At 34.7% G+C, this 60,948-nt stretch overlaps 2 protein-coding genes across 6 annotated transcripts; one reads left to right on the forward strand and one right to left on the reverse strand.

Annotated features, from left to right (window-relative positions):
* Nucleotides 1–27,468: 27,468 nt before the first annotated feature.
* Nucleotides 27,469–32,850, forward strand: LOC140792620 (uncharacterized). 5 transcript variants are annotated; one of them, XM_073143723.1, is made up of 5 exons: nt 27,469–27,593; nt 28,895–29,043; nt 29,454–29,561; nt 32,023–32,087; nt 32,163–32,850. In XM_073143723.1, exons 2-5 carry the CDS (start codon nt 28,951–28,953, stop codon nt 32,308–32,310), a joined length of 414 nt encoding a protein of 137 aa, XP_072999824.1. In that variant the 5' UTR covers nt 27,469–27,593; nt 28,895–28,950; the 3' UTR covers nt 32,311–32,850. The 5 variants fall into 5 exon arrangements, with proteins under 5 accessions (XP_072999824.1, XP_072999825.1, XP_072999822.1 ...); XM_073143724.1 differs by having other exon boundaries at nt 27,522–27,593; nt 28,851–29,043; XM_073143721.1 differs by having other exon boundaries at nt 27,538–27,736.
* A 1,926-nt stretch (nt 32,851–34,776) lies between these two features.
* LOC140792619 (structural maintenance of chromosomes protein 2-1-like) lies at nt 34,777–58,647 on the reverse strand. Its single transcript, XM_073143720.1, has 21 exons — nt 58,102–58,647; nt 56,900–57,580; nt 56,576–56,719; nt 56,167–56,457; nt 55,864–56,049; nt 55,595–55,759; nt 55,448–55,507; nt 54,742–54,804; nt 53,986–54,077; nt 53,609–53,705; nt 53,184–53,300; nt 52,783–53,001; nt 49,654–49,794; nt 49,365–49,532; nt 49,097–49,281; nt 48,892–48,985; nt 48,710–48,798; nt 48,314–48,539; nt 39,722–39,796; nt 39,243–39,390; nt 34,777–35,019 (listed from the first exon to the last, which is right to left on the reverse strand). The coding sequence occupies exons 1-20, from the start codon at nt 58,417–58,419 to the stop codon at nt 39,274–39,276; spliced, it is 3,528 nt and encodes a 1,175-aa protein (XP_072999821.1). The 5' UTR covers nt 58,420–58,647; the 3' UTR covers nt 34,777–35,019; nt 39,243–39,273.
* Between the last annotated feature and the right edge of the window lie 2,301 nt (nt 58,648–60,948).

Genomic DNA, 60,948 nt, shown 5'->3' on the forward strand with positions numbered 1-60,948 from the left:
TCGGACGAAGCACGACGCGACGCGCTGGAAGGCGGTGCCGTGGACCGGCGTGCTAGCCTTCAGCTGGCGGATGAGCAGGCCGGCCTGCGCCCGGTCGCGGCAAGCGACCGCCTCCGCGCACGAGATCAGCAGCCGCAACAGCTGCATGCCGTCGCCAGAATTATCCTCGATAATTCCGACGCCTTGTTCTAAATCTCGGAGCTCCTCTTCGGGCAAGAATTTTTGTCGATACGTTTCGACGTAATCGCGGATGCCTATCTTGCGAAGGCGGCCCTGGTCGGCAGTGGCGGCGGTTGGTATTCTACATTGCATGGGAGGAGGGCGGCATGCAAAGAGCGAGTGGACGGACGCCGGGAAGAGGTTGCAAGAGTAGGAGTCGGTGTCAAATTTAGCCATCTTTGGTGGGCTAAGGATGAGGTCGTCATTATCCTCCGGTGCTTGCTCTTCTTTGTAAACTAGTTGGTGTTGGTGTTCGAATGCTTGGTAGAGGAGATTTAAGTACTGGATGTCAGGAGGAGACATTAATTAGCTTGCGTACGTAGCGAACAAAGTTGGGCAAAAATTTCTCATAAGCCGACTCACGGAAGCTATTTATAGAAATTAAGTACCCAATATTTTATTTATTATTTGGCTTAATTAATTAATTAATTAACATGATTTAACGTTAGAAGGGACGAAAAAGGTAAAACTTGTAATTTTTTTTTGCATGTCCCATCTAAAAGGAATAATATATAATTGGGGAGAAAAAAATATAACTTAATGATTTTCGTCATCTTCTAGGTCTAAGGTGGTCTGTCTCTAAGGTGTCTGCCGATTGAATATTAATTGAAGAAACCATTCCCTATGCATGAAGAAATGAAGAATATATAGACTAATTATGGAGGTTTGCTATTAGGTTTTCCTCCACTGTTTTATTATATTGGAGGAATAGCCGGCCTCTCTTTAATTATTAAAACTAATCGTAATTCTTGTATTATCTTTCTATAAACACCACAAATCATATATTAATTAGATCACAGCTACTGAGCTACCTCTCACGGTGATCGACAGCTATGTTTCTTTCCGATCGTTCACACGTCACTATGGCGATCGGTCCGACAGATAGCTGTCTAAAATGATTCTCTTTCGAAAACTTTGGAGCCTTCTAATAAATTTGGAAAATTTGCACCAAAATTAAATTAAAATTTTATTTTTATCACTTTATCTCGTTTTAGTTTTTCCTTTTTTTTATTTTTTTTCCTTCCAATTTGCTCTTCTACTATTTTGTGCCTTATTAAATGTTGATGGGACACCTTATTTTCTTTTTCTTTTTTTCATTTTCTTCTTATGCTGTTATTTTTTCTTTTATTTCTCAATTCTTCTCATTCTATTTTTTTTATATATAAGTCTCTCTAATTATATTTTTAATAAATAAAATAGAAGACTATGAGAGATACTGATGAAATAGTTATGTAGCTATTTATTTGACTTGAGAATAAGTATATAAATCTATCTAACTATTCCAATGTGGATGGGATAATAATTGCAGCATTGCTAGCAAAGCCTCTTATTATTATATGGATGTTCGCACATCTCCGTTGTAGTTGATATACTTAATTTGAATTAGTTTCTCCCAAAAGAATTACTCAATGTTGCAAATATAGGTATCCAGTTACGGGCACTTTCATTTATCTAACACAATTTTATGAATTGAAAGAGTTAAAATTACCAAAAGCTATATCAATCCTTCAATGCTGCTAAAGTAGGTAAAAGAAAGGGACATGCATTTCTTTTACTATATGATTTGTCATTAGGAACTGCAATTATATTTATAAATTTGATAATTAATTTATATATTTTTTATATTTATGAATTTCTTAGTTGAACATTAGCAATAAAAGAAGAACCAAAAAAGAAAAGAATTGAGTAAAAATAAATATGAATTATATAAAATAATAAATTATGTATACTATCTGTAAATTAAAGTTAGAAAAAAGAGGGATGAGGAGGAGCGAGAGAGATACTACCATATTCATATTCAAAGTTTTGAATACTCGTTTTATAATCACTAATGCCTAAATTTCATAAAAAGTTTCATTACTTATACCTAATGCAAATTTGCTTCAAACTATTGGAATTTAAATCTAATCTATTTAAAAAGGTAGGACAGTATGAATGAAATAAAGAATATAAAAAATAGGAGAATGGATTATAGATTTATATAAACTATCTTAAATGGATAATTTTAGGAAAAGATGTATTTAACACAATGTATACAGTAATATTTTTTATATATAAGAGACTTGTATATAATTATTTTGAGTGAAAGAAAATAAAAATAAAGAAGATGGTAGAGTGAGATAGGAGAAGTAAATAATAGTATTTAAATTATTAGTAATTATGAAATGTGTCTCCAAAAACTTGAATAAGGTAGTATTTTTCTTACTTCTTGTTCTTCTTTTTAATTTCTAACTATAGTTCACAATTATTTTACACAATTTGCAGTTAATATTACGTAATTCACTGTTATTTTTACACAATTAATTTTCTTTTATGGTTCTTATTTTTGTTGCTAATATTTCACTCTGAAATTTTTAAATATAGCTGTGAATTATTTGTAAATTAACTGCAAAATTTGTAAATATAATTATGATACCTAATATTGGTTATAGCTTTTAGTTCATTTTGGCTCTTTCAATTAGGAAAAAATCTCATGTGCAATTAGGATTTAAAATCTAATCTAGGTAGAATGGAAGCAATAAAATAAAAAAATAAAAAGTTGGTGAGTGGATTATAGAGTTATATAATATATCAGATGGATAATCTTACAAAAAAAATATACTAAATACAATGCATATAATAATATTTTCTTTGTAAGAGAGGTTTGTATAGAATTATTTCCTGTATAAAAAGAAGAAGATAAAGTATCTCTCTCACTTCTCATCTCTTTTTTCTGAGTATAAAATATAGTTATTTTATATAATTTGTAGTTATTTGTATGTAATTTGCAATTATTTTTTAAAAATATTCATTTTTATGGTTCTTCCTTTTATTGCTAATGTTTAACTGTGAAATTCGTAATATAATAACGGTAACTAATGCAATAAAAGAAATGTTTGTCTATTTTCTTTAGCTACTCGTAGCATCAATGTTCTCCCTTTTTAAAAGAATAATTGTAACTTTTAATTCTTTTAGCTCTTTCAATTGAGGAAAAATCTCATGAACAAAATACCTACCATGGTAGCAAATGAGGACATAGTAGAATGGTAAGATTTCTCTTGAAATGAAGAATAAAAAAGTAGAATAGTGGATTATAAAATTATATAAAATATCTTAGATGGATAATATTAGAAAGAGATGTAGTGAACATTATACATTCGGTAACATTTTCTTTATATGAGATATTTGTATAGAATTGTTTTGAGTGAAAGAAACAAAAAGACGGTGGAAGAGTTAGGGATATAAAAAGAAGTAGAAGAATATTAGAATAATATTTTTTAGCATATGAGAGACTTGAATAAAAAAGAAAAAGGAGTGAGAGATGAAAGAAGAAAACTATGAAAATACGCAAGCAGGCATATATATATATATATATATTCTTACATTGTTGCATCAGTATTTAATTAGACATTAAATAGCAAAAGAGCAAAATTGAAAGTAAAAAAAAAGGAAATACCTCGTTAGCAAAGAAAATTGAAAAGAGTCTGGATGACAAAATAAAAAACATATTAGTTTTTTTTCTAAATTTCCTAATAAATTTCAAAATGGAGTTCTACCAAAAAAAAATTCAAAATTGGGCCGAGTATTTCATATAGAGTTAATTTTTTAAGGATAATTACATGTAAACATTCTTGACTGTTATTTATTTCTACATAAAGTTTATATTATTTTTTAGGGTTATTTGCACCGAAAATACACTTGGTTTTCGATTTGGCAGCTTAGGGTCATTTTCGGTTCTCTTGCACCTGAGGCTTTTTTCATAGTTTTCTTCCAACTTTGCCCTTCTCGTACTCGAATATTACTGCCTTATTGAAAAGAGCACAATTATTAACTTGAAATAAAACAATAATATTTTTATTATCTTCTTTCGTACTTGAAGTACGAAAAAGGGTTTTACTAGGGGATATCTATCATAGCCATCGTCTTCTTCTACACTAGGATTTTCGCTTCATTGATTGTGTCCCTCCTCGAAATCTCGTCTAAGATTCCTTCTAAAGGTATTCTTCATCACTGGTATGCAAGCAAGATATTTCGCTCCATTTTTTTGACTAGTAGCATTGAGGTTATTGTTTAAAATTTTTCTCTTAAATTATTGTTGGAGTTCTTTATTTTTGTATGTATTCTATAGTGAAGATTTTTCTAGTTTGTAAGGACTTGTGGGGCCATTTATTGAGAAAGTCCTCTTAATTTCATGGGACCATCGTTTTTTTAGTGAATATGAAAAGATATGATTAGTTGCGATGTAATGTTGATGTTGCTTTCTTAATTAAATTACTAAAGTTTATTTACAAAATTTGTCCTTGTTATTTTCATTTCGCAGTTTATTGACAAAAGATAATTAGATTTCATAGTTTATTGATAAAATTTGTCCTTGTTATTATATAGGTTTCACAGTTTATTGACAAAATTCGTCCTTATTGTTATTTAGGTTTCACAGTATTAACAAAATTTGTCTTTGTTATTTTGGTTTCGTAGTTTATTCATAAAATTTGTCTTTGCTATTAATTAGATTTTATAGTTTATTGAAAAATTTGTCCTTGTTGTTATTTAGGTTTCATAGTTTAATAACAAAATTTATCCTTGTTGTTATTTAGGTTTCGCAGTTTATTGACAAAATTCGTTCTTATTTTTATTTAGATTTCGCAGTTTATTGACAACATACGTCTTTATTATTTTTAGTTCGCAATTTAGTGATAACATTCAGCCTTATTATTTTGGTTTCGAAGTTATTACTTTGGTTTCGTAGATTATTGACAACATTTGTACTTATTATTTGGATTTTGATTAGCAAAATTAGACATATATTTTGTGTGTTGTACACTTAAATACCTACTAGATGTTTGAAATATTATGTTCTTATAATTGCAAATAATTTGAATAAATATAATGGCAAAGACCAAGAAGAGAGATTCTATTAATTGCGGTGAATTGAAAAGACTTCAATCAAGTGAGACACTTCTATCAAAGAAGAAGAGAGATTCCACTAATCGCGGTAAAGTAAAAGAACTTCAATCAAGTCAGACCCTTCTATCAAAGAGGAAGAGGGACTCATGATAATTTTTAAACCAGTCAGACCCCTCCATCAAAGAAAAAGATTGATAAGGCAACAGAGGGATATAATTCTTATAGTTGGTGGAGAAAATACAGCCTCTTTAAATCGTGCATGATTACTTCATGATGCTATACAAGCAAAATAAGTGAGATGTTCAAGTTCGTTCGTGATCGACATATGGAGATTGCTTCCAAAACACCTTTCAAGTATTAATTTGGCTTTCCTAATGTCGCACAAGAAACCACTCCTTCAGGAGGTAATTAAGGGATGGAGGAGTGGATCAATATTTATTTTGGAGAAATTTAAGCTTCAATTGAAGGTAGTGGAAACTGGCATTATTCTTAGATTACCTTTAAACGATGAAAAGGTAGTCTTCAACATGAGCAATCCGAAAGGTGGAAAAGTGAATGAAGAATGGTACGACATTCCTTTTGTAAAGAGACACTTCATTTGTGGAATGACAATAACGAAAAAACAAATGGAGATTGTGTTAGAGAAGTTGTCACCTTTGGACGATGAAAAGAGTGTCATTGATTTTGTTAAAGTGTACATTTTATTAATTTTCAATACTGTTTTATTTCAGCGTAGTAATTATACTTGCCCCTCAGAGCTTATCTCCTATATTAAAAATCTTCAATATATTTGTAAATATAATTGGGGATTGGCTGTCCATGAGTTCTTCTTCCATTTCCTCCAATTTACAATTGAGAAGGTCAACTCCATGATGGCGACGGAGAATGTGGCCAATGAAGTGTTTATGAGTGGATGTACTATTGTATTGACGGTAATTATGATTATGTTGATGATTATAAATATGTTTACTTTAGATTTTTCTAACTATCTTTACTTTCCTCATCATAGGTTTGGTTCCTAGAGTGTAAGCAAATTTTGAAACTCAATTTCCCTGACGTCACTCCCGGAATATTTCGATGGGCTGGTGTTATCAAGTTCCGGAAAGACACTCTCGCAACTCTTATACCTCTTATTTAGCTTATGTAAACTTTATGTTTTGCAGATCCTTCCTCCTATTCAGCTTACTGAAGAGGAAAAAAATAGTTAAAAGATTGGATCATGGCTCAGGTAAAATTCTAGTAAGAATAAAATTTGTACGTGTTGAGAAAAGAAAAAAAAGTTCAATCGGTATAGATTGAGTTGTACACTTAATTATTTTTATTGAATTATCAATAAGTTTATATTATGCCAAATTTATTTTCTTCAGGATGAATCCAAGTTAGCACTCCCTAGTGAACAAGAATTATCTATCTACGCAAGCCGAATGGAACAAGAATCATCCATCTGCAATTTATGTGCAATTGTGGATGATTTGAAGAGACGGATGAGCCAAATAGAACGAGAAATTATCGAATTGGAGGCTGAAAACGTCCAATTCAAGAGACAATTTCATAAGATAGAAAATTAGAAGGCAACTGGGACTGCTAAGTGGACTGGTTCAAGTAGTTCGACATTTATGGTGGACCTAAACGAGATGTTCAGATTTTGAAGAAGTCTTTACATGCTTCGCAATAGATCTAACATTGTTGAGCTGCCTAATGATTGTTTTATGTTGGTGGAAGATGGAGAAGAGGAAGAGTATGATGATGAGCAGCATAAGGAAGATGAAGAGAAGGATAAGGAAGAGAAGGAAGAGAAGAAAGGGGAAGAGGAGAAAGATGAAGAGAAAGAAGAGGAGAAAGAGAAAGAAGAGAAGTAAAGGGAAGGAGAATAGGAGAAAGATAAGGAAGATAATGGAGGGGAAGAGGAGATAGAACAGTCTGATCAACCTTTAGTGGACCTAGAATCTGGTGGCATAGTGAGGATAGTTGATGACATGTGCAAACCAAATTAATTGCTTATTGCCAAACTAATTGATTCGATAGAGAACATTCTCTACGGCAAACAGGAAATTTCTTTTGGAGACAAAGATGACAAGAAAACAAAAGTCTATAAAAAGAAAAGTGTCACTTTTGATTATCCTGGAACACAATTGTTGATGGAAAATGATAAATGTTTGATTAAATGGATGCTTTCATTTCCTAATCCATGGGTTCCTGTTTGGAAAGATGATCACGCGATAGTGGAGAAATGTAAACTTCTGCCTCTATTAAGTAATTATGAATTAATTGATGATGAAGTGATTAATTGTTTTAGTAGAATTTGTTTCTATCGACAATTAGAGGATCCTGGTTTGTACAACTATTGCATATTTTCATTGACATTTCTTGATCAAGGGGTTCAAATGCAAAATGACTCGATGGTTGTTGGAATGACAAAATTATAATGCAAAGTTCTGGTTTATCGCTCTTCACACTTACAACCATTGGCATCTTTTGGCGGTTGACATAAAGAACTGGAAGGGCATTCATTACAATTCTCTACGGGACCCTAGATATTTACTTATGTAGATGGGATGGGTCAACAGATGACTGCGTACTTTTGCACCGCAAATATATGGTATCTTGCTTGAAGAGGTGTTGAAGGAAGGAAATCGCACGAGGGATTAGAAGCTGTTCAGAGCCAATTGCCCAAAACAGGTTGATTCATAAGTCCATTTAGTAAATATGATGTAAGTTATTCTTGAATTCGTAACTAATTCATATTGCATTCTTCTGTAGGACTGATTGTGCGATATTTGTAATGTTATATATTGACTATATCCATAGAGGGCAAGCATTTGATTTTCAACAGAAGACATATGCCAGACTTAAGGCTTCCACGTGCATTACAATTGTTAGGGACATAATTTTTAGGGTGCAGCTAGTACTAAAAGATTTAATTAAGTAAGAATCTCTGTCCATGATTCTTATTTGACCTTATTCATCTTTGTAATAGTGAAGTTTGTGAATTCTGTAGTGAATATTTGTGATAGTTGTTAATATAGTTTCAAAATCTATTAATATAATTCTGAAAGTTGTTATTATATTTGCCAATGTTGTTATACAAGAAAAGTTGTTTATATAACTAGGCATTTTAAAACAGTTGATACTATATTTGTGAACGTTGTTATATAACTACGGAATTTATTTTTATATTTACGAAAGTTGTATTATGTTTATGAAAATTGTTATTATGACTAGTCGTTTTAAGACAAGTTGTTACTATATTTGCGAACGTTATTATATAACTATGAAAGTTGTTATTATATTTGCGAAATATGTTATTATGAATAGCCATTTTAAGGTAAGTTGTTATTTTTTATATAACTACGAAATTTGTTTATATATTTGTGAAAGTAAATATATCTACGAAAGTTGTTATTATATTTGCGGCGGTTATTAATATAGTTTCAAAAATTATTAATATGTCATTAATGCAAGTTGTTATTATATTTGTGAACGTTGTTATATAACTGCAAAAAGTTGTTATTATATTTGCGAAATATGTTATTATGACTAGCCGTTTTAAGGCAAGTTGTTATTATATTTACGAACGTTGTTATATAACTATGAAATTTGTTTATATATTTGCGAAAATTGTTATATTTGCGACAATTGTTAATATAATTTCAAAAATTATTAATATAGTTCTGAAAATTGTTAATATAGTTTCGAAAGTTATTAATATGTCATTAATACAAGCTGTTATTATATTTGCCAACGTTATTATACAAGGAAAGTTGTTTATATAACTAGGCATTTTAAGGCAGTTGATACTAAATTTGTGAATGTTGTTATATAACTATGAAATTTGTTTATATATTTACGAAAGTTGTTATTATATTTGCGACAATTGTTAATATAGTTTCAAAAATTATTAATATAGTTCTGAAAATTGTTAATATGTCATTAATAAAAGTTGTTATTATATTTGCGACAAAAAGATACTCTATATTTATATTTTTAATAAACAATATAAGTATATTATTTACAAAGAGAAGAGGAATCATATTAAACATGTGGTCCTTTAATAGGACTTGGAATATGAAGCCAAGGTAGTACATTGTGTCTAGTCCGAATGGGAGTAATATCCGAAGAATGATCCTCAGATAGAGGGGCTACATCTTTCATGATTGAATTCGCTAAAATAGGAAATGATTCAATAATTATCTCTTCTAAAATCGGGTCATGCCATGCTGGAGATTCCCGATCTCTACGTAGCTGCTGCACCCTTTGATTTTGGGTAGCTCGATACCATGCAAAAGCTCTGGCGTGAATTCCTACAATTATTGGATTAGAAAATATGGCTGGTGAAAGTGGTGAGATTTGGACCCATGCTTCCTAAGGGGAAGTAGAAATATCCTACTTTGCTTTAATCTTCTCTTTCACAACCAACAAGGCATTATCCCTAGCAGGATTGGAATGTTTGAAATTTTCATAGGTTTCCTTTTTCCAAAGAGACCAATCAGTAGCGACATCACCCAACCAAGGAAGTTCGAGCTTCATAGAGCCCTTAACCCATCCTTGAATGGTTACGTTAATAGAAAATGTAAACCCACCAAAGGACGCTAATACCTTCTCAGGAATACCTTGATGTATGATGTATTTCTACCCCATAGTTCAACAGAGTTGAAGACTTCCACATAGCCAAAAGGGCTAACTATTTCTCTAATTGATTTCTCATTACAACAGAAAAGGTACATTTGCAAGAAAGATCCAAACGCAGTATTGCAGTTTAGATTTCACTGCATTACTACTCTCAAGATACCAAGGCTTCAAGATGTAGGAGCCTCCAATCACCAAATAGCAGCCCTTTATGGCAGCATTCCACATTTGTTCCCTTGAAGGAAATTCGACTAGATATACACCGTCTTTGAGAAGAGTTGCTTTCCAATTCCAACTAATGTTGGCGATATCCATCCAATGGTGGAGCGAGGATAAAAGGTTGTTCCTGGTAACAGCCGAGAGATGAGCACTATTGCTAATTGAAGAAGTCTACAATACTGCTATTTCGTTTCATGATTATACAATATATAAACAAAAGAAGTGGATGGCCTGTTAAGAACCGATTCTCCCCATTTTGTTTCCATAGTAGGTGTTGATTTTAGACAAGAAACAATATGCTACGGCAGGCTGAAAAGAATAAATAAGTGCTGAAGAAAATTAGTTAGAAATAAGAAGAGAATAAGGGAACCTCTTGGGAGTGGAGGAGACACCTGAACGAGATCGATTAGTAGTCTCGCTACCATGTAATGATGAATGATTATATTTAATACTGCCATATGATGTTGAAGAATTATTTTTGAGATGCCACTTCGCACATATATTTAGGGATATTCATTGACGATCTTTGTGGATATCAAAAGTCTAAGTACGAAATAGATATTCTGATCCTGTTAGGGATACTATGAGGAGACGTAGGGATTTCTCGGGAGCGCAGGTGACGGCACTGAAGAGACGCCTCAATTCACGTACTACTTTCGTTATTATTACATCTAGTTTCATAATTAAATCATGCAATACTTTTATTATTATGCTTCAAACATATTGAAGAACTTCATATATAAATTGGTTGGCTGGTGATATTAATTTCACTATCAAATCAGACATTAGCTGGAATCTTTTATATATAGCTAATTATATTCGCAAACAACTACAAGAAAAAGAGAAAAGAAAGAAGAAGAAGAAGAAGAAGAAGAAGAAGAAGAAGAAGAAGAAGAAGAAGAAGAAGAAGAAGAAGAAGAAGAAGAAGAAGAAGAGCTAGTAATATTTTAAGTACTCTGTCCGTAAGGCTGACTTGCACATCTACAAAATTAGTCATTTTTAACATATGAACAAAATTTTGGAGGTGCTGCAAGTCATCTTGACGAAGAGAATACTCCTCATTTCAATGTAGAAAAAGTAGAAATGTACTATACTCTTCGTGCAACATATTTGTAAGTTTTTTTTATAATCAAAATGTCCAACGAAAATCACCCGACTTAGTCCTGTTAGTCGATAAACATGTGTGAAGTAGCATATGTCATGTTCTTTGTGGTTCTTAGCTGGATGATCTTCGTTGGATATTTTGCACATCTTCAAATCCCAGCCAAGAAACACATGTTCTATGTGGTTCTTAGCTCTTCCTCTGATGACTACTATTATCTCAATATTTTTCCTTATTATCATGCTTAATGATAAACTGTCTTTCTACTTAACCTATATACAAAATTGGTGAAATTCATCATTATGCCAAAAGAATTCATACTTAAAGTATGAACTTCCTTGATAGGTTTGAAGTATTTCAATCACTAGTAAACAATTAATGCTTAAACACATCATGTCTATGACAAACATGTGTGAACCTAAACACATTATGTATAAAACAAATCTAAGAACCTAAACACATCATATTTAAACCCTAACTATTATATCTTTAGTATTAAATGTAAATAGAGTATTCAATTTTAATAAGGTGGTTGGTAGGTGAAAAGTAAATAAGTTGGTGGGGAGATGAAAAGTAAATAAGGCAGTTGGTAGGTGATATTAATTCACTAACAAATTCATTTAATAGAGAGGGTTTAGGGTTTAGGGTGGTTTCATCAAAAGAGGAAGACGAACGGACGAACAGAAAGGAGGGAGATGAAGATGAAGAATGTGTCGACGAAATTCATTCAGAAGAGAGAGAAGCTATACTATGAATTGGTTCACGTTAACAAGATTAGTCGGTAATATTTAGAAGTATTGTGTTCATTTTAAATATATTTCAGCTCTTCTCAAGGCTAATCTCAGCCAAGAAACACATATAACACATAGCCTATTGTTATTTTGATAGGCAGTTCATAGTTTGCGAATATCCTTGTGATTAGCTTGGCTCTTCTTCTGATGACTACTATTATCTCAATATTTTTTTTTATTGTTATGCTTAATAATAAGTGTCTTTCTGCTTAAACTACAAACAAAACTGGTGAAATTTTTTTATTGTTATGATATGTTTGAAGTATCTTACTTTTCATAACGACATTCATTTTTAAACTATGAACTTTTAAGATATGTTTGAAGCATCTTACTTCTCCTAATGACATTCGCTCTTAACCTACATAGAAAACTAGTGAAATTCGTTGTTATGCCAAAGAAATTCATACTTAAATTACAAACTTTCTTGATATGTTTGAAGCATCTCAAACACTAGTAAAATAATTGATCCTTGGTATGTTTGAAGCAAAATTCATACTTAATGATAAGCTGTCTTTCTACTTAACCTACGTAGAAAACTAGTGAAATTCGTTGTTATGCCAAAGAAATTCATACTTAAATTATAAACTTTCTTGATATGTTTGAAGCATTTTGAACACTAGTAAAATAATTGATCATTGATATGTTTGAAACAAAATTCGTACTTAATGATAAACTGTCTTTCTACTTAACCTACATAGAAAACTGGTGAAATTCGTCGTTATGCCAAAAGAATTCATACTTAAATTATGAACTTTCTTGATATGTTTGAAATATCTTGAACACTAGTAAAACAATTGATCCTTCATATGTTTGAAGCAAAATTTATATTTATAGATAAACTGTCTTTCTGCTTAACCTACATAGAAAACTAGTGAAATTCAATGTTATGCCAAAGGAATTCGTACTTAAATTACGAACTTCATTGATATGTTTGAAGCATCTTGAACACTAGTAAAATAATTGATCCTTCATATGTTTGAAGAGAAATTCGTACTTATAGATAAACTGTCATTCTGCTTATCCAACATAGAAAACTGGTGAAATTTATTGTTATGCCAAAGGAATTCGTACTTAAATTATGAACTTCCTTGATATGTTTGAAGCATCTCGAACACTAGTAAAACAATTGATCCTTCATATGTTTGAAGCAAAATTCGTACTTATAGATAAACTGTCTTTCTACTTAACCTATATAGAAAAGTAGTGAAATTCATTGTTATGCTAAAGGAATTCGTACTTAAATTATGAACTTTCTTGATATATTTGAAGCATCTAGAACATTAGTAAAACAATTGATGTTTGAAGCAAAATTCGTACTTACAGATAAACTGTCTTTCTGCTTAACCTACATAGAAAACTGATAAAATTCGTTGTTATGCCAAAAGAATTCGTACTTAACTTACGAACTTCGTTGATCTGTTTGAAGCAATTTGAACAGTAGTAAACAATTGATGCTTAAACACATCATGTCTATGGCAAATATGTGTAAACATATCATGTATAAAATAAATTTAAGAACCTAACACATTATATATAAAATACATTGGCATGATATGTCTTATAGTAACCTACTAAAACACCAAATTTTTTCTGCATTCCAACTTGAATCATTTTCGGAGTGTATGAATAAACTTGTACATTACTTATGATCCCTCCCATATATACATTGGCACTTCATCGCGTATGAATAAATTTGTACATTACTTATGATCCCTCCCATATATACCTCTGCTGTATGCGTGTTGTCCAATAAGATACTTTATCCTGAATGTATCAGCATCTACTATCTTTATAGCTTTTATCTTCCATGGACATTCCTCTGAACTACATCGGGCAATAATCTTCTGAGGGTTAGTTTTAACAGGCTTTAATTCAAATCTACGCTTGATAGCAAATGATTTCAGTGCTTTTGCAAACTCTAATGAGTTACGGAATATCTGTCCTATAAATAGATCATATGATGTGATATATTGTGTCACTTTAGGTTCAGGAGTTTCTAAATATTATATATAAGATTCTACATAAGCAACATTACTTGAAATATGTTCATTATCACTATAAGGTTGGACGCACAAGTTTGTCGGCACATCACCTTCATTAGTTAGATATGGATCAATAGAATTAAAGATAGAGAATTCTTCTTTAAGATTGGGATCTGTTTCCTTATTTAAAGACGAATCGATAGAATCAATGATAGGAAATTTTTCATCAAGATTCTCATTATCGTCATGAGAATCAATAACATTTGCTGTGATAATGTTACCAGGATCATATACAAGAGAATCACCTCACTGTCGGGTACATACTGTCCATTTAAGTTTAAGGGCTAATTAGCAGGATGACTAAGAAGAAACGATCCTCCTGCTCGTAAAGTATCCAAATTAATATTGCTAGGATTTAAAACATTTGAAATAATAGGCAGCTGTTCATTCATGGAACTTTTCATATGGATTGTCCTAAAATAACATCAATAACATGACGATGTTAAATATTAAGGAAACCCGTAATTTAGTTGTGATATTCGTAACTAAATTCGTAGTTCAATTACGAAATTTGTAACTAAATTTGTCGTGCAACGAAATTTGTAGTTCAATTACGAATTTAGCTACTATATTCGTAGTTCAATTACAAAATCCGTAGTTGAACTAATAGTTCAATTTTGAAATTCGTAGTTCAATTGCAAAATTCATAGCTAAATTCGTACTTCAATTACAAAATTCATAGTTGAACTAATAGTTCAGTTTCAAAATTCGTAGCTAAATTCGTAGTTCAATTGCAAAATTCATAGCTAAATTCGTACTTCATTTATGAAATTCGTAATTGAACTAATAGTTCAATTTCAAAATTCGTAGCTAAATTCATAGTTCAATTATAAAATTCATAGCTAAATTTTTACTTTATTTACAAAATTCGTAGTTGAACTAATAGTTTAATTTTGAAATTCGTAGTTCAATTGCAAAATTCATAGCTAAATTCGTAGTTCAATTACAAAATTCGTAACTTAATTATGAATGTCGTTATTAAAGTACGACATATGTTAATCAATAACAACTTTTATGTTCAATGTCGTCATTAAAGTAAGCAAAAGTAATTTCCCTACATATGTTTAATGTAATCACGAACATAAAAATATTAGCTCACCCGGATAAATCCTTCTCTTTCCTCGTTCCAAAAATTTGTATAGCTCGACAAAATAATGGTGACAGATAATACATCTCTACAACATCACTATTTTCGAAGATATCGACAAATATATCATGGTTGTCCGAAGGGAATAGATACTTCAAAGAGACTTCAAACTCACGTGGAGGGATTCGCATTACTTTGGAGAACTTCGACTTCAAATCTAACAAATTACACTGTTTGCTTAAACTTCTGTGAATGATACAACCGCCCTCATAGTGCAAAAATCTCTTTTTATCGCTCAAAATAATAGCACCATTATAGCGAAACAAAACCCTCATATTTTGGTCAGATAAATGTTCCATTCTTATGAATATAATGAAGATAAGTTCCCAAATGCACAAATTAGAAGAACAAGAAGAGGAAGAAGAAGCAGCTCAATCCATTCCTACAATGTCCAGTCAATCAACTTCACGTAAAAAATATTGATTTCTCTGTCTGCACCATTTAATGCAATACTCGAGTACGAGAAAGCAAAGTTGGAAGAAAAATATAAAAAAAGCCCCAAGTGCAAGGGAAATCGAAAATGACTCTGGGCTGCCAAATTAAAAACCAAGTGGATTTTCAGTGCAAATAACTCTATTTTTTTATGATGCATTGACCTCGTATCTATATTGTTGGAGAGATGAGAGAATTTTAATAGTTTAAGAGATTAATGTATATGAGAAAAAAAAAGGGTGCTCATTTGGGCAAAATATCTTAGTGTAGTTATCTCAATCTTTTATTTGTGTGCATATATCCCTCTCAAAAATTGATATTTACATTTATATCTTTTGAATTACTTGAATTTTATATGGATACATGATATGTCTTAAAACTCTTGTAATCCATTTACTTATAAATAAATATTTGATATTAGTATAGTAAAAAAATCAACTACTTATCTCAATACTAATTTACTAATACCAATTTCTCTCCTCACTTTATATTACCAAAATAAGAAAAATAATTACATACTGAAAACAACTGTCATTTTTTCGAGTGTACTGTCCTCTTTCTCTCTCTCTTTCTCTCTCTCAAAATAATGGTATTGTATTCTTCTCTCAGAAGTCGTAATACATGTGCACTCATCTCTCTCTCATCTTAAAAGACGTGGTATATAATATACATCTTTCTCTCTCTTAATTTTTTACCTACATTGCAACCTAAAGTATGTCTGCACTGTATAGTAAAAGTCTGTATTATCTATATAAACGTGTATTATATTTAAATATGTAGGAAAATATAACCACACACACATGCCCACAATTATGTCCACACAAATATGAAGTGAAATTTTTGTCTGCGAGACAAACAAATATGTCTACACTGTATGGTAAAATTATTATCAAATTACTTGTGTTGTTTACAATCAATTTCTTTTCCAACCTGATAGTCCTATCAATATTTTCTTGCCATGGGAATCTAAAAAAGTTTTTTTTTTTAAATCACATTTAAGAAGAATTTGCTTTTTATAAAGGCCTTAAATTCTATGACGTGTGATTAAGGGTGAAAGCAGATCGGATGCAGACCGAATAGTGCTCAACTCATATTTAGATATATATTTTTAGTTTGGATACAGATATTAGACGGATAACAAAATTTAAAATCGTATCCTAATTAAACGGATACGGATAATTTTCGAATACGAATTGGATAATTTTCAGATTCTGATCGAATAATTTTTGAATATAGATCAAATTTTAAGTAAAAATCGAATCATAAACGAATACAAATGATATCACAAACGAATTATAACCTTTATTTTAGACACAATATAACACAAAAGACTATTTCAAAAGTAAAACTTTGATAACAAGGAAAAGCTTCAATAACAAAGAGTCAAATCACACTTATCTCGCACCTAAAATAACAGAGAAAGCTTTGATAAAAAGTCAAAGCACACACTTCACTTCATACTCGATTTCTAAGCTAAAAATACATTCCATTTTTAAACCATAAAAAAAAAGGATGTAATATTTACTGGACATAGTGATATGAACAATAAGAATGTAAATGGTTGTGACAAAAACAACATATATGAAATTTTTAAAAGATGTAATAGAGAAGAAAATATGCAATTTGTTCTTCTAACATATATATTCTTCATTTCTGCACAGCCTCCAAAGAGAATCCAACAACGAAGTAGAAAACACAAACATTGACGATCTTCTAAAGTCAATTTGGAGAGATTTGCCTCACTAGTTCTTTTAACACTTGAGGTCAATCTGCCATTTGTAATGGGCACTATATAGCTGCCATTTTCTCCTAATGTATCAAATGTCAGTCATTGAAATCTCAGGTCTTAAAAGCAGCTACAGTGAAATAAATGATCTGCTTAATCTGTTTGCTTACCCAACTAATGTTATGAAACCGACAAGTAACATCGCTATGGTGTCGATATAGGACTTATTAGGGTCGTATGGAAGCTTTTCCCTTCCAAATCATCTTCCCACTATGTCAGCCACACCTGACAGCACATAAAAAGGTGAAATATTGCTTATATAATTTAAGGATATTTTGTTGTCTATTTTCATGAATATCCAGTTAGAACTTAAAGGTAATACCCAATAACATCTACAATGTCTGAGCTTAAGAAAGATGATATTTATCATGACAGAGAAAATGATTTCATATCTTCTAAATGCCATCTCAAACCAGCTTCTCTAAGATCCCTTCTAGAATCTAAATTGATCGAGTCAAATTCAGCAATCAAGAAGTAATAGTGTAAGTTATTGATCCAGTAATAAAGCAGTATATGATTATATCAGATAACAAGAAATAATTTTCATACCATCTCCAGCACACATATTGCATATTGCAGCTATTGTCATGGGAGATCGCTAGAAAACTATAGTAGCTAGAGTAATTGTGCAACGGACCCTTGCTCGCAATGGAGTTCCAAGCCAACAGTGTTGCAATGGACCCTTGGTGATGACGAGCTCGAGAAGGGAGGACTAAAGGAGGCGGAGCTTGGTGACACCAAGATCGAGGAGGGAGGACCATAGGAGGCGAAGCTTGGTGATGCCGCGACGGAGTGGTGATGACGACGGAGAGGTCGAAGAGGTGATGGCGACGAAGATGGTGATCGGTGATGGCGAGGTGAGATTTTGAGTTATGGAGGTGGAGGCGGAGGCGGCTACCGATTGGGTAAGAGATGGAAAGGGTAGGGTTAGGGTAGATAAGTGGGTTGGGGTTGGGTATTTATATAAGCGATTAAAAAGATATCCGTTATCCGAATCTGAAACCAATAACATTAGCTATACCCATATCCATATTCGAATCTGAATTTTTTCTAATAGACTATCTGTATCCAGATCCGAATCTAGACATTTTATTGCATCCCTATCCGTATCTGTATCTGAATTGGATAAAAATTTTTTAAACGTATCCGATCTGATCCGGATCAGATAGCGGGTCAGGTCAGACTTAATCCGACCCATTTTCACCCCTACATGTGATTGTTGTGGTTGAAGAGGGTGTGGAGCCGAGCTGGATTGATGGTGTTGATGCGGAGAAGTAGGGCGAAGGCGAGTGCGGATAATGGAGTGATCGGGTGAGGATATGGAGGGAAATGGAGGCCGGTGTAACACCCCCGCCTAGCACGGGCACGTGCATGCCCACTCACCCACATGGTACGCGCAGCGCACGCAACAGGACGGGCAGAGCCCGTCACGCATAAATACACTCCTATGCACATAAAATCATGACATCATCAAATACTACTTGCTAATCCAACACCAAATAAATCAGACTATCAACCAAATAAACCTGTTAACATATAAATATCCAAGTCCACAATAATCTGGCACTAGACCACCACTACATAATCTGGCACTAGACCACTACATAATCTGGCAGAACCCTATTATGGACCAGATCTAGAACGATCCATTCATAGGATGATTATGAAAATTTAGGTAAAGGTAGCATAATGAGTATGGTTCTAATGACTCTAGTTTCACCTAAATCAAAGGTTAGGATGAAAAGATAAAAATAAAATAGTGGAGATAGGTCAGAGAGGGCAAAACGGTAATTTTTGACGTTGTGGAGGTCGTCGGAGGGTTGTGGCGGTCGTTAGAGGGTGGTGGATGGCCAAGGGTGGTGATGGACGACCGCTAGTAGGGTGGCTGCTGGAGGTAGGAGGTGGCTAGGGTTTGGATGCTTGAAAGGGGTCTACGATTAAGATCTACTCCTATAAAGATAAAGACAATCCAACAGTTAATGGAAAAAAGATAAGGACGAAAATAATAATCGATTAAACTCAGATCTCTCTCAATGATTCAATTCCTTCATTATCAATATATGTCCACTCCTATTTATAGGAGTAAAAATCTATAGCGGATCGGATCCACATGCATATTATCCAATTTATTTGAAATTCAAACAACAAGATAAAGCTAGCTAACTAACTAAATCAGTCTTCTTTATCTTTCTCGGATTAATCCTTCGTTTCTCCAAAGATAAATTATGAATCTGGAGAAGTCGTGAATACCAAAGTTGTAGTCTGGAGTTTGGCGATCTTATCTCGCTGGTTTAATATTATTCAGATGTCATAGAATATTTTGCAAATATTTTTTTCAAAAGTGCGCAGAGCTGAATTTAGCTAATTAAATAAAATTCTAACCTTCTAACTAAAGCAAATAAGTAAATAAGATAATTAGACTTAATCCATTGAGTCTAATCTCCCCTTGATGTGATCCGATCTGACCCGGTTCACATCAGACCCACATAGGCCACGACAAACTATCAAGATATAACTAAATAACTGATACATGAGTACACTATAATCTGACAAATAGATAACATGTCAAAACTGATAAATTATATAATCCTCAATAATAAATAAGCAAATCTCAATGTCATACTATCATCATAACTCTCTATCAAATATGACACATGATGCACACCGACTATGATGATGTAATGATATCAAATGCAACCATATATAATGTATATTGACCATTCGATAATCAAGTAATTAGGTGATAATGAAATCATATGCATTTCTTAACATCTTAGTCATCAATGTCAGCTCTATATGTCATCATCATACTAGACCACTGTGCATAGTCAACACCCGATATCCAGTCTCAACATCATGCCTAAAGGCAGAAAGCATACTCTGTCATTCGCAAAGAGTCTCAAATATAACCATACCCTGTCATATGCTAAATGTATCAACATCCATCCAGACCAAGCACATTTCTATCTGATAGAAATCTCGTGAGGATAACTCGCCACATATGCCCTCGTGAATGGCATGTGTCCGAATGTCTGCTCCGCACACAAACTAACGACCTTGGACGTAAGGCCAATAGCATCACGATTATGTCGAGCGATCAATCATCCACCAAGCGTGTCCTAACCCTCGTGCTCAATCGGGTATCCTCACGCTTTCTATTAACTATCCTATCAATCACATTTCATGCTTTCCTTCTAAATGACAGATCATATGCATATATCTAGTACAATAACAAGTCAATGCATAACAGGAATTTAGGTGAAATAGGAAAACAAAACAATACAATTTAGTATCTAATCATGTAGTCGATGCATGCATACCCATGCTAATCTATCACAACATGCATACTCATGCTACAGATCAACTGGACATAAAATTATAATAGTATAGTCATCTCTAATCATCTCTATAAATCATCATCATACTCGTATCCAAGATCAGTCTAATTACATGCATGATAAAATATGCTCAACTGTAAACATCTCTAGATAAAGTCATATAATCATATTTGAGGCCAAAACATGTATATACATAATATATAATATAACCTAATTTGAGAAAGGCATCTAGGGAATAAGACTACCTACCTCTGAATCGAAGACACAACTCACGTATCCCTCACATCCGGCAATCGAACGACAACTCGTCCTAACAGGGTCCACAAGGCCTCACATATGGGGTTCGGGATCTGAAAATATTTAAGTAGCATGAAGTTAGTCGTTCATCTAATTAAAATCTTTGTTAGGTTTTAGAATTTCTACTTATCTTTATAACTATCTAGATTTTTAATTATAAATAAAAAAAATATTGATAAAACCTATTTATAATTAAATTATATCTTGATTAATTAGGGACTATGTAGTCATTACTTTATAAAATAATAAATAAATACAAAAGCCTAGTATTTTATTTGTTACAAAATAATAATGTATAATAAATTATTAGAATTACTTAAAATGTATCTCATAAGAATATTAGTATATAATTTTATAATTATAATTTACAATCTATATATTAATCTAATAGAGATATAAATAATAAATATAAGTATTACCTATATTTATACCTAATTAATCATTAATTATATAAATTATAATTAATAATAATCACATTGAAGAATATATAATATTATTAAAATAATTAATATCTGAATAATCTATTTGCATTAATTAAGAAGGAAATACATAAATAAATAAATCACTGCCATTAGTGCTAGGCTCAGCCCAGCACTGCCTGCTATAGTGCTGGGCCGAGCCTAGCACTATGCAAAAAGAGAAAGAGAAGAAAAAGAAAGAAGAAAAAGAATGAAGAAAGAAGAAGAAAAAGAAAGAAGAAAGAAGAAGAAGAAGAAGAAGAGAGAGAGAGGTGGGGAGGGAAGTGCGGACCCGAGCCGGCGGGGACGGCACCGACCGTTGCTGGCCAGCCAGTGGCCGGCCTCTCGCCGACGGCTCAGCTCCGACGAGCCCGAGCTCGGGTGTGAGCAAGAGAGAGAGAAAGGGGGAGGGAGGGAAAGGAGCTCACCGACGCTTGCGGAGGTGGCGGCGGTGGTTTTCAAGGACGGCGGCGATGGCGATAGGCCGGCCTCGGAGAGAGAGAGAGAGAGAGAGAGAGAGAGAGAGAGAGAGAGAGACTAAGAAAGAGAGTGAGAGAAAGAGAAATATAGAGGGAGAAAGAGAGGCGATGGAGGGGAAAGAGCGGCGGCGCCGGGGCCCGCCGCAGCCGATTGGCTTTGGCGGCGGTGGACACGTGGCGCCTCACCACGCAACCTGCTCATGTAGCTTGCATGGGCACGAGGCCGGCCATAGTGTGATCGGCCATGTCATGCCCAAAAACTTTTAAATTTTTTTTATTTTAAGGACATGTTGTTACAACCGGGGTGAGGGAGTTTGATAGTGCGGTGGCGTCGAGGTTGGGGGGAAGAAGATGGCTGGGCTACGTTGTGGGTGAAGTGAGAAGGAAGTTGCGGTTGCATAAGCTGAGGGAAGGAGTAGTGGGAAGTCGGTGAGGTGGATGTGTGGACTCAGCTAGTGCTAGCTGAGGATAGGGTCTAGAGCGAGAGAGAGAGAGAGAGAGAGAGAGAGAGTAAGAGAAAATTATGAAAATTCTTCTTGGTTCTTGGGATGCTCACCACACTTCATTTATAGTGGTTACTCCATATTAGGTTACTTGCTCTCCAAGCAACCCTAGACTAGACTCAACTTAACTAGACCAACCTTGACTCAACTTGACTCGATTAGACTAACCTGACCAACCAGCTCTAGGCCGGTTCACAATAATCCACAACGCTTCCGTCACCTTTGTCCTCAAGGTGTGAAGTCAAGGAAGCGCTCGACTATTTTGGACTCAAGCTCCCATGTACCGTCATCTAAGTGTCGGCCCAAACACTCCACCATAATATCTATCTGCAGCCTCCCGTCTCTGCATCGTTGCCTCCTAGCCAAAACTCTCACTAGCTCTACTAGGTGTGTCTCCTCCCTCAGGTTCGGTGTGTCCACATCCACGATCTGGTCTACCTCGACTCGAGCTTTCAGGATTAAAATATGGAAACACTAGATGGATGCGGGATCCTTCAGGCAATGCCAATCTGTATGCTATTGGGCCAAGTCACTTGAGCACTCCGAACATCCCAAAGTTTTGTTGCATGAAAGACATTTTGTAATTTACTTGTAATATTAAATTGAGTTATTTTTTTGAAACATTGATTAATGAGTTTTTATTTATTTAAACTATCTCTAATTTGTTTATATATAAATTATAATGGAGAAATATGTAAATTTTGCAATGTAAAAAAAATAATGAAAGTTAGATTTCAATGAAAGTTGTTATTATATTTACGAAAGTGACTAATTAGAGATATTTTTTATACAAGTCTCTCCAATCGCTTTTTAATTAATATAGTAAGAAACTAATTAGAGATAGTTTAAATAAATAAAAACTTTTTAATCAATATTTCAAAGAGAGAACTTAATCTTTATTGCAAATACATTATAATATCTACTTAAAAACTATGAATTACTGTTAGAATTTTATACTTAAACTATAAATTTCATACTTAAACTATGAATTATTCATTTTGCTGCAAATAGATTTCGAATATAAAGAAACTTCGAATACAAAAGTTCTAGATCATATAATGGTTTAAGCATATGAACAGTGCACTTTAAATAAGAGAGTTTGTGCTATCGCCTAAATTTTATGAGGATATCAGATGATACTTAGTATCTTTAGATTAGTGAGATCATTTATCTAGAAAGAGAAGCATGAGTTAAGTATTTCAGATGTCCTTGAAATAACTGGTATTTATCGTTCTACTTGGTATTAGTGATAGTATTACGGGATAATCCATTGAGTATGTTTGGGATCGAAGTATATATTCAGTAGATTGAAGATAATTTACTTAAATAGGTTGTATCGTATTATCATAGGTGATTATGGCATTACGATGTGTATTGTTGTAGTTAGCAAGAAAAGTGATAAATTAGGACAGCTTGAGGTACTTTGGAGTAAAATACGATTTAGTTAATAGGTGACGACACTTTTTATATTGTAGAATGAATGTACGCTTTCCTACATACCAATGGTATTATTGATGTTTATGTGATTACCTGACCGACCTAGATCTAGAAATTTTAAATTTTGTAAGTGAGTTACTTGTGGTTGTCTAATGTTAGAAGTTAATGAGTAAAGTAATAAGTGAAGTATAAGTGATAAATCTGAAAAAGTGAGATTGCACAATGGTCGATTTGATTAGAAACTAGTGGAACTAGATATGTGGATTTTCTTATAATACCAGTTGATTTAAATTTCGGGGTCGAAATTTTTATAAGGGGGGAAGGAAAATATAACAACCCAATCTTAAAAAAAAAAATCTTTGCATGGGCACGACGTGGCCGGCCTCGTGCCCATGCAATGGGGCAGTGTCGGGGGGGTGCCACACACCCCCTCGCATCGCCGCAGCCATCGCCAAACCCCCTACCGTCTCTCTCTCTATCTTTTTCTTCTCCTTCCACTCTCTCTTTCGGTCCTCCTCTCTCTCCTCCTTCCCTCAAACTCTCTCTCTCTCTCTCTCTCGCCGAGGCCGGCCTATCATCGCCGCCTCCATCCTTGGGTACCACTGCCGCCACCTCCGCCACGTCGATGAGTTCTTTCTCCTTCTCTCTCTTCTTCTCTCTTCTTTTCTATCTCTCTCTCTCTCTCTCTCTTTTCTCTTCCTCCTTAGCTCGGGTTCACCAGAACCGAGCCGCCGACGAGAGGCCGGCCGCTGGCTGGCCAGCTGCGGCCGACGCCCTCCCCGCCGACCTAGGTCCGCAACCTCCTCCCTTACCTTCTCTCTTTCTTCTCTTCCTCTTCTCCTCTTCTTCTTCTTCTTGTTCTTCTTCTTTCCTTCTTTCCTTCTTTCTTTCTTTCTTTCTTTTTCTCCTTCTTCCTGAGCTCCTTCTCCTTCTTTCTGCACAATGCTGGGCCAAGCCCAGCACTGATGGCAGATTTAATTAATTAATTTATTTATTTATGTTATTTATTTAGGTATTTTTCTTCTTAATTAATGCAAATAGAGTATTTAGACATTAACTATTTTAATAATATTATATATTCTTCAATATAATTTTATTAATGATAATTTTATAATTAATGATTAATTAGGTATAAATATAGGTAATACTTATATTTATTTATTTATATGTCTATTAGATTAATAGATAGATTTATAAATTATAATTATTAGATTTATATTCTAATACCCTCATCATATATATTTTAAGTATTTCTATTAATTTTCTTTATATATGATTATTCTACAACAAATAAAATACTAAGCTTTTTAGTTATTTATTTATTATTTTATAAAGTAAAGACTGCATTGTCCCTAATTAATCAAGATGGTGTATGAATTATAAAATTAATTATAATTAGACCTTGTCTATACTTATAGTTATTTTATTTTATTTTATTTTATAATTATATATTTAGAAATACTCTCATATAAAAGGAAACAAACATCTTCTCCTTATGTTTTAACTAACATTTTATGATAATAATATAATTATAGCATTTAAATCGTATCTATAATATAGACATAGTTATGTAATCAAAAATAAAGAGAAGTGATACTAAACCTAATAAACCTTTATATTCTAATTAAATTAATTCTAATTAGATAAACGGCTAACATCATACTACTTATATATTTTCAGATCATGAACCCCCTTATTTGAAACCTCGTAGACCTTACTAGCGATGAGTGTCACTCGATTAATTGGCGGATGTAAGAGATACGTGGTTTGCGTCTTCTGATCAAGTGTGAGTAGTCTTACCCCCTAGACGCCTTTCTTAAATTAGGTTATAGTATATATTATGTACATACATGTTTTAGCCTCCAGCATGATTATATGACTTTATCTAGAGATGATTACAATCGAGCATATTTTATCATGCATCTGATTAGGTTGATCTGGGATATGAGCACATTGATGATATATAGAGATGATGAGAGATAATTATAATGTTATAATGTTATGTCTAGTTGATCTTTAGCATGAGTATACAAGTAATTGATTAGCATGAGTATGCATGTGTATGCATGTGTTGACTACATAATCGGAGACTATATTGCATTATTTTTCTCTTGATTTCTGTTCCACCTAAATTCCTGTTATGTATTAACTTGTTATCGTACGGATAACAAGTAAGCGCGTAGGCGCGAGGGTTAGGATGTGCTTGGTGGATGATTGATCGCTCGACATAGTCGCAATCATGTTGGCCTTACATCCGAGGTCGTTAATCTGTGTGCACAGCCAGACATTCGACACATGTCATTCGCCAGCGCATATGTGGCGAGTTATCCTCACGAAGTTTCTATTAACTATGTGGGTGCCCGGTCTAGATGGATGTTGATACCCTAGCAGGTGGTGGGATATGATTATATTTGAGATACTCTTGCGAGTGGCGGAGTATGCTCTGAGCCTTCGGACATGATGTTGAGACCAGGTACCGGGTGTTGACTGTGCATAGTGGTCTAGTATGATGATATTATACCGAGATGTTGGTGATGATCGTGATGTTGAGAAATGCATATGATTTCATTATCATCTGTTATACCTGATTATCGAATGGTCAATATGCATCATAGGTGGTTGCATTTGATATCATAATATGATCATGATCGGTATGCATCATATGTGTTATATTTGAGAGAGAATTATGATGATGGTATGACATGGAGATTTATTTATACATTGTCGAGGATTATATATTTTATCAATTATGACATGACATGTTATTTATTTTCATTTATGTATTATTGAGGAACATTCATATACTCATTCATGACATAATGCTGATTCATATTATCCAGTACATGATTTACTCTCTGTTTGGCATCACTGATTCGGGGTAAGGTCTATTCACTAAGCCTTTTGCTTATGACTCTCTTTATTTTTTTTCTAACTCCCTCATATATGTGGTATGTGATAGCGACTTGAGATATCTTGAGAAGATATTTTAGAGCGATAATGAGGTGAGCTATAGATGCGAGACGGTATATATGATAGTTTATATAGGAATTGAGTTGTACCAGTATTTGATATTTGTACTCTTTTGTATTAGATGATGAATTGTATAATACAGGTCGAATCATAGTGTACTTTTATATTAATCATTTTAGTTGTATCTTGATGGTTTGTTGTGGCCTATGTGGGTCCTTCCAGATTATGTAGTGGTTTAATGTATATTATTATGGACTGAGATATTCATATGTTAACAGATTTGTTTGGTTAATAGTATGATTTATCTGGTGATGAATTATGTGATCATGGATAGGTTAGTAGGTTTTATTTGATGATGTCATAATTATATATGCACAAGAGAGTATCTGTGCATGATGGGCCCCACCCGACTTGTCGCGTGCGCCGCGCGTGCCAGCAGGCACTATCTAATCTTAATTGGATCTGTTTTCATCCCTAGATGCGCATGAATGTTTTAGTAAGACTAGTTGCTTTTCCAGCAGGCATAAAGTTATAGAGACCGCTAGCTATTATCGGAGCCGGGATATCGGATAGGGATAAAGTTGCTTTTCCAGTAGACAGGATATAGGGTATTTTTTTTTGAAAAAATTCTAAATAAAATGATTAAAAAGTACGATCTGCCCCAAGCCCGGCCTAAGACCGTCCGAGTAGAACTGGGTTAACCCAGCCTGAGCCTGACTTTGATCTCCACAACCAGCAGGGCCCACTCTGTCCACTGGCAGCTTGACATCATTTTTTTTCTTATTTTTTCCTCTTTTCTTCTACCCTATTCTTCTTCTGATCCAACTCCGACCACCATCGCCGCTCGGAGCCGAGACTCTTCGGTAACGTCTCTCCCTTCTTTTCGGTCAATTTGACTTGCGTTGCTTGTAGATCCGTTCGGCAATGAACCTCTCGTTAAACTTTCTCGGCCAAATTCTCGGGCGGCAAAACCCATCCGGCTTCCCTTTCTCCCCACACCACCCCGGTGAGTTTCGCGTAAGAGCCTCCTTTTTTTACCCCGTGGCGTAGATCACCCCATTCCTCAGGCCTTCCCGAACCCTTGCCGCCATCGGGATTGGCCCTGTTGCATTCCTAGCCCCCCTCCCCCCCCTTCTTCCTGAACCGGTTGAGTCGCCGGATGGTCGGCATCGGGCATCCAACTCTCTCTCTCTCTCCTCGTCGTGGAGTAGGCTGCTCCTCTCACTCAGTCATTTCCACTCTCACTCTCCCTCAAATCTCACCCCATGCTGGCAGTCACCGCCTCCCACAGCCTCTCTTGCTCTCTCTCTCTCTCTCTCTCTCTCTCTCTCTCTGTGCATACCAGCATCCACAATTATTGGATATGGATCGAATAGTTTTCGGTTATAGATTACTGCTAGATTATGCTATTAGTTATTGCATTGTCATATTATGTTGTTGTGTTCATAGATTACTTCTATAAATACTGTGTTTTGGTGTAGTTCACTATATAAAATTTTATATATATTATATTTGCATATATTATATATCATATATAATTGTTTTTTAAAAAATTATATATTAAAAATGCTAGATTGCCTTCTCGCCTGCATACTGCCTCAGCACTATGCAGTAGGGTGACTGCCCACAAGCTGCAGTTGCTTTTCAAACACTGCTTTGTTTCAAAAGCTTTGTGCATAAGAATTTTGACACTTGTGAATCAGAATCATATTTTTATGCCAATAGGATCATGCTCAGATAGTTAAAAGGCTTTTGTAGTATGAATATTCTCGGTTTCAAATCCTAATTGGTTTAATTGGGACATTATAAAGCCCACTTCTTTCAAAAAATACAAACAAAATGTGAATCATATTACATAAATTTTAAAAGAACATGGTTGAGCCACAATTAATGGATTAGGTTTCATATTTTTAGAAAGAGTGTTGCTGTCTTTACTGTTTAAGTTTATCCTAAATAGTTATAGATGTACTGGAAAGTAATACTTCTGTGAGGAAAAGTTGATGGTAATAAAGCTGAATTTGTATTTGTCATATTAGATGCCAACTCATCCGTGATAGTCTACAGTAATGAGAATGTGAATTACTTCCATTTAAGTATATCTTAAAATTGGATCACTGCAGGCTGAGTATTTAGTTATTTACATAAGGTCTTTTTGTTTATAAAGACTTTCTTATACACCGCGGTGGAGCACACTATGTGAAACTGAAGCTCATTCCTCCAATGTTGGTTCTGCGCTCAACACTTAGAGGCCTGCGCCATTCCACTGCAAAAGCTCCCCGCCTCACCAAATTTGCTCTCCAACCTCCTAAATGTGTAAGCATATCTTCTGCAGCTTCTTCCATAGATGTTGACATTCAAGATAATTTTTCTTTTTTGACATTTTCCTTTTCTAAGTAAATGAGCATTACTGGAAATCTAATTAAATGCTGAATCGGAGAAGAATAGGAGTTGCATCTACCTAAAGTTTGTTACATTTTAAGTTCTTTTAACATTTTCATATCTATGACTGTTTAATTCTTGAGGTGAATCACCCAAAATGGTAGTGGAATATTTGGTTTTATTTGATAAAGTTATATAATATACAACTGATAGTTATCTCCTATGAGAGATAATTTATAATGGTTTCCGCAGATGATTTGCATTAAACATTTTTTCTCGTGTGGTTATAGCCTTACATTCTGACTTGTCAGATTAAGTTGGTGAATTTATTTACGTTTTCTCAGGTAGAGGTTGAATTTTCTGATGGCAGCCTGTTCAATCTCTCAGCTGAATTTCTTAGAGTGTATAGCCCTTCTGCTGATAGCAAAATTAGATCAATTGGTGGTGAGAAGGTAGTCCTCTCATCCAGTTCCCAGATAATCTTATCATGTGCTATGGAATTTCTTGATCAAATATTTCTAGATGTACAAGAGGACGATGCTAATTTCTTAGCCTGCTAAGTTGAATGATTCATGAATTAAAACAAGCATAACATTACATGTACACAAGGCTACCAGCAGGGCAAAATCTGGAGAAAAGATATACTTGGTCTTATCCTCACTATTGAAGATGTTGCTTCCATGCCATGAATATTATGACTGCTTGGATGTTACAGTCAAACTTATCATCACACCAAGTGATGCTCTCTTTCTCATATTTTTCGCCACATACTAATTTCTACTATGTATATTTGCCTATTGATTTAATAAACTGAGCTATATCCGTTGAGTGCAGAACATATCCATTAAGTCCTGTCTACTCAGGAAACTAATCTTTAGACCCAGTTTCCTTAATCCTTGATGCAAGATGGCTCCTATTAGCCAGTGTTCATCCACATTTACTACAACTTGCCACCATACAATCAAGAAAATACTGTTGAAATTCTAGCCTGCGTTGTCCGATCTAGAAATTTCTTTTTGTTCTTGCTGGCTATTTCATTCACATGGATCCTCTATACTTTAGTAGAAAAAAAACTTGTGCAACGTCTTATTGATAGATTTGTACCCACATTATTCAGTTTGATATGAAATTCTCAATTTTTGAAGAAGTTGACAGATCTTTTGTCTCCTTATTGTGATGTATATATCTTAGTAGCTTTAAACAGCTAGTACTCATGGTATGAGAGATGTGCTACATACATCTTGCCATCTCTAGACATTACATTGCTGGGAGCATGGGTCAATTACACCACATGAAGTTCTTAATGTAAAAGAGCAAACATACATGAGGTAAGAAGTTACCTCAGAATTAAGCAGACTATCTGAATTTATGAATGCAAAACATGATATGTTTGATGACTCAGGTTTCTTGAATTTAGTAATCATGAGGTTGTCTGAAATTTTTCAGGAGATAGGAATCATAGTCCAACTAATTGATAGATATGAAATGAAAAGAAAGCAAAACCAGGTAGGAAAAGGAAAATCGAGAGTAGGAAAAGGAAAACTGAGAACAAGTAGGAATATGAAAACATGTTAAATAATATGATAATTTTTTTAACTTGGAAAACCTTCCAGTCACTCGAGAGTAAAAAAAATCATGGATCCCCCTAAATCAGATCAATATTTTCATATCAATCATATACACAAATACTGACAACTTCGTCGATAGTATGTCATCCAAGTGTTTAAGCTTGTCTCTTACCCGTAGTTCGTTGTAGTTAACTACTCCATGAATAGATTGCCTTCGTATTTGATGCATTGTACATCACTATGGATCGCTCCTCAAATCTCTTAGTGTTGGTTGATATCGATGTTGACGATGTCAATTCAGCTCCTTTGATGCTATTGGATCAATCTCTGATGTAGAACAAGCACTTGAACATGTGAAGTAGCTCTCCTCACAATTTATTTTTAAATATTCTCCGTGAGGAAATCTAGAACTCTCTAGGTGTATTCCTTTGCTCTCCCATAAGTTCCTTCAAGTTGGATGACTTCCTCTAGCATCTGATCCTCTTTTATAGGCATTAGGATAGTCCTTGTTTCGGACTAGGTGATTTAGAATAGGAAAATTGGAGTGCAAAATTGTTTCTGAATTTTTTTAAGTTAGCTCTGCACAGTCGGTCCACACCCAACTAACCCAGTCTGCACTGACTCTAGTTACCATAAGAGAATACATGTGATTGTTGTGCTGTGGTGACACCGCACTATGTGAGATGTGCACTGAGCCTACATCTGCTCAATTTGAACTTTTTAACTTAGTTTGCAATCGTTATTCGATTTTCTTTGCATGTACACTCCTCCACAAGTCATGTGTCTTAATCATTACATTGTTCTTAGATTGTAGAAATGTTTTGTATCCATGAACTTGCCATTAAATAAAATTGTATAAATATAGTCTTGTGATCTTGTCCATATGTTCTTGGTTATGTTAGCTAGCCTTTTCTTTATATATTGAAAATTTTGGCTTTAATTACACTGTTAGTTACCTCAATAAATTTTCATCTTTTAGGAAAGAAAAATGTATCGTAATTTTTGGATCAAATTGTCTACAGTTCTTTCTGAGTAATTGTTAGTGAATATGTTGTTTGCTGATTTGATCAAATATTTTCCTATACTTTGAGTTGCTGAAAGAATTTGTTTTCTACAAGTCATATCTACTCTTTAACTTGTTCCCTTGCTCTTGAGGTTACATCTTTTGCTGACCAGTGCTGCTACCTCAGTTATGAGGTAGCTCGACTGTTTCTGTTGTTGCCTGAGCAGATCAATCTCAAATATGGTTTTTATTCTAATAAAGATTATATAGGCGAGCATGATTGTAATTACACCTTGTATAGATAAACCAGTTTATGATTATTCTCTACCATTCTTGAAACAGGTAATCTTTGGACGGCGACATGTTGGTATAATGTCAGCAGAACCAGTAGGAAATTATGGAGTCAAGTAAGGTTTATATATCTTGTTATAACCTCTGTATTCCTCCTATGATTCTTCCTTGTGACCGGTGGTTCTTGCCAGGATAGTTTTTGATGACTTGCATAAGACTGGAATCTTCACCTGGGATTACTTTTACCATTTGGGTGCCAGCAAGTTCAGTCTCATGCGTGAGTATATCAAGATCTTGAGAAAACACAATCTTAGCCGAGAACCACAGAGAAGGAAATGATTTGGCCACAAATAGTAGCTGATTTTCCATTACAACAAAACAAGAGGGCATAAATAAAGTCAGTCATGTTGGACGAGCTAGAAAGTCACATCTTTATTGGTATTTTATGACAACGATTTGGATTCAGCATAGGTAGTCAAGAGGTGGGTCATATAGACGTAAAGACAAACAGCCAGAGTTAGAATTGGAGATAAATCGACCTGTAAGGCTTTCATATGATAGTATGCTTGCTATAGAGTTTCATGGTAGTTGTAATTTAATTTTTGGTCCCAGAAATTTGAATCCACCAATGGTAGGAAAATGTTGACCTGCTGTTTTGATAGCAAGAAACTATAATATTCTCAACAGGGCAGCTGTAACTTGGTTGGCAGTGGTTGGGAGTTCCAGAAGGCAATGAATTTAAAGGACAGGTAATTTGGAAGATTAGATTCATAGCAAGCAATGGTTTTAAATTACAAATGGCATCGCGTCTTTGTTCTGAAGTTGTATTTTGACATCAAGATTTCTCGATTTATTAGTGTACTTCAAAATAGTTCAAAAGCATAATTGTTCTGCTGTGTTCAATTTAGGCGACAAAGTATCTCAGCAACCTCTACTAATCCAACGATGAGTATGTAAACTGGAGTAAATAGTACTTGAGAAGTGTCATGTTATTAGTAACGGTCCATTTTCATGTAAGTAATAACCATCTGGTTTTAGGTACGCACATCTTTCTTTAAGGATGAATAGCTGATGAGTGCTTGGCTTCAAATAAGGGCCAGATTTAGCGTCATACATCCACATCCACGAGCACTGCAACGAAGAGAAAATTTTCCTTGGAAAGAGCATCACAAAGGCTCAAACTTGTGACATCCGATCTTTGAGTCTACCAAGCAAGACACCAACTATAGCAGCTCTTTGGATTAAAACAGATAGCTTCACGCCCTTTTTAGTGAAACATAGGGAGAGTAATTTTTTATTGGAATATAATCTGTAGTTAAGTAAAAAGGTGATTTGCAGCAAAAAGCTCTTCAATTTTTTAATTAACAAAAATAAGACTACAAATTCAGGTTTTCCATTGTTTTAACTTTCCAAATATTTAATCTCAATACACATATTGTTAAAAATTAAATTGTACATTTTACATAAATAATACGTATAAATTATATAGATAATACGTGGCAGTTTTTTTTCTAAAATCTCGATACACGTATCATTAAAAATGACAATGCATGACATTGTTCTAAAATTTCAATGCACATATTGTTAAAAATTTGAAGGTACATTTTATATAAATAATACATTTAAATTATATAAATAATGCGTGATATTTTTTTTTTAATCTTAATGTGCATATTGTTAAAAATTAGAACGTATCTTTAACATAAATTATACATAATATTTTTTTAAAATTAGAACGTACCATTTTATATAAACAATACATATAAATTACATAAATAACAATTAACCTTTTTTTATAGTCTCAATACGCATATTATTAAAAATTAAAATATATATTTTTTATAGACAATGCATATAAATTACATAGATAATATATGATTTCTTGTAAAACACAATAGCTTTTTTAAATTTGTGAGCACTAAATCAATAAAAAAAAGTCTAAAATTACAATTTGATAATAAGAGGGCCTAAAACTAAAAGATTTTTTGTTGCAAATCACTCGTTCATTAGATAAAAAGATAAAAGACTAACTTTATACTACCCAAATCAGGAAGCCAAGAGAACAAGCAAGTCGGGAACTAGTAACCACAGTATAAGCACACCATTTCTGACAGTTTTCTTATGGTAGTTGTATAAAATATAAGAGCATTATTTGGCTAGGCAATCAATCTTCACCAAGGAATAGTCTTCCATTTCAATGAAGCAAATAGTGATCCATAGGAAGGAAACTAAAATAACATGATAACAAACCAGCATATACAATCAAGACCTTTCTAAGGCTGCATTATAAGAAATCTCATTGTAATTCTCCTCTGTAGTGTCTACTCAAGTATAATGAAAATTACAATATTCCTAATTACTCAGCATCTTCTGAACCTTTCAGCTGAATTAACACTAGAGAATCAGTTGCAAAAAGCCGTATCATCATCATATATCCCTTTGATAGAGGATCAATCATTCCGAAGATAAACCAAAAGTGCAAGACTCTTGCAATAACTAGCCATGGTCAAAGCATGTTAGACTAGTTTAACCATGTCTACCATATATAATTCTATCTGGACTCCCATTAAGTGTAGTAGAAAAATAGCAACTTGTGGCAAAAATAGGCCATGTTAAAAGAGAATGATATAAAGTCTTCAATGCTACATCTCTAAATTCCTAACTAGGCCATCTCCTTCTTAGTAGTACCTGTCCACCTGATTCCATAAGGTGTTTGAGCATTTATTGATTCTTTTTTTTCCAGAATTTATTGATTCTTATTCTTATATAACACTAATCCAAAACATCTAAGGAAACCTAATAGTCTAACAAAATTTCAAATTTATATTATACAAAAATTCAAAACATCCATGGAACTAAAAAGTTGCTTCATAAAGACAAATTTATATTATACAACCATCAAACAAGAAGTTTGTACACATGATACAACATCTATATATACATATATCTCTAAAATACATATGTATCACCAGATACAACGTACCAAGCTGACAGTAAACCATACTGGTGAAAGTAACTATGCGCAATAAGATGTCTGGCAGGCAAATGCTGCAAAGCAACAAACACAAGTTTAATTATTCAAAGTGCCAAGAAAGCTGAAGTACACAATGCCATTGCACGAAAGTATCAACAAATAAAGCACAACCTGGACATCTCCATCCTAAAAGACATTTCACTTTATAATGATTTCAACAAAGATTCTGATAACATGATCTTTAATCAAATTAAATAGCTTTTGAAAATTTCAGAACTATGCTAGAGAGCACAAAGTAATATTTGATTGGTTGGTCTCTCCAAAAGTCCAGCTTTAATAATGACAACATATATAGTATAGCACATAAAAAGAAAAGAAATGTAACAGTACATAAAAACGAAAAAAGAAGATTCATTCTTCTATTGAACTTCCTTTTCTTAGAAAAGAATTCTCTGAAAAACAACAGGCTAATTATTGTTTGGTTTCATTTTTAGCCGAATCTTTAAGCGTGGTGGCCAATCGTAAGTTTAAGCAGTTGATATGGTATTAATAATGACCCTGAATGTGGTGGATAATGGTGAGGTAGGGCCAGCAGTAGGGTGCTAATATTACGGTCAGACAATCTCAACCCTCCCAAATCCCCGTCCAAATATCTAAATAGTCAAATAGTTTCCAAACACTCCATTCAAGTGATTTACTCTAGAAATCCTAATTAGGGTAATCACTTAAATAATCATCCAAACTTTCTAGAATTTGAGTACTCTTGATTTTTAATAGAGAATTGCCAAACATGCCCTTGGTATTCCACACACTATTTTTTTAGGAGGGCATATAATAAGGGATATTATCATTTGTATTTTAATAGAATGGATGTTGGTGTTCAATCATAGAAACAATCATTAATTTTACTAAAAGTACAGAAGCTTAAATATTAATATGTTAAACTATTTTTTTTGCAACTTGGTTCTTGTTTACTTTTCTATGAAATTTAAGTTCTTAATAGCTATTATCTTATAATACTAACATTACTAAATTTGGGAATTACCTTTCTTGTTCGACCAATACTCATGCACTTTGAAAAGCTTGTGCATTTATCTAATTAGAAATTTCTATCGATCATTTCTTTCTAATGAAGAAAGACTATTTTTAAATTCTCAATTCAAACTTGATCCACCACTACCAAAATCCTATGAAGTACTAAAACTCAGGATGTTTGATATCTTGCTCATTTCATACATGGACTGCAAATCCACAAAGGTAATGTTGCAATTTTTATTGATGCAATACATGATATAAACAAATAGTACAAATAAAAATATTGAATGATAGCATGAGATGAAAGATATATAATGTGAAACAACCGGATCGTTAGGATTCTAGGAACGATGATGGTTTGAAAGAGAAAAGGAATAGGATTTCATATCTTCATTCTCAACTAACTCGTACTAGAAATAAATCTAAAAGAAAAATTATTTTTTTCATTAACTACAATTGAGTAAAAAGTTGACCAATATGTAGACCTTATAAATGACAATAAGCAAATAACACTTTAAACAATTGCAAAAAAACAAACATAATCCTAAAACACCATAGCAAATGTATAATAAAAATAATTAACTTAAGACTGATTTTCTAAAGAGAAACTGCACTGATATATGTGCTCGTGTAATGCAACTAATGTCCATATCATTCTCTCCAAGTGGGAGAGAACTCAACTATGTTAAGTATGTCCACTACAGCATTAATATTGCTCCAATCTTGCAGATTCCTGACACTCCAAGTCATTTTGATTAAGCCAAATATCATCAGATTCAGAGATAGATTTCACACCTCCACTCACAAGCAAGGGCTTCACACATAAGTTTTTCTAATGATAAGACTTGTCCTTAGTGACTTTGAGCAGTGGATTGAGACTTTCCTCATACTACTTTGGTCTATCAAGCTCTTACCAATCCAAATCACTTCAGTCAAGCCAAGTATTATCATGCTTAGGGATAGGTTTCACACCTTCACCCTCAAGCTAAGATTTCACACTCAAATCTTCCAAATTTTAAGACTTGTTCTCAATTCAAAAAGAGCACCGATTATGAGGACGGGAGATGAAATTGATAGGACCACGGCAGTGGTGGAGTTCAGAGAAGATGGCATTGGCAGTGGTGGAGAGTGACACTAACGGTATCAACGTCGGTGGAGAGCGACAATGGTGATGACAGCATCAGTGGAGAGCATTGCTAGTGGCGATGTTGATAGAGAAGTTGTTGGCTAATAGATTTGGATAGGATTGGGTTTGTGAGTTGAATTGGTTTGGGTTCAGGTGGGTTTGAGACTTTGAGTTTAATAGGTTGAAGAATGTGAAAGAATTTTGGTATTTTGGAGAGAAGTCAAAATTCGAAATTTTGGTAGATATGGTAAGAAAGAAAAGTAAGGGAATTTTAATATTTGGGGGGAAATTTTAAAATTCAAACTTTGGGAAAGGCTTGGATAGTTTTTGGATAACTAGGATTTGTTGGGAGGGTTTGGAAAAAAAAATTCGTTGAAATATCAAGGAAAAGATAAGCCACTAGAATTTGAAATTTCGAAATTCACAAAATTCAAAAGTTCTAAATTCGAAATACATGAATTTTGAAAATTTGAAATTTTAGAATTCTCAAATTTTAAAAATTTGATATTTCAAACTTCTTTGAATTTTGTTTTTTTCACTCACCTATAAAAGAGGAAAAAGTTGACTTAGGTGATGATGAACTATTAAATGATGCATGACACTCCACGCCTAGTCAGGTCTTGCTTCGCGATTTCATAATAATGACTGGTTCTTCTCGTTCCTACACAATGTTGATCTTCTCATGCGAGTCAAAACTCATCGTACTCGACATGCAGTGGAGTTCATGGTGATCTAGCATTCATGATACAAGTGTCGAACGAAAGACAAGTGTAGAGTAGCATAGAACCTAGAAGGTGGCCCATCAATGCCCGGTGGAAATGGTGATAAAGGTTAGGGAAGATGGGTAGCACGAGTAAATTAATGGGCAACGAAGATAGAAAAGGTCATTTGGAAAAAAATTGAATCCTAAAAAATCATTGCTTTGATACTAAAATGATGTGAAATAACGGAATTGTATTCTAGCAACAATGACAGTTAGAAAGAGGAAAATAATGGGGTTTTAGACATCCATTTCAACTAGGGTTTCACACTCAAAACTCACATTGGAGATAAATCTCATAAAATAAAAAAATTCTTTAAACCCGACTGAGTAAAAAGCTGACCTATATATAGACCTATAAATAACGATAAGCAAATAACATCCTAAACAATTGCAAAAAAAAAAAAGCAAATATAACCCAAACACTATAGCAAATGTATAATAAAAATAACTAACTTAAGACTAATTTTCTAAAGAAAGAACTGCACTGATATATGTGTCTGTGTAATATGTCATTAATGTCCGCATCAATATCTCTCCTAATTATAGATAAATCAGCATGAAATCAAAGATGTCACTCCCCAAATCACAACTATAGATAAATCAGTATAAGAACCTCTTTCCAAGTTCAGAGTATATATTGGATCAAAGTTGAAAAGTTCAAGCACCTCTAGGTTGCCCATAGAGTTTTTGAAATAGCAGTGTAGAAGTTGTTAAGTTATCTAAATAACAAGAAAATCCAAGAATAATAAGAATAGAACAGAAAAAAGAGAGAATTGTAGAAATGAGGAGATGGAAAAGAAATTTAAAAAAAAAAAGAATTAAGAAGCCCCCAAAATATCTAATAAGCCTCTCAAGTTTGAATTATGGCAACAAGCAAAATATATGGATTAGGACCTCCTAAACAACAAAAAGTCATTAAATGTAAAGTAAAATAGATTCTTTAAATGAACCAATTAGTTGTCTTCTCAATGATACTACTCAATAGAAAACTCAAAACAAGATTTATTAGCGTATTAAGACTTAAGTATTCTCATATGTCATAATGATCTTTTGCTTAAGAGAAGAAATATAAACAAAATCAGCCAGCTGAAAGTATAAGTTGAGAATAATTTGCAACAGCACTAAGGCAAAGTGCCAAGATGATTATTTATTGGTTCACACAATACATTTCATAACACTACCCAGTAATTCTGTAACCTTATCTTGTACCAGTTAAAACATTCAAACTCCCAATTTCTGCATGTCTCCAGTATAAAAATTACACGACTACTATGTTCTTCCAAGACATAAAAATTGTTAACAAAGGAAAACCCTCAACCTTGTTGGACTAACTAATTGAAATAATACAAAACAGATAAGAGTGAGCACTATACCTTGAGAAAAATATGAAGAAACATCAGAAAGTTACTTCTGTTTTGAAGCCACAGTTCTCGTAACAGTAGAAACTCCATCGACAAACTTAGTCCGGAATAGTACATTAGCATTGTTGAACATTCCCTCTTTAAGAGAAACAACAATGAACTGCACAATAGAGCAGCTAATATTTCATTAGCATATCCTTTTGTGATAAATGTCATCAATACCAATATTGGAATAAAGAAGGGAAAAATGGTAGAAAGAAATCAAGTAATCAAATGTAAACAGAATTAAAAAGAATAATGGTATAGGGATTAATCAAACATATAAGAGAAGAATATCATGTAATCACATTCCATAAAATTAAAGTGGACATTATAGTAAATTACAAATATTTTCATCATTTTGAAAGAAAAAAAAAATCAAAGGTAGCACAGGACAAAATGTGTTAAAATAAGCTTGTCAAGAAAAGGAACATCCTGGGGAAGAACCAAACCTGAGAATGTGGAAAATGTTGCTTGATCATTCTTCCAATGTTTTGCGTGTGGCTCAGGTCAAGAGCGGCATCAACCTGTGGAACACGAAAGCATGGAATCATGGATATTATTATCTCAGTTTCTACCATCATGAGCAGCCCTTGGAAATGGTAATGCAAGAAAGAACTATAAAATTAGATTTATGACAATCTAAGGATCAAAACGTTATAATTTCTTGCCTCAAGCAAGCCTGGAAAACTGCAGCAAATCATGCTATAAAAGGAAGAAACATTCTGCTGGAATTTACAGGAAAATTGACTTGATTAACCTGAGAGACTTCACTAAGATTTTCTTGAAATCTGTTCAACCAAATTTTGTAAAGACTGGAAAGTATATTGGTACAATTTGAGTTTTTGCAGGGTTTGTTTTAGGTCTCAACTCCACTCCATATAATCAATCACAAAATCATATCAACTATCAAGTAGTAATGCCCATGCTAGTCATATGTGCACCGCAATAGTCATAATATTACTATGGTTTAAAAAAATTTACTGGAGAACATCATGCATGAAGACATTCAGAAGTTCTGCACTATAGATGCACCAGAAAGCCATATCTAATCATGTAGTTAAATTTCATATGATGGAGTGCTAATCAATCCCTTTGAAAATCCTCCAATTGATGCCACCTCAAGAAGAGCACAGCAAGGACACTTCTGTTGATTAATCCAAGGACTATGAATATGAAAGTTACTTAGTTAATATTTAGATTCATTTATTGATGTTGTCAAGTAGGTCATCCAATATTATATTAATTGATCAAGGAATAACACACCAAACCATCAAATCAATTGATCATAAGAAGAATCCAAGTGAGTTTACACCACTAAATGATGAAGATCCAATGTGTAAGATTTGACAAAAATTGGAACAACCTTGAGGACAACCATTTATCAATGGAAAATATATCACGCACAAGCTTCCCAGTTTCGGCCGATCCCGAGTGGGATCGGCCGAAACGGACCCAGCCAAAACCAATCGGTTGATTGGTTTTGGCTGGGGTTTCGACCGTTTCGGCTGAAACCCGATCCGTTTCGGTCGGGATCGGCCTTTTCGGCTGATCCCGACCAAAACGGGTGGGAACGGGTCGGATCCGACCCGAGGGACATCAATAATTGATATCCCCATCCCCAACCTGCCTCTCTCCCTTTTCTCTCTCTCTCTTTCTCTCTTTTCCTCTCTTTCTCTCTTTTCTTTCTCTCTTTCTTTCTCTCTTTCTCACGGATCTCTTACTCTCTTTCTCATCGGCGATTGAGTAGTGAGTAGATTTCCGTCTCTCCGGTGACCTCGACCTCCGGCAACGTTTTCCGACGACCTCAATCTCCGGCGACCTTCGGTAAGTTTTTTTTTCAGTTTTTTTTCCATTGTATAGCAGGTGCTGCAGCACTGCTGCTGCAGCAGGTGCTCAGCTACTGCTGTGAGCTGCAGCAGAGTAGCAGCAGACTACTGTTGCTGCTTCTCAACACAGCAGCAGCAGCTTCAGCAACACCTGGTGTTGCTTATGCAATTATGCCTCATAAATTTTAAATTATTTTATATTTTATTTTGACTTTTGTTTATATTTTTTAGTTGCAGTCTTGCAGAGCTAAAATATCAATGGCTCCAAAAGAGAAGTCATATGATACCGACATTGGGTGGCAACATTGTAGCACTATTGGGCAAGATAAAATGCGCGTTAAATGCAACTGGTGTGGAAAGGAAATGAGTGGTGGTGTCAGCCGTTTGAAAGAACATTTAGTTGGAAGACAAGGAAATATGGCAGCTTGCACTGAAGTGTCTTTGAAAGTTAGAAAGCAGATGTTGGCTCATTTAACTGGCAAAAAGAAGGATAAACAATCTGCACAACAAAGAGAGTCGATGATTCGTGAAGAATTAATGCATAATCCTGTACAGATTGATGATGATAGCAGTGAGCAAAGTGAGGAGGATGAGGAGAGACAGATGAGGAGAGCAATAAAAGAAAGCAGAAATATGCATAGAGAAGAGGAAGAGATGAGAAGAAACACTAGCGGTAACTTTCAGAAATCTAGATCAGTTAATATACGATGAGAGAGAGAATATGAGGGCAGCAGTTCTACCCATAGGACTCCTGGTGTTACAGCAGAGTCTGAAAATATTAAACCAATAGATACATATCTTCAGAAAAAAAGGGGTCGTACACAGACTTCATTCAAGACAGCTCTCAAAGGAATTAAAAATGCAAAAAAAACACATTGGTAGAGCTATCTCTAAATTTTTCTTCTACAACCATATTCCTTTCAATATAGCTGATAGCCCTTACTATCACACTATGGTGGATGTTATACAATCAATAGGGCCTGGTGTTCCCCCTCCTAGTTCAAATAATATTGCTACTAAATATCTTGACTCAGAGGTAGATGAACTTCATACTTATATTGAGACATTTAAACGGTATTGAAATAAATTTGGTTGTACACTGATGTGTGATGGATGGAGTACATAAAACAAAAGAAATATAATTAATTTCTTAGTGTACTCTGGCATGGGGACAATATTTTTAAAGTCTGTAGTTGCTACTTCTTATTTTAAAAATGCAAATTATATTTGTCAATTGATGGATGAGATAGTACAAGAAATTGGTGAAAAAAGAGTAGTTCAAGTGGTTACTGATAATGGGACAAATTATAAAGCTGCTGAAAATTTACTGATAATTAGAAGACCTCATTTATATTGGACGCCATGTGCTGCACATTGTATTGATCTGATGTTAGATGATATTGCAAAAGAGCCTGAAATTGACATGGTCATATGTGAAGGTCAGAGGTTAACAAATTTTATATATAACCATAATTGTGTTCTTAATTTACTCAGACAGATAACTTATGGAAGGGAGATCATCAGACCCGGCGTCACTAGATTTGCCACTCACTAGATTAAATAATTTTATTATTATTTGTTTCAAGTTTTAACTTTCAATAATCAATATAATCAATAAGCTAATAATATATTTCGATTTCAGATGGAGAGATATAGATTGAGAGCTGGCAATTCAGTACTGCTAAAGTTGCTATAGCTATATCTTATAACACTCCAACTGAATGGTGGTCTATTTATGGATGGGAGGAGACACCAAATTTGACGCCAATAGCAAATAAGATTTTAAGTCAAAATGTGTCTTCATCACAGTGTGAAAGAAATTAAATTACTTTCTCCTTAATCCACACAAAAACACGCAACCGATTGACAATGAAAAGATTGGAGAAGTTAGTTTTTTGTCATTATAATATGAGATTGAGGGAGAGAAATTTAAGAAGAAAGGCAAAAAATAAACAACTAATTGATTTAAATCATGTTTTTGATGAAGAAGACCCCTTGACTCCATGGATCAGAGAGATAGAGGACAGGATATTAGATGACAGAGATAACCCATGGTTAGATGAAATACTGGGAGAGACCACGACGAGGGCAGAGGCTGGTACGAATCATTCAGCAGCAAGAGATAGTATACCTACTAATACTAGTCATAGTCCTGATGATACATATGGTGGTGAGATTATTCCATCTACATTTGTTGAGGAAAGTCAAGGAGGCATAAGGAGTGAAGACAGAGAAACTGAAGATATATATACATATCAGCGACGTTGTCATGAGATGCATTTTGGTTTCTATGATTATGGTACATCGAGTATTTATTGTTTGGAGTCATCATAAGATCCATATGCTAGTTATTATCCTCAGTATCCTCAGTATTCTCAAGCACAAGATACAAATGCTGATTATTATCCTCTTCAAATGCAAGTCACACAACAAGATCCATACAATATGACTAGTATGATGGAATTACTTTTTGAAGCATCAGGTCTCAGACATCAATATTTATAAAATAATGGTGATTATAATGATGAAGACTATAGAAATTTACGAGAACCAACTCGGTATTCAACAAAGTTTTAAATTTTGAGTAAGTTAATACATTTTTTTAACTTTTTAGACTTCATATGTGAGTAATTTTTGTTTTCTTATTTTTTGTCATTTTTTTAAATTTTTCTACATTTTTAAATAATATTTAGAATTTTATATAATTAAAAAATAGTCTGATCCGATACGAACGGCCGATACGCATCTTTTTCTGGGCGGCCAATACCGATCCCGATCCCGATACTGGGAACCTTGATCACGCAGTAATAATTTTCTGCATGCTAGAGAATTAGTGAGGGTACCAGTATTTTTAGAATATAAAAGATAAGAATCACTAACCTCTAACAACTTAAGCTTTTATAGTAGTTGTGTAATATTCAAAAACAAAAAACAAAAAAATATGTACGCCGGTATTCCTTTTCCTTCTCCCTCTTGGAGATAAAACAAACGCAATTTCCATATCCTCAGGGATTTCATTAGGGATAAATTGTGTTAATCCGGTTAATCACCCCCTATAAAACCCTCCACTCTCCTCTTCTCCAAGATCAATCTCTCTCCTACACCGAAGTTTCTGTCATCAGATCCGGTCGTTGGAGCATTGCTAGAGCAAGCGAATAACATCAATCAAACAGTCTTTGAGTCCTCTTCCTCTCCCTATGCTTAATTTCAATTTGATTGAGTATTTAGTAGTATAGCCTCATTTTTACATTTATCGCTTCATTGGAGTGATTCACTAGCCGGCGACTTTGTGACGACGCTATACCGCCTAGCTTCATTGGTGGCCTGTGCTATTGGTGCCCCTTGTCAGTTCTAGAAGCCCCATGGGCTCCTATCAAGTGCTTCTGATCACAAGGGTGACTGTTGACATCATCCTCGACTGCTTTCAACCCCTCGAAAGTTTTATCCTTGTTTTGAGGAGTCTAGTGAGTCTTATTTTTGGTGTGCTTCTGGTTTTGTTGGAAAATTCAACCACTGCCCTAGCCACCAACTATAGGCCATGTGCCTCTCACCGTCGGCTGCCTTGGCCGACTTCCCTCCACCTTGTGTGGATCACCAAAGTCGTAGGTTTGGTGCTGGCGTCATTGATTTAGGGTGTCGACGATAGAATTATCTGTTGGTGTATCTTTCCCATCTCTTTCCTCTCCATTGAGAGGGAAGAAGAGCTATGAGTTGGGACCAAATGTCCTAACCCGTAAGTGGCCTCGCCCAAACCCAACTTGGGTTTGGGCGAGCTCAATAATTGGGTCATAAGAGGGCCCAATCAATGATTATGTAGGTAGGCTGCATATAAAGCTCAACCTAACATGGTTTCAGTTTGGGCCTTTGGGCCTAACCAATGGCTTAGTGTATGGGATGCAAGCCTACAGCCCACCCCAACTGCTTGGGCTTCATTTTGGCCCGATGAAATTAGTTTCAATTACATAAATTCTATTTATTGTTAAACTAAGTATATTTATTTGTGATTAAAGGTGTCAATTTTTCCTTATATCTAGATTAGTGACTTGAGCTCTCACTAAGACCTTAAGTGAGTGGATTCACTCATGTATTTATCATTTTTGTACTTTGATATATGATTTTATTATATTATCTCCATGTAGTATTATACTTCGTGTATTATAGTTATCCTTATGCTATGTTATACTTCATGTCATATACTACTTCATGCAATGTTATAGTTCATCAATTGTTAATCTTCATGCATTAATTTTTTTTCACGCAAGTGGCAAATATATTGATCATGAGTAGCTAGCAAAACATTAGTTATGTATAGGTAGAACTTTGAAAACAGTCTAAGGCTTAATGTTCTTCATGCATCCCCTAAGGGGCAAACATGTTCCTAATCAGCCTAAGATCCATTAAGTGCCTGGCAAGATTAGGAAATAATCCTAAGCTAGACCATAAATCTCCCTGAGGTGACCATAATCTCTCAATGGTTAATAAAAAAGAGAAATTTGGCATTATTTAGATTGAGAAGTTTCACATAATAAGTTTGAACAACTTATTAGCTTCTTAATTGTATTATTATTATTGTGCTTTACTATTCACATTAAGAGCATGTTGTTATTGTGATTAATTGTTGAGCTTTAACTTTTATAACATATCTTATGAATTTTGGTTTACTGGCTTTTGGATAAATTCACTCACTGAGCTAAAATTGTTAGCACATTAATCTCCCATAATATTTCAAATGTTGACCAACGTAACAAATAAGTGTGGTGCACCAAGCCTTTATCTCCACTTAGGATTTTGGTTTTTCTACCTTCAATTATAGTAGTGGTTTTAGTTTCAATTTGAAATACTATATGTTGTCTTTGGAAGACATTGGTTGTATAACTTGGGTATATTTATTTCTTTGGAAGTTTATGAATAAATGTTATCAAATAAATTTCGAGTTTCTTTATATTGTGGAGTCTGAATGGTTATTATTAAGGCTACGTGTATCTCAAGCATATTGGGATTATGATTCTAAAAACAAATCATGGCAAGTTGGGTAATTAACATAGTATCAAAGTTTGGTTTTCTAGAGGTCTGAATTTCAAACTTCATATGGTCCTATCTGCCAATGTACAGGGGGTAACAATGAAAGGGTATCTAAAGTATGATATGTATTGTCAGTTTGTTACCTAATAACTTTAACTTTTCAATCAATTAATTATCAAATAGAGTATCAGAGATAAGGTCTTAAGTTCTAATCCCCCAATGTCTATCTATTATTTAAAATATAAAACCTCCACCAATTTAATTTAAGTTCACTTTTTGGGCTTATCAAAATATCTCAAGCCCAAAAGTGAGGGAGTGTTAAAATATAATAAATAAAAGCCACTAATATCTAATAGTTTAAGCTTTTAGAGCAGTTAGTGAGCCAACAAATACCAAAGACCGCAAATTCATTAGCCTAGGTGTGGGAGTCATCCACAATAAGGATTTTCGCATAAAGTGTATCGCTCGATAAATAACATGACAGTAGACAATCAACACAATACAAGGTAGTTTCTTGTTTCTCAAATTCTCAATGTTGCCTCGTGTTAATACATGTCAATCAATGCTACCTACATCGATTGTATGTTGTTCTCTTGCTACATTATGTCAAATCAGCACAAAATATTTGGCACAAGGTTTTGCCACTCCATGCCAACCACAAAGATCGGTTTAAACCATGTTGATGCTTATCCACTATCTTGCAAGCTCTATGCCACCAACACAGCAATACATGCTCCACATCACTTAATCCTAGTTGTTTGATCAACCATTAGGTTAGAAGCATATGCCATGTCACTTTACGAAAAGAAATAAGGTATTCTACCCCTAATTTGACTCCAACTAGGGAATCGGCTATACAAAGAGAGTATAAATGGTACAAATAATGATTCAAATTTATTCCCAATTCCCTCTAAAACTGATTTTCTGACTATTTTACTAAGACTATATGTTTCAATTGAACCTACTATTATTTTCTTAGCCTTCTATGTCTTTCTAATTAAGACTTATAAGTCGGCCTTTGTAGCATCTATAAAAGAGGAAGTCAGGCCTAAAACAAGTTGTACAACATAATTTCTCATCTTTCTCCCTGCCACATAGAACTCCCTTCCCCCTTTTTCTCCTCTTTGATTGTGCATCTTCCTCCTTTTCTTCTTCACTCCTCTTCAACCCTTTTACTCCCCTCCACTCCCTTTCCTAATAGCCTTCCTGACCTCTATTCCCACTGCTTCCCCCCTTTCTCCCTCTTTAATCCATCCTTACCACAAAAATATTCGTGCTGTTTAGATCTGAGAGTGACGAACTCACATTGCATTTCAAAGTGTTGGTGTTCTTCAAGGACTGATGCTTATCATACACTAATCAAACAAGAGGCAAAACAGATATAAGCCTAATTCCTACAATTTGATCCACTTTCCTCAATGTTTCGATCCCACAATCTGATTAATTAAAAGATGTTTGCAGCCTTTGTGGTGGATTCCTAGCTTTTCCCTTCAGAAGTCTTGTTTCACCTATATATTGGCTGGCTATCTAGTCCATCTTCTTTCAGTTTAGATTCACATTTCAACCTTCCTCTTTTGTATTAGACATGAGATGTTCTCTCTTCCTTGAAAATCCAATGCTCCAACACATTATGAGGATTAATTAGCTTCCTTAATCTTGTCTAGTGATTCTAATTTAGTTTTCTTATTGGTCATGTTCTCCAAATAAAGCCCTATCATCTTGTAGTATTAAGTGTTTCAATTCCTCATATAGAAGTATATTTGTGTATTGGTTGGAAATGCAAGTTCTCCCACGCAAGTAATGAATAGGAAACACGTAGTCGTGTACATTTTGTTACACCTACTACAAGGGGTGAAAACATGATTCACTGCTTAAAAGAACAAACTGTCTTATTTGTTTCTCAGTTCCTTGTTGAAATTATTCAAGTCAGTTATTTTAAAACCCTAGAGTCAATGTACTGCAGAAGTCCTGAATAACCAGATTAACCAGTTTTCCATGACGGCACCAATGTTAGTTTATTACAGAACAAAATTCTTATTTTGAAAGCTTTGGCTTTAAATAGATGTAAAAAGGTTAGAGGATTGTAAAGAAGCTGCAGCTAGTTGCATGCACTTATCAATTGATAGTATTGTTACCTCATCTAGTATATAAAGAGGTGCAGGTTTAAAGAGTAGTAATTGATAGTTTTGTTACCTCATCTAGTATATAAAGAGGTGCAGGTTTAAAGAGTAGTAACGCCAGAATGAGAGAAAGAGCAAGAAGAGATCGTTGCCCTCCACTTAGCTCAGATAGAGACTGCTTCCAAACACTTCCAAATGCCACACGAACTTCAAGACCATCCAAAAAACTGCATCCCTCAGGAGGTTCAAGCTTAGCCATTGTGCCAGGTAAAAGAGTACTAAATATTGATCCAAAATCCCTGCAAAGAATGTTACTTTTTTAACAAGCCGACAAGAATGTAATTATGAACCAAAAAAAACAGAAAACAGAAAACAGATATAAAACAGATAAATGTAGAAAAACTATATCATGACAAATTCATCTTACTGAAAAAACTATAAGCTTATAAGATACATATTTTGCACGTACTTGTTCACTTTGACCCATGTTACTTTTAAAGTTTCCTTTTTCTTTTCATCTAGCTCTTCAATCACCTTCTTAATTTTTGACTTATCATTCTGCAAAAAGGTTATCCTCTGTAAAAGATGCTGACTGCTTCTCTCCAGTAATACATGAACAGATCTTTAACAGGTTCAGAGAGAATGGCCCACCTCAATGATGTTTTTCCTGGATATTAGATCATTGTATTCATCTTCTGCTTTTTCAAACATTGTCATTACTTTTTTGTTCACTCTCTTCTCAAGGCTACAATCAAAGCCAATAAATAAGTGTGCTTGAGTAAAATTGATGCAGGAGAAAGATTCAAACCAATCTTAAAGTTTCTCATAATGCACAAGTCAAATAAAAGTAATTCACCTGGACTGTTCAGACTGCAGCTTTTCAAGCTCCTGCCTTGCTTTATAAGGTTCACGAGATGTAAAATCATAATCAGTTCCACTTCTCCCAAAAAATTGTTTTTCTGCTGCAATCCAACTATATTTCTCAAGTAGCTTATCAACCTTCGATGCACAATCTTTTTGCTCGATCTCCATCCTTTTTACCTAATTTTAATGGAGCATCAACATTGCATGACCACTCATTAACAAAGGGAATAACGATACAGCATATGGCAAAGAATATTCACCTCATTTTCCATTTTCTTCTTCTCAACATTTGCATCACTGAGTTTATGCTGAAGACTTTGCTGCTCTTTTGCCATGCTACTTAACTGTGAATCACATTCTTTCAATTTTGAACGACTTAAGTTTAGCTCAGATTCAGCTTGATCATATTCTTGCTTTATGGAACTAACCTGCAGTGGATAGCAGAATTACAGAGCATTTAACTTAGAGAATGTAAGCACAAGAAGGAAAAAAAAAAGAATAAAATTCTGCACAAATAATGGCACCATCCATATTAGTTCCCTGAACTACCTTGCTCTTTTGCTTATCCAGTACTTCATAAAGAGCAATAATTTGAGCTTCTGAAGCAGCTAATTGCTCCTTCAGCATAGCAAGTTCATTAACAACTGCATCTTTCTCCATAATTAGCTTCTCCCTTTCACTTTCATGACCCTACCACCACATAAATACCAATAATCAATATATTCTCTTTCCACATATCTATTCTGATGCAACAATTACAACAATCTTCTCAATATTAATCAATAAATTACATTAAGACAAAATTAAGGGAGATCAAATTCTAGACATAAGTAATAGATGTCCTGCACAATAACAAGCCAGATAAATTTCTGCAGCATATTGTAAAGTGTAGCACCAAGGTTCTATATGGCATCCATCATATTCCAAAAAGACTATCTATCAAATAGCACGTACTTTGTATGCAGCTGCATACAAGGGGGCATACATGATTTTGCATTTAATTAGTCTACCAAAAATTTAAATGGCTGGACCTCCATAAAGCTACCTGGACACATATTTCCGGTCGGACTGGCTAACTACATAGGCGACATTTGCAGTTATCTGGACCGCATAAATGCCTGCACATGTTTACTATCTGCACAACAGGAAATGCATATGTGGTAATTCAACAGTGTGTGATGACCATCTGCATATCTGCCTTTGTATAGACCATCTTTAGAACCCTCATAAGTCACAACTTGTATAGGCTAGTTTACAAGGTACGTTGACCGGTTAATTAATAATTCTGCTAACTTAATTAATAATGGAGGTCCATCATAATCTCCACTTGAGAGAATTTGAAAGCAAAAAGTATATTCCAGGCTTCTAGAACACTAGATTTCGTTGCACTATCCATTTTTCACTCAATTGACCCATTATTTGAATAACATCAGAACACACAATTTCAGAAGTTGGCAACCTTATGTTGATATCAGGTCATATATCAATGTAAGTGTGAATGCCTAATGTATATGTAGTCACATCTATATGTATAATATGTACGTTTTACACCAGCAATGAGATGAGATATAGCCTATATAATCAACTTATGAATTAAGATGCTAGTACCAAATCCCTAGTCTCCACCATCTCAATTTGTTCAAACATGGTTTGAAGTATCACCTAATACAGAAAGATATCAGTGTCAATCCAAAACAGGGGATAAAACCAGCTTTTTAATTTTGGCCCAATATTCATTGTATCGGCCGATATGGCTGGAGTCAATATATCAAACACAAAATTCTGCTTTTTTCTCTAATGCTAGTCAAAGTGAGTCAGATTTTGAGTTGCATCAGAACTTTGGGTCCAACTCAGCCAGTTGGGAAATCAACTTTCAACCACCTCTATCGGAGAGGTGACAATGAGAAAGGGTTTTTAACGGATCCACTCGAGCTCGATGTCATTCTAAGTACTTCACTCTTCATATTATGTTGTTATTATCTTAAGTGACTAATCTAAATGTTCTTCTGTTTTCTATCATCCTTTTCTGAACTTTTTGGATTTTCCTGCATTTTATATCTTTTTTAGAATTAAATAATTAGAAATTTAGTCTGAAATAGCTGATACAGTAGCAGAAATGGCTAATATGTATCATTTTGTCCAGCAGCCAATACCAATACAGATCCTAATACTTGGAACCTTAGGTTATAAAAGTCCATTATTAACTAACGTAGCCCCTATATAACTGCCTTCAATGGTTCCTTCATCACAAATAACAATGGCTATACTCAGCATGATTCAATAAGATATGAGGTTCAGCATTCATATGTATTCCAATCATCTATACAATTAGGTGATAAAAAATAGAAAAACCAAATATACAATTCAAAATGTTAGGACGAAAAGTGTCGGTAGCTTGTATCTGTTGCAACATCAATATTTAAATGATGAAGCACTATGTATTTCGGGGTAGCCATTAGAGGCCCCTCCAATCAGTGTGAATTAACTTTGATTCTTCCTATTCCTGCTTCTAGAATTATTTGTTACCAAAAATTGAAACCCTATAAAAAGCAGTGCAAAAGTCTATATTCATGAGCTCAATTTTCAAGTCATGTCTGAAAGTGTAAGAAGAAACTATCTAGCATGTGATGCCAGATATAAATAATAAATGTAGTTAAAGTATCACTTCACCATACTAGTTGAAAGCAGAGCTATAGATATGCTAAGAGGAGAAGAGCAATGGAAGAAACATTTGCATGTAAAGAAGATAAGAGCTTCATCAGAGATAAACAAGGTTGTCAAGACAGCCAGGCAGTCCTCAGGCAGAGTGGCCCCCTAACAGAAGAGTTCAAAACTAGTTGAAGAAAGCTCAAAAAGTTAACGAGATAGTAGTGCTACCTCATTTCTGTTCAAATAAGTATCCAAGTGATAAGTACCTAAGTTATAAAGTTATAATACAATAGAACTATAGTAGCAATCGGTCAACAGCAAAAAACTGGTACAACAATGTAATAATTTATCATCAATCATGAACACTTCATTTTGTAAAATTAACGACTCTTTCACCTTTCCATCCATGTATGTTGTCCTATCTTCATTAATTCATTCTTTAATTTCTTCATCTGCCTCAACCCTAATACTAAGCCTTTCTTATTACAGTCAATGATTAAGAAAATGGATGTGAACGAGCAAACTCTAAATTTCAAAATTCGAACAGAAAGCAGTCAATCGCCAGATATTAGTCCAGTAACCCAATCTTCTAGAAGATAGGTTTGCTAGAGCTCTAAGCACCAATGCACCTCCTTCTGACAACCTTGAATTAACATTAATGAATGGTTCAGTTAATTTTTCCATGCCTATGTGCCTAGGGACACATGATCAAAATGGACATAACAATTCTCAGGAAATGCTTCAGTTACTGAACTCAAGTATGTTTACATAGAGATCACCACAAAATTGAAATAAAGGTAGTGGTAAAAATACAAAACCTAAATTTTGTATCAAATCATAAATCAACTGAAGAAAGATTGGAAACAAAGCATCCAGAATAGCAACAGGTAACATATTCTACCTCAACAAATTATTATTTAGGAAAAACTCACTTGAAAAAGTAAGATGCATAACATATTAATGCAACAAATGCAGCAAACTATAAGCATGGAAAGTTCAGCCTTCAAGAATTCAAAACAAAAGAACTACCTTCAGTAGCTTTGATGCTGACTGCATCTCAGATTTTAACGACTTAATCCTTCTATCTAAATCTTTGAGCCTATTTTCACGTTGATTGCCATTATCCTTGATAGATTTTTCCAAGACTGAAACAGTGGAAATACACTTCTCATAATGAACTTGCTTTTCTTTTGTTCCTCGTTTTGTTTCTTCAAGCTCTTGTTCTAGCTTCCTCAGTAGCTCACCTAGCTACATGGGATAAAAGTCAGAATAAAATATCTATTCTGCATAAGATGAAATATCACCAAACCATCATCTTTAAGATCGTTAGTTTAGACTTTTGGTAAGAAAGAAAAAGTACTTATAGTTGACAGTTGACAGTTGACAGTTGACAACACTAAGTAAAGCATCAACAAGACGAAGCATAATACCTTGTGGTGTTCATTTTGTTCAGCTCTGCTCTGAAACAACGAAAGATCATATGATTTGATCTCAAACTGAGATTTCAGATCCCTGTACTTCTTCTGAAGAGGTAAAAGCACTGCAATCTGGAAAGTGAAAGGCAAAACATGACCAAGTAGCCTGTATAATAATTCCTAATTAAAAAAATCTTAGCAAGCAAATAACTAATAATAAGACTAATTTGAGATGCATTATGAAGGAATAAGTCCGGATATCTAAATAAAGAAAAAAAATATTTAGATCTATACTTACTGATGGAAAAGAAACATGTTAGGAAAAGTTATATCTATTTCACATCAGAACAGGCTTGTCCTTTGGGGAAAGAAAAGGAAACCTAATTATCCAAGAAGTGAAAAGATTAGCAAGCAAACATTCAATTGAGGCAAAAGGGAACCTTTTCTTTTATTTCAGATAACCTCTTCTCGTGAATGGAGAGTTCTGATTCAGCTGCAGCAAGAGCATGAAGTTGCTTTAATAATTCGCCACCACCCCTGCAATATAAAGTGATATAAACAGTCAATGAAAAGTATGACATGAACAAATTTTGTATAAGGCTACAAAATACTTTCACACTGTACAAATAATAAAACCTAGCCCAACTAAAACATGAAAATGTGAGACAAAAGAAGTAAATTGGAGATACACAATGTCACCTAAGGTATACAATGTGATTCAGGAAGAAAACCACACGTCCTATTTGGCAAATGATAAGTATTCAAAAAATGCCATAGTATAACCAATATTAAAAGGAGAGTGTGTGCACAGCCTTACTTGCGACTGCCACCAGTCAAAAGACCACTAGGCTGAAAAATGTCACCTTCAAGAGTCACACTTGGGGTGCTGATTTGTCTATTAAATGCGACCTGCATAGACAGGTAGACAAGAGGGCATTTTACATGGAGTGAATTATGTTTCCTGAGACATTTTTCTCTAGAAAAATATATTGACCAAGCAATGAAGCTTGTGTAAGCAAAAACTTATCAAGATCAGAATAAGAGTGAGCAATTTAATTCTGCTAATATTTGAAATAATCAGCCTCACAAAAACCTAGAAGTCAAAAGCTCAGCATTGATTCTAGATAATCAAGATAGTTATCATAGAACAAGGATAGCATTTCTAAAAGTCTTAGCAGTAATGAAGGAAAAGGTCATGATAGACAGCTACTTCTTATTGTATCAACCAGTACTCAATAGAAAGATACTTCTATCAACCAATAAAATGTAATGTTCATGAATGTTGCAGCCGAGATAATTTGTTAAATCAAAGGTATTTATTACCTGCAAATGAAGTAATTTTAGTAACTTATACTACTATTTCACAAATGAAAATCTAGAGTATCTGAGATAAGCTAGCAGTATTAAGTATTAACACAAACACAATATTCACAGTAGATATTTCAGACACTAAATATTACAAGGAAGGTGTTCATTACTCATTTAAGAAGAGAACAGTGAGAAAGTCAAATGCTATGCCACATAGCAGCAATGATTTACCACCTTATGAAAAAGCCAAAAAAAAATTAGATACCTCCTTTGCTGCATCAATATTTCGGCAAACAAATGTTGAACCAAAAACATAAGCCATCGCGTTCTGCAATTAACAGATTTTTCAGATGATAATTATATGAAGCAGACATATTCACATGCCATCTTATATTACTTCTAGTACATATTGATTCAATTAACACCTCCATTGGAATGTGATAGTAACCTATAATTATATCTTAACTTTATATGATAAGTGATGAACAGGAAACTAAATAAAAGCTTAGGTATGAATTATAGCATCACCAGAAAGAGAAGACATGGTTGTCGAAGGGTGGGTTCTGCATGGCCTTATTCTTGTTTGTGACAAGCATGACAATACACATTTTTGACAAAAAAAATCAATAGTGCAAAATAAACTTAGAAAACAATATCTCAGGGACGAGCCCATAAGTTCTGGTAATGTCAGAAATATATATCTGGCAAAGTATGGCAAGAGGGATGGAATGAGTTTTATAGATATCAAGGTAAGAAGACATGGTAATATTTGTAATAGACTTCTAATGATTTGTACAAAGAGGATATCTGATTTGAGGCAATTTTTCCATCCTGATAGGATGAAATTCTGCATAACATAATGAAATTTTCTAGTAAGTTTCTGATGAATGAGTTTGCACCTATACATATATAAAAGCAAATAAGCCCCAGATTTATCTTAAGTTAAAAGTATTACAGCAAGGATGGCCAACCTTTACTTCATCATCATACCCAACCAACAGTAGCGCCAATTGTGCATTACCTTCACCAACCTATGCAAGAAGTACAGAGTGTAGATAGAGTTGGAGATATCGGACAAAGAGACTGCACATAAATGAATATATACTAAAAAAGCCAACCAGTCGAGCAGCTGATTGCTGAACCCTTGCAGGTACTGTGAACGTTTGGATCTTATTCAATGGAATAATTGTTACTCTTCTGCGGAGATCCCCATTTTGTAGTAGCTGCTTTCCTGTACTTTCTGTGTCAACAACAACATTAAATAACTTCCCTCCAGCTGCAACCTGCAGAACAGATTATGATATCGGGAGTTACACTCTTGAGATGCAACAGTAAAAAATAATAAATAGAACTCAAATACCGATAGATGAAATTGCTGAAACTAAACCTCTAAGGCTGTCGCTGTGGAATTATCCTTTACTTTAACAAGACGTGCAATGACTCCTTTGACCTTTGATCTGTCAAAATTCTTAACAGGATCACGATAGGTAAAATGTACATTTGCCAGTTGTCCCGAAAGAATGCGGACTTCATCCTTCAGCTTCTGAATCAACTCTAATTCAACTGACCGATCCTGAAAAACAAACCAATCAAGTGGAGAACTCAAATCCAGTTTCATATTTAAGCTAGTCAGATGAATGTGAAATGAACTTTTTATATGGCTGAACACAGAGCATGTATGTCGTCAGACCTTCTGTAAAGCTTCCATCCGGTCCTCTTCATAATTACTTGATTCCATGGAAGCTTTAATTGCTTCCAACTCATTCTTCCTTACATTCAGCTCATTCTCCACAGCAGTAGCTTCATCACGCTTTGACATCAGCTGTGCCTTCTTCTCTTTCAGCTCATTCTCAGAATGGTTTATTTTTGTCTTTAAATGCTTCAGTTCTGATTCAGCATCACCTACTGCAGCTTTGGCATCCCTCAGTTGATCTTCAAGGCATTTATCTTCATTCCCGCTGCTTTTACCAGCTAAAACACCCTAAATAGTAAAGCTTTATTTAATTAACCTAAATAGTAAAGTATATACTTACATAAAATGGATTCACAATTATTTCAATAAACCCTTATCTGTAGAACACATTTATATATAACCTTACCTCGTGTTCTCTCTCACATTCATCCAAATTCTTAGATAGATCTTCCACTCTCTTTTTCAGATCAGCTGCACCATCCTCAGCTTTTCTGACAGCCGAATCCCTCTCGGCTATCGATCTTTTGATGTCCTCGATACTCTTGACAATCTACCAAAGCATAAAACTGTTGTTAAGGGTGTGATACCTATCCATTATAGTAAATTCAATCAGAAATAACAAGAGAACTGCAGCTCAGAAGAACATTGAAATACCACCCCCCATAATGATATCCTGACAGCTAAACCAAGCTCTCTTCAGGACATTTTAACCAAGAAGAAAAGTTATCACCTTCTGTACTCCCTTTTCCTCTGTCCTCAGAGACTCCTCCTGATTTTTCATTAACGAAGATTCCTTGACAAGAGAATGAGAAAGACCGTCGACTTTCTCCGATAAAGCCTTCATCTCACCACCTAATTTTGCTTCTTTCTCGGCAGTCAAGGTGGAAATATTTGTCTCCATTTCCTGTATGACTTTTCTTAGCTTTTCAATACCATCATCCAGCTCAGCAATTTTAGCCCTGATTTGCCCCACCTCATTGAGCGCACTATCACGTACCTTCTCGGCCTGAACAAACTCAAAAGCCACACAGAATCTTTTGATCCGATCTAGTTCTGCATTGCCATTTGCCCATTGCATGTACTGCATCCTCTCCTTCCTGAGCTTTTCTAGAGCAGGAAGGATTTCTTGGTCAAGGAGCTTGTCGATCTCATCCACTTTGCTCTGCTTCTTCTCAAGGGTCTTTAGAGCAGATTCCTTTTTCATTTCATACATTCTTGTGCCAGCAGCCTCTTCTAGCATAGACAAAATCTCTGGGGGTTTCATGTTCAAGACTTTTGTTATGCGTCCTTGCATTATGAGAAAATGAGGGTTATTGACATTAAGCTGTATGGAATGGAAGAGGGTCTGCACACGAGAAGGCTGGGCAAGGTGCCCATTGATGAGGTACTTGTTCCTCCCACCAACAACAATCTACAAACAGAAGAAAGACGCAATTACTCAGTGGCCACATTAATTCAGAAAACACCAAGATGCATTTCTACAAGAAAAAGATGTAGAACTTGATTGCTACTCAAAAGATTATTGTAATGACACTCTTATCAGTTTCATCTGTCTTTCATTAGTGTGATGAATGTAAAAGCTCAAATCTGGACCATCAAACACTCAAACTATGGAATCAAACTTTGGTTTCTAGCATATAGATATTTCCTCACTGCACAGGAAAATTTTAAACAAGAATCATCCAGTTCCACATTTTGCGAACATCACAAAACAATCAATCTCGCAAAGATCATTTTTTCCCGTCGCAAAGTGAATAAAATTTAAAAATGAAAGGAACAGTTTCAGCAAATTTAAAAATCGATATCAACCTCAATCAATTCAATTCCTGGAATTTGGCGTATTAAAAAAATTGTCACTCTCTAGTAGCCAAATCAGCATCAAACTATCAAAAATCACTCAAAACTTCCCAAATTTTTAGTTTTAAGACGCACCTGCCTAGTGACAGTGATCTCCGGACAGTCCTCGTAACCGAGGGGGCTACGGCTGCGGTCGGAGTTGTCGAACACGATTGAAACAGTAGCCTTGGTGATCCCGGCCTGGCCCTGCTTGTACACGAGCTCCTGGAGATTCGTGGCGCGGACCTGCTGCAGGTTTGTGATCCCTAGGACGAAGCATATGGAGTCGAGGATGTTGGACTTCCCGGAGCCGTTGAGGCCGGTGATGGCGTTGAAGAAGGGGTCGAATCCAGCGACCACCGTGCGGGTCGCGTAGGATTTGAAACCCTCGAGGCAGATCTCCTTGATGTACATTTCTGCTACTTCGCCGGAACCCTAGGTTGAAGGCAGGAGAAGGTGAGGGGTTTTCCGGAGATCGAAAAGCCTAGTCGTAGTTGAAGGCGGGAAAATAGTTACATTGGGGGATTTAGAATTTGGTTTCCCTCTATTTCAAATTTTTGTGGATGGGTCCAGACTCCAGACTCCGAACGGACCAGACTGGGATGGGAGAGATTTCGCAATAATTTTTAGGACCCGCGATGCAGGAAATTTGCGAGTTTCATCGTTCAAATATGTGTTATATCCGAATTAATTCTTTTTTAATTTTTAGAATTCTATGTCAGATTTATTTATTTTTTATAAGTCTTACTTGTGAAATTATGTTTACAGTTTTATCTTTTTAGAGTTGTTTTAGAATATAAGTTTTATCTCATTTGAATTGTCTTAGAATATTAGTTTTATCTTTTAAAGTTGTTTCAAATTAGGAATTTGGGCTTTCTTCACTTGTGAAATAAAGCTTATTCTAGAATAAGCCTCTTTATTCTCGTGTAGTAACTAAATAATATTTTACTTTATTCTAGTTATTCTCGTGTAGTAACTAAATAATATTTTATTTTATTCTAGTATACTATTTCAACATTCTTTCTCATCTTATTACATACAACTTTCTAAAAAACGTTTATTAATACCCTAAAATTATTATTTTACCCTTGTGAGCTAACAGTACTAATTACCGTTCATTCATCTATAGTAAATATTCCCTCTCTCTCTCTCCTCTTTCTCTTCTCTCGAAAGGCAGCCATGGCTTCCTTCATTAAGCCCGTGCCAAGCTCTCTCTTTGACAAGACAGTGCGAGCACACTACACACACACTCTCCTTGCAAGAGCACACCTCTCCCATCTCTCCGATCAACCAACAAGAGGCAACTAAGGTGATCATTTCCAATCAACGAGCAAGCACAGAGGAGCGAAGCACCAGAGGCTGACAGTCTCGCCTTTTGCACCATCCACCAATATCCATTTGTTATAGCAATGGATCTGCTACCACAAGTTCCCACCAGCACAATTAATTTCCTTTTGCGATCGCTGCTTCCATTGTTTTCTGATTTTTCAGTATAGTTCTATTTTTCATGTATGAGAGTAACTTTTTTCTTAGATTTATATCTATTCTTTTAAGATATGCCTTGCTGTGAATTTTTTTTTTCAATCAATGTGGATTTATACTATGGTGTGCGGATTTATAATTATGCTCGCATTTCCTTCTTCAATAGTTAGTGCGGGCTTACTATATGTAGTGCGGACTTATTTCATGTAGTGCAGATTTATACAATACAGTGTGGATTTATAAGTATGCAGACGTGAGTCCACACTGGTAGTCAGTGTGAGCTTATAGTATGCACTACAGACTTTTATTATTATAAAAACTTATGTAAACAATTTCATTTCGTTACATAGTTTATATTCTTAATTATATTGAAAATAGGAAGAATATGTCGAGGAAACACAAGTCAGGCTCCTTTGGCAAAAGGATTGACAACTGGACTACTAAGCAAGATTCAATTTTATTAGACCTACTTCATCAATAACATGATGCAAGGAGAAGGTCTATTAAGAGCTATACCAAAGATGGTTGGTAGGAAATAACAAAAGGGTATGTCCAAAGGACCGGTAGAGAATTAAATTTCAAGCATTTAAAAAGTAGATGAAAAACCCTCTGTGAAACCTACTGAAATTACAAGGCCCTTTTGGAGAGAAGTGGATGGTGTTGGGATTAGGGCTGTCAAAATAAACGAGCAGGAGCTCGGCTCGGCTCGATTAGAGATGAGCCAAGCCTGAGCCGCCGAAACTAGCTCAAAATTAATATCGAGCCAAGCCTAAGCTAGAGTCGGCTCACTCAGGCTCGACTCAATAGGCTTGGTATATATGATGACAAACCCTAATTCCCAAATTCTCAAATCCCAATCCCTTTCACTCGCTTAGTCTCTCCACCTCCTCCTCCTCCTCCTCATCAAGTCGTCGGCTTGCCGCTTTTAACTCCACCTTCGAGTCCTCATCCTTCTCATCAAGACTCAAGCCGTCGGCCCGCCGGCTTCGAGTCCTCCTCCTCGTCAAGTCGTCAGCTCGCCGCCTTCAAGTTCTCGGTAAGCCTCCTCCTCCTCCTTCGGGGCGCCGCCTTGTCCATGATGAGGTGTGCCGCATTGACGTCCTCGTATGCAGCCTTGAGGCGAACGAGGTTGGGGTGGTCGGGGAGTGGCAACATGATGGCGACCTCACGGCGGATGTCATCAACATCAATGACTATTTGGAGCTTTCGCTTGGGATGGATTTGCACGCTAGGGTTTTTGGAGGTCAGCTTGTCAATGCAGAGGCAGGTAACACCGAACTCGCCGTGGCCGAGCTTAGAGCAGAGGAGGTACTTATCGAATAATCGAATAGGGCAGTGGACAATGTCCTTGAGAACAATGCGAGGAGGCGGGACGCAGCAGTGCAAAGGTGGACACGACGTTTGGGCTTCTTCTCTTTAATGTTCTAGGTTTAAAATTTTAAATTTTAAGCTTTAGTAAAG

The sequence above is a fragment of the Typha latifolia genome, chromosome 7 (assembly GCF_019914945.1).
Source record: "Typha latifolia isolate L0001 chromosome 7, TyphaL0001v2, whole genome shotgun sequence".
In the NCBI taxonomy this organism is placed as follows: Eukaryota; Viridiplantae; Streptophyta; class Magnoliopsida; order Poales; family Typhaceae; genus Typha; species Typha latifolia.

Bases quoted from the DNA above. Each gene is read 5' to 3' on its own strand.
- LOC140792619 (XM_073143720.1), bottom strand. From the start codon at position 58,419: ATGTACATCAAGGAGATCTGCCTCGAGGGTTTCAAATCCTACGCGACC. The intron at 54,078-54,741 runs GTATCTAATTTT...CTGTCTATGCAG, and splicing joins ATATTGATGCAGCAAAGGAG to GTCGCATTTAATAGACAAAT. The intron at 48,799-48,891 runs GTGGGCCATTCT...ACCTTTTTGCAG, and splicing joins CCAGGAAAAACATCATTGAG to AATGATAAGTCAAAAATTAA.
- LOC140792620 (XM_073143721.1), top strand. From the start codon at position 27,655: ATGAACCTCTCGTTAAACTTTCTCGGCCAAATTCTCGGGCGGCAAAAC. The intron at 27,737-28,894 runs GTGAGTTTCGCG...TTGTTTATAAAG, and splicing joins TTTCTCCCCACACCACCCCG to ACTTTCTTATACACCGCGGT. The intron at 32,088-32,162 runs GTAAGGTTTATA...GGTTCTTGCCAG, and splicing joins GTAGGAAATTATGGAGTCAA to GATAGTTTTTGATGACTTGC.